Source organism: Hypomesus transpacificus, unplaced genomic scaffold (assembly GCF_021917145.1).
Source record: "Hypomesus transpacificus isolate Combined female unplaced genomic scaffold, fHypTra1 scaffold_139, whole genome shotgun sequence".
Classification (NCBI taxonomy): Eukaryota; Metazoa; Chordata; class Actinopteri; order Osmeriformes; family Osmeridae; genus Hypomesus; species Hypomesus transpacificus.
Genome location: NW_025813713.1, coordinates 282201 through 344856, shown reverse-complemented (window position 1 = coordinate 344856; position 62656 = coordinate 282201). Strand labels below are relative to the sequence as shown.

General features: G+C 51.0%; 4 protein-coding genes across 5 annotated transcripts; all 4 read left to right on the top strand.

The window, feature by feature from the left end:
• Positions 1-3592: 3592 nt before the first annotated feature.
• Positions 3593-7908, top strand: fkbp8 (FKBP prolyl isomerase 8). The gene is made up of 9 exons (XM_047051136.1): positions 3593-3718; positions 4242-4476; positions 4696-4865; positions 5213-5301; positions 5457-5677; positions 5930-6102; positions 6320-6397; positions 6790-6924; positions 7081-7908. Exons 2-9 carry the CDS (start codon positions 4242-4244, stop codon positions 7165-7167), a joined length of 1188 nt encoding a protein of 395 aa, XP_046907092.1. The 5' UTR covers positions 3593-3718; the 3' UTR covers positions 7168-7908.
• A 605-nt stretch (positions 7909-8513) lies between these two features.
• Positions 8514-24761, top strand: ell (elongation factor RNA polymerase II). Of its 2 annotated transcripts, none has more exons than XM_047051163.1 (13): positions 8514-8864; positions 17631-17672; positions 18066-18187; positions 18313-18686; positions 18762-18936; positions 19076-19157; positions 19306-19430; positions 22049-22139; positions 22256-22805; positions 22968-23034; positions 23515-23686; positions 23785-23829; positions 23911-24761. In XM_047051163.1, the coding sequence occupies exons 1-13, from the start codon at positions 8730-8732 to the stop codon at positions 24025-24027; spliced, it is 2097 nt and encodes a 698-aa protein (XP_046907119.1). In that variant the 5' UTR covers positions 8514-8729; the 3' UTR covers positions 24028-24761. The 2 variants fall into 2 exon arrangements, with proteins under 2 accessions (XP_046907119.1, XP_046907120.1); XM_047051164.1 differs by having other exon boundaries at positions 8516-8864; positions 18313-18476.
• A 3263-nt stretch (positions 24762-28024) lies between these two features.
• dot1l (DOT1-like histone H3K79 methyltransferase) lies at positions 28025-50505 on the top strand. The gene is made up of 27 exons (XM_047051116.1): positions 28025-28437; positions 34836-34879; positions 35001-35075; positions 35445-35508; positions 36243-36471; positions 36648-36742; positions 36854-36916; positions 37005-37060; positions 37273-37352; positions 37432-37500; positions 38576-38682; positions 38842-38883; positions 38983-39162; positions 39248-39476; positions 39572-39676; positions 39882-39973; positions 40065-40166; positions 40254-40391; positions 40498-40623; positions 40813-41307; positions 41697-41840; positions 43069-43102; positions 43274-43794; positions 43959-44173; positions 44446-44510; positions 44642-45250; positions 47369-50505. Exons 1-27 carry the CDS (start codon positions 28357-28359, stop codon positions 47374-47376), a joined length of 4068 nt encoding a protein of 1355 aa, XP_046907072.1. The 5' UTR covers positions 28025-28356; the 3' UTR covers positions 47377-50505.
• A 1030-nt stretch (positions 50506-51535) lies between these two features.
• Positions 51536-55467, top strand: amh (anti-Mullerian hormone). Its single transcript, XM_047051156.1, has 8 exons — positions 51536-51883; positions 52386-52688; positions 52792-52955; positions 53039-53147; positions 53218-53326; positions 53554-53978; positions 54083-54360; positions 55319-55467. The coding sequence occupies exons 1-8, from the start codon at positions 51742-51744 to the stop codon at positions 55454-55456; spliced, it is 1668 nt and encodes a 555-aa protein (XP_046907112.1). The 5' UTR covers positions 51536-51741; the 3' UTR covers positions 55457-55467.
• The last annotated feature ends 7189 nt before the right edge of the window (positions 55468-62656 follow it).

Here is a 62656-nt window from a genome sequence, read left to right as displayed (position 1 = left end):
CGATGTGGTTGCCCTTGGCGACATGTTTGTTTATACCTGCTGCTTCCTGTGACTACTGCTTCCAATGCAGAGCTGTTTTCCTTCCATCCCTTCATCCCTTCATCCCTTCATCCCTTCATCCCTTCATCCCTCCTTCATCCCTCCCTTCATCCCTCCCTCCTTCTAGCCCTGCTGTTTCACAGCCTCAGATTAGTGCACCTGGTAACAATGCATGGACGGCAAATATTTACTCACACACACAGACACACACATACACACACAAGCATAGAGCGTGAAGCTGGTTGAAACACTGAATGAAGTTGCTTATTGCTTGGATGATATTTAACTGTGTAGACTGACCTGAGGAGTTACTATAGTGTTGGCTTATCTGTTTCTCCCCTCCTCCCCCCTCCTCCCTTCCTCCCCTCCTTCCCTCCCTCCCCTCTCTTTTCTCTTCGCAGTATTCACCCAACATGACGATGAGTGTGTGATTGCTTTTTTTATTTTATCTTTTTATTTTTATTTCTTAATCTCTGCTCCCCCTCCCCCTTCCTGGTACTTCTACCACGGTGCATCTCGCCTCCTCCCCCTCCTCCCCCTCCTCCCCCTCCTCCCCCTCCTCCCCCTCCTCCCCCCTGGCTTGGCGTGTCCCTGGCCCAGCGAGCCCCTCAACTGGACGCCACGCCTCCCAGCATGTGCAAGATGGGGGGCGGGAACAGGAAACAGTCACAGACACACAGGAAGGGACTCTACACAGATTCTCCCTGCCTGCCAAGCTTCCTCACACGCCCTGGGCATTAAGGGGTCACCCCCCCCCCTCCTCAGATGACCCCTGACCCCTGAGTCCATCCTGCTGCCATGCTCACCACCTCTCCTCAGTCCTTCAGTCTTTCACTCCAGTTCCCAAAATGCAGCAGAGGAGTCTGGGGGGCCGGAGGAGGCCTGTCCCAACGACGACAGCGTCCTGCTTCTGAGAGCGGAAAGCTGAACTAGTGATGTCATTAAGGGCAAGGACGTTGTTCATTTCATGTTTATATTTTGTTGGTTATGTTATTAATCTGATGTTCCTAGAGGATTTGTCTTTTTGGGGGGGATGATGTTGTTAAGGACTCCAGTGAAGGGCACATTGTAATATCAGCATCAGCTACTTCAGAAGAAGCACAAGGACATTTCTGTTTACACGTGTTGGATTAGTTTAGTGTCCAGTCGGCCAGCTCCTCACACGATGCACCTCTCCTGTCTGGTCGCATGTCTGCCTAGGCAGCTGCTTTCTGCTGCAGACGCTTACATTTAGTGTTTTGTTGTCAGTTTTCTGACGTAGAACTTTGTCTGTAAACATCTCTACACATCCTTGTGTTCTGGGGTTCATCCTTGTGTTCTGGGGTTCATCCTTGTGTTCTGGGGTTCCTTCATGATGTCCAAAGCTTGGTGTCAGCTTCATCTTCAACTCCTTATAACAAGTCTAGGAAGTTTTTATAATTGCTGTTGTTTGGTTTAGACTGAATTCACATTCAGACACTGTTGTTGTTGTTGTTGATTCTAGTAAATTCCTTTGTATTATTTGATTTTAGTTACAAATTCTATGAAGTGTAATCTGTGTATTTATGTGTGTGGAAAACAAGCCCTTTGAGTCTGCACATCCAGACAGGTTCTGTCTGCTGCTGTGTCCAGGTGCTCTGAGACACCAGCGAGTCTCACAATCACTCTGACATCCCCCAGCCAGGGTGTCATGACTAGCTGACTGTCACCACGCTAGAACTGAATCGTCGTGGCCTGGGTTAGCCCAGGGTAGTCTAGGGTTAGTCCCGTTTGAGTCTTGGGTTAGCCCTGGGTGAATTCAGGGTGAGTCCGGGGTTAGTCCTGGGTTAGTCCTGGATGAGGCCTGGGTTAGTCCTGGGTTAGTCCTGGGTTAGTCCTGGGTTAGTCCTAGGTTAGTCCTGGATGAGGCCTGGGTTAGTCCTGGGTTAGTCCTGGGTTAGTCCTAGGTGAATTCAGGGTGAGTCCTGGGTTAGTCCTGGATGAGTCCTGGCTTATTCCTGGGTTAGTCCTGGGTTAGTCCTGGATGAGGCCTGGGTTAGTCCTGGATGAGGCCTAGGTTAGTCCTGGGTTAGTCCTGGGTTAGTCCTGGGTTATTCCTGGGTTAGTCCTAGGTTAGTCCTGGATGAGGCCTGGGTTAGTCCTGGGTTATGAGGAAGATGGCTCGCCCAGTAGTGAAGCTCAAGTTGTGAGGTCATGAGAGGGGCGCTCGGTCGGGACCCTCTGAACCCTCCTGGGAAAGGAGTTCTGAGAGCAAACATTTTTGGGTTAGGGTTACATTTTTGTATTTATCAGACACCCCCCTCCACATGAACCCATTAACAAGACTACCTTCTCCTGGATTTCTTTATTTGTAAATACTGTAAAATGCATTTTGATATCATTGACATGTTTTTATATGTCAGTCACTACCAATGATTACAGCTAAAAGTAAATTATAAATTAACTGTTCGTGTTTTTCATAATCCAGAGACGCTTTATATCTTGTTCCATCTTTATGACAACTAAAACTAAAATTGAGGGGGAAAATTAGACTATATGAAAAATTACTTAGAACATCAAAACCTTACAGTTCCGCAAATGTTCACTACGGAATGCTTGGATGACACTGCGTCACTATGCGTTGTTAGTAAAGTGACATATAAGAGAGATTTCTGTGAATGATTGAATCTCTAATGTGAAAATTCTACCCACGTCCTCTTCCCAGCGGACGGATCAACGGACAACATAATAATGTTTTTAATATGAAAGAATTTTTATCGATTTAAGAAAACTTTTAAAATTAAAAAAAATACTTAAAAACCTAATTTTAAATTAAGAATAGATCACATGTAATACTTATGGGAAAAACTGTGTCCTTTGCTATTAATTTCTGCAATAGCGCTGTAAAGATGGATCATGTCTGATCCTGTCTCCCGCGCCTGTGTGTATATCATGTTGGCCATCTCTGTACCGCCATTGTGATGTACAATACTGTATTATTAGGAAGATGTGTGTGTGTGGGGGGGGGGGGGGGGGGGGGAGGGAGCGGACATATTGATTTTTCTGTACCGTACATGGTCCTTTCTGACGACACGGCAGTATTTAATATGAAGCAGTCAGTCTCTTGGGTTGGCTTTGTAATTCATGGTAGGGTAGTTCAGGATCTTGGGTTAGGGATAGCTGTCTTGTGTAGGTGATAAAGATACCATTGTATGTTTCTTTATATTGTAAAGGTTTCTTTAGACTGAAAGAAAAACTGATAATTTGCTTATCAAAAAAAGAAACAACTGCATCAATAATAAATGTATTTGATTTGTACTCCTAGTGTTCACTATGTCATCAGTAACACTGACAGTCAACGTCACACACGGTGCTTCATACATTAAACGCAGTAGATAACACAGTCCTACAGCGTTCGTAATCTTGATATCCTTTTAATTGAAAGCATTTATAAAGAGTAAAACCAAATCTCTTACACATTTCTGTTGCAGTCTTGTTTTTACAGTCTATGGTTGCGGTCCATCATGACCAATTTAGATTTAGTTATTCCATTGATTGATAATTTGACCAATAGCAGAATTGTTTACAGAGTGGGCCAATAGAAACACAGGAAGCCTCAAGGTGACCAGGAATTGCTGGCGAGCTGTCACATCGGTGGGAACCAAGGAAAAACACGAATATAGCAGCCAAACACTTCTTCTCTTAACAATTTAGTTCCAAGGTAAGAGTTTCTACAATCGTGTCTGGTCTTATACTAGCTCGTATGATTGAAAGTCATTTTGAGAAATGCATTTGGCTTGCCGAGTTGGATGTTTGGTGCGTCTGTACAGCAACAACAACAGTGCTTGCGAGAGCTAACGTTAGCTATGCTAGCCTGTAAGGCTGAGGAAAGCAACTTGCTAGAAAGTTCTGGAAACGTCCGACTGGACACTTCGGCCACATGGGATCATAACGACCCGCATCTCATAAACATGTCTTTTTGTTGATGTATAGAAGGCACTATTTACCTGTTTAATGGAGCTATTAACTAGCCTAATACCTGATTTAGCCATGTAGTCTGCTGAATATTCCTAGTACTACGAAGTCAGTGAGGATAACTAAAAGAGCTAGGGTAGTTGCCTGTTGAGTAAATTACGCCGTAATTTAGGGTGAAACGAGAGAATTCGCAATACGCACATGCAATGTTTGTGGACCAACCGAGCGACACATTAGCTTCGTCGCTTGTTTCTGACTCAATTCGACAGATGAGCGACACGGAAGAGCTTAACGGGGCCGGTGACAAGCAGGACTCGATCCCATCGGCCAAGATGTCTGGGCGAGCATCGTTGCTAGACAGCGGGGAAGACTTCGAGATTCTGGACGATGAAGACGTGGACGACCCTCCCCCGCTGGAGGACGCCGGAGGAGGCAAAGAGGAGCCGGCTGGCGAGGGGGCGGTAGCGAGAGAAGCTCCAGTTGATGAGTGGATGGATGTATTAGGTACGTAAGGAGTGATGGCATGATCTTGATTGTTTACCTGTTTACGGTTTGATCCAGTGTACATGCTGGTGGGTAATTGGTGCACGTGTCAGTAGTAATATACTATTATTTGACATTTTCTTGACATTCTCACTGGTGATGGGTGTGTGACTGAGCAGCTGATTGGCTGAGCTGTGTGTGCGGGTAAAAGGCAGCTGATTGGCTGAGCTGTGTGTGCAGGTAATGGACAGCTGCAGAAGAAGGTTCTGGAGGCGGGGCAGGGCCCAGACAGCAAGCCCCAGAAGGGCCAGCAGGTGACGGTCCACCTGAGGACCAAGCTGGCTGATGGAACCCTGATCGCTGACGACCCAGAGCTCTCCTTCACCCTGGGAGACGGAGATGTCACCCAGGTAACTAGCATCTAGGTGTAGCTAGCCAGATGAAAACTGACCAGCTGTTGCAAACCTGATGAATACTGACCAGCTGTAACTAACCAGGTGAATACTGACCAGCTGTAACTAACCAGGTGAATACTGACCAGCTGTAGCTAAGCAGGTGAATACTGACCAGCTTTAGCTAACCAGGTGAATACTGACCAGCTGTAGCTAACCAGGTAAATACTGACCAGCTGTAGCTAACCAGGTGAATACTGACCAGCTGTAGCTAACCAGGTGAATACTGACCAGCTGTAGCTAACCAGGTGAATACTGACCAGCTGTAGCTAACCAGGTGAATACTGACCAGGAGTGTTCCCCAGGCACTGGACCTGACTGTGCAGCTGATGGAGATGGGAGAGAAGTGTCTCGTCCTCACCGACTCCAAATATGCTTACGGCTCCGTGGGGAGGTAGGGAGGCTGCCTAGCAACCCGCAGTCCACTAGTGGACTGTTAAATGTTATATTATTATGGGTAGAAGATTCATCTGTGGGATCTGCCATGTTGCCGGGGTCTGGGAGAGGCTCAGTCTGAGGTCTGTGTCTGGTGCCTCCTCCCCCGGGCAGTGCGGAGCCAGCGGTGCCCCCAGGGGCTGAGCTGGGCCTGGAGGTGGAGCTTCTGGGGGCCTTGGAGCCCCCCGACCTGGAGCTGCTGCCCCCGCAGGAGAGGAGCTCCTTGGCTGGACGCAAGAGAGAGAGAGGCAACTACTACTACCAGAGGGGGGAGTACGCCTTCGCTGTCAACTCCTACGCCATCGCCCTGCAGGTCACAGAGTCCTCGTCTAAAGGTCAGGAGCTGGCCTCGGTGCTCAGCCCTGCTGGTCACCTCTGACCTTTGTTCATCCAGCATGAGTTTATCTGAAGCAACGTTCAGGTGGGACCATCCCAGCCTCACCCCCCCCCAGGGTGCTGGTCTGCTGGAGGGGGAGTTACACACCACCAGGGTGCATTGGGAAGACAGTAAAGACATTCCTCTGTGGATGGGAAGTAGGTGTGTGTGTGATGAAGGTGTTGTGGTTGACTGTGATGTGGTGTTCCAGTGGACATCAGCCCCCAGGAGGAGCAGGATCTGCTGGAGGTGAAGGTGAAGTGTCTGAACAACATGGCGGCTGCCCAGCTGAAGCTGGAGCATCATGATGCGGCGCTGCGCTCCTGCGTCGCTGTCCTCGCACACCAGCCAGACAACATCAAGGCTCTGTTCCGCAAGGGCAAGGTGGGGGGCCTTAACCCTGCCTGCCTGTCTGCCTGTCTGCCTGTCTGTCTGCCTGTCTGTCTGTCTGTCTGTCTGTCTGTCTGTCTGTCTGTCTGTCTGTCTGTCTGTCTGTCTGTCTGTCTGTCTGCATGTCTGTCTGCCTGTCTGTCTGCCTGTCTGCATGTCTGCCTATCTGCCTGCCTGCCTGCCTGTCTGACAGTGGTATATCCTCCTCCAGGTGCTGGCCCTGCAGGGGGACTATGCTGAGGCCATCAGGATCCTCCGCAGGGCTCTGAAACTGGAGCCAAGCAACAAGGTACATTCCCATTTTCCTCCCTGTACTCCTCCCTCTCCTCCTGGACTAGTCGAGAAACAGCATGTTTCCAGAAGCTGTAGTTCCAACCTGTGACCAGCAGGTGGTGCCAGTGTCCTCCTCATGGCAGAGGAGGCGGCCTGGAGGAAGTGCAGACTCAGCACTTTGGCAGGTCTGGCTGGAGGCTGCTTGGTGCTGTAAATATAGAGTGGCCTGGGGGGGGGGGGGGGGGGGCAGCACAGGATGTGGTGTGCGTGCGTGTGAATGTTGCAGGGCAGTGGTGAGATTGTGAATTCCAGTACGTGGACAATAAATTGAGGCGTTGGGGAAGGAGGGCAGGATTCCAACGATGTAGAGTGTAACCCTGCAAGTGTGTGTGTGTGTTTTCCTGGAAGACGATCCACGCTGAGCTCTCCAAGCTGGTGAAGAAACACTCAGAGCAGAAGGGGGTGGAGCAAGCCATGTACAGGAAGATGCTGGGGAACCCTGACAGCTGCAGTGACATGCAACCCCCCCGCTCTAGCTCCTGGGTGAGACCTCACATCACATCACCTGGGGGAGACCAGCTCCTCACCTCACCTGGGGGAGACCAGCTCTGTGGTCTGACTGAAATAGTGAGCGGATGTATGTATACTGACCATCCATCTCCTCTCCTTCTCTCCTCCTCTCCTCCTCTCCTCCTCCAGGGAGTCAGTTGGAAGTGGCTTTTTGGTGCCACAGCAGTTGCCATCGGAGGTGTGGCCTTGTCTGTGGTCATTGCTGCCAGGAACTAGACCTCACTTCCTGGTTTCCTGAGTGCTCCGGAGTGGGAGTGTGGACTCCAGGCAGTGCCTTGACCCCTGACCCCATCAGGAGACGAAGGGCTTGCCCTCCTCTTCCTCTGCTCTCTGACTACAAAGATTGAGAGTTGTATGTGACAAATACTATACAATCAAAATGTATGTGGGAGTACCACATATGTATGTATATATGCCATACACTAATAGTTTATTTGCTGCCAATGTTTTGAACTCATGTTTAGAGATTTATGGTGGTGATTGAATAATGAAATGAGCACTAAAATGTGATTCCAGAGTAGCTAGTGTGATTAAGGTCCTATATTTTTAAAGACTGTACAGTTCTGTAATTTGCTCGTTATTTTTCTTTATTCCAGAGGATGTGTGAGGTTTAGTCAATCCAGCATGATGAACACCAGAGTAAGCAAAGATGCTGTGATATCTGTGATCTCATCTCCCACTGTTCCCAGGCATGCAGGTTCTCTCTCATCCTCCCCCTGCCCCCCCCCCCCCCCCTTTATAATTTGTATGTTTCTTGGGAGGTTGTTATATTCCTGTTGATTGCTTTGTGTTTGGTCTGGTGTGTAATTCAGTTTATTTATTAGATGTTTATCAGTTTGTTTTACAGCCCACATTCCGCCACAGAGCCCCAACAACTTCACATTCCCAGAATTTGTTAATTTTCTCAATAAAAGTTTCTTCTGTTATTGCCAGTCAACCTATTAATTTGGTGTCCAATCAGTTTAAGTCTAATTATTACACTCTATTGCTCCACAGGCTGGGACCTGTAAGTGTCACGCTTGTATTTTTCCCAACATTTTTTATATTTAACAAAATAGTGTGCAGATTTTTTAAAATATATATTTTCTCTTTTTTTGTGTTATGAAATCTTATGTTTGGAATTTTAACATTTTGAACAATAATTTAAGATGATATTACCTCATATACACTCCTGAAAATTATGTCTAGTCCTACTAACGTGTAAAATATGAAAAGCGTTGGTTTACTGGGGCCTCTAGATGCCCACAGAAGCAGTAGGTAGCTACCTCCACAGAAGAGTCTGTATCGCTTGACTCACTGTTGCCACGTTCAAATTATTGAGTTCCATTCTCACTGCTAGTTTGAGGAGAGTCATCCTTTTTGTTGGTCAGTATTTCGTTTGCATCAACATGGACGTACAATTACATATTTACGTTTCCTTGTCTCATGTTATGAACTGGATATTCCCAATTAACTGCTTTATCGGACATTGACGTTTCGTTGACGTAATTGGATGACCTAATGTTTCCCTTACCCTACGCACGTCTTGGCTCCAGCCATCCCTGGCTGACCTGTGAGGAATCATCTCACTTCTACACCGATTCAAATGCACCCACAAAGTATTTGTAGCTAACGTTAACATACGCGTATAGTTGTGACGTACAAGCAACCTTTTTGTTACAATTTTTTTTATTTTTTTTATCGTGACCTCATCGCGTACTGATTGTGTGATGAATATTCATTGAAAGTTCTTCAGCTTTTACGACAGAGAGCGTGAGCGTGGTGGAAATCGTAGGAAGATGGCGGCGTTGAAGGAGGAGCAGAGCTACGGGCTGTCCTGTGGACGAGTGAGCAATGGCAGCAATGTATCCGTTTTTCACGTCAAACTCACTGACAGCGCCTTAAAAGCCTTTGAAGGTTATCAGAGCAGCAAGGTGAGTCTGACATTATGTTAAATATATATTTAAACCGCAGACTTGCAGTACCTTGGCAGCTGACAGTCTGTGCTAGCTAGGCTAAATTGCTAAGCTCGCTAGCTGGCCAACCATTTCAAGTGGGAGCCAAGCTAGCCGCTAAGCTAAGATAGCTAGGCAGTATAAGCTGCTATGCTGTCAACCAATACTCTATTGGCTCAGTGTACTAGCTAGCTAGCTATGTGGAATGGATCAGGCTAACACTTGTGTTGAACAGTATAAACAATTAAAAACTAGATTTTATTTTGTCACGAATGTCTTTAATCACTGCCACGTGTTTCTGATCAATGAGAAGCATTCTGTGAAAAACAGAGTTATCGTGGAGACCCTTATTACGACGTTAATTTGTAAACACAAAACGCTGCATGGAATGTTTTGAGCAAAGCCATGCCAGTTTAGAGCTAGCCAATGAACTTATATAGCAGGCTTCTCTTGCCAGTTAGCTTTTTCTCTCGCATCGAGACACAATAACAATCGTGTTTGTTACGGTTTTTGATAACAAGCGGTTGTAATACATCAGTGACGATACATAAATATGGTTCCCTGCTAACATTGATACTGTGTGGAAGGAGGGACGAGAGTATTGTGGAAAAGAGACTCAGCCCAGCTAGCTAGCTAGTGTTAGTCATCGGGTGAGTTAAACCCCTACCCCCTCATATTGCTCGAGTCAAGAGCTAGCCAGTAAGCTAACAGTCCCATGCCTGGCCATGCAGTATTTGCCAGGATTAGTGAACCAACTATTTCGTTAATATGTTGCCCCGTCATTTTGTGGAAGTACAGTACTTTGAAATTGATTTGACGTTTTGGTTTTCTAGACAGCCTGCCTCCCCCCTCGCTAAAATGTAGGTAGCTGGCCTTGCTAATAAACTTGGCTTGTTAGGTACTTTTACATCGGGTTCTGATTGAGCTAGTTTAGCCGGTGGCCTTCTTATGTTACAGGTTCTATAAATATTTGACAGGGAAAGGCCTGGTCAGGCTAAACCATGGAGGTTCTCCAACAACTCACTCTGAGGAAAACACCAGCAATGGGGTGCTCGTTTATGAAGCTAAAATTAACTTGCATCCTATATTTTGTAAATAAGTTATGTAGCTTTTGAACTAGCCATAGCCGCTTGACAACTTGTTTCTCAACAGAATAAATAGCTCGTCTGTGTTCATTATTGAAGCTGGCCTGTTAAGAGTTTATCAACAGTGCTCAGCCTAATCCAGAGATATGAACTCTGGATAAGAGCCTCTGCTAAATGACTAAATTATATGAAACTTGTTTTGTGGTCCAGGGGGAATAAACTAAGATGGTTTATTAGAGAAAATATTCAGTTGGTTGGACTGATGAGTCTAACTCCTGATCAACAAATGTTGTTGGTTTAGAAGATGGTCCTCAGATATGGATGGTCTTGTGCCTGTTTCAGGACAGGTGGACTCATAGCAGTTGAGGGTTGTATTCTCCTATCAGTGCAGTGGAAGAATGCAGCACTAATAGGTGCGTTCGACTTCATGCAGTGCCGGCTGCAGCCGGCTGACTTAAAGCTGAGAATGCCGGAACGCCGGTGCTGCATGAAGTCGAACGCACCTAATGATTGAAATCACATGGATCTGTGTCCGAACAAATGCTTCTGTGCTATTGGGGTCAGCTGAAAACCAGCCAATCGTGTTGAACGAAGCATGAAGGGAGTCAGATGGCTGAGCGGTGAGGGAGTCGGGCTAGTAATCAGAAGGTTGCCGGATCGATTCCCCGTCGTCCCACATGATGTTGTGTCCTTGGGCAAGGCACTTCACCCTACTTGCCTCGGGGGGAATGTCCCTGTACTTAATGTAAGTCGCTCTGGATAAGAGCGTCTGCTAAATGACTAAATGTAAATGTAATGTAATGAAGGGTGCTGTGGTACTACTTTGTTGATTGGACGACAGGAGGCTGTGCGGAGGCCGGGTGTGATTGGCCGGGATCTGAGGAGATGCCCAGTGATGCCTCAGTCTCTTACTGAGTGCTTTAACACGGTCCTTTATAGGGGTGTCACGATACCAAAAATTCAGTAGTCGGTGCCGATACCAGTAAAATAACACGATTCTCGGTGCCAATTTCAATACCATGGTAAAAAAAAGGATTTTCTAAGATTCCATGTACTTGAACTTGAAACATTTACTTATTTATAAAAAATATTTGGAAAAACAGCAAAATGTCATAAGACATACAAAACTTGTGCAACAGAGCATAGCACAACCTAATACAGTGCAATTAAGCCATTCAGCTAACAAGATGAACATGACTTTACCTTCTAACCAAGGTAGGCTATAGGCTAACGTTAAAACTACAGCATAGCTAACCTAAACTAAGTACATAACATAAGCCATTGTAACACTAGTGCCCACCATCTCAAACATCCTGTACAGTAACGTGTATGACAGATTAAAAAACAGAAAAAGTGCATTCTTTGGATGTATTCAGAACTTCGCCGCGACCACAACGAACATTGATTTATTTTGTATGATGCCAGATGTTATCATCGGTGCTGCTCTTCTGGAACAACTCACCTTGAATTCTTTAAACAAATCCGGATGACGATCTTTCAGTTGCTTAGCTAAATTGGAAGTATTACCTCCCTTGATCTGAAGAACAAGGTAGCATCTTCTGCATAGTGGCTTCTGCGGATTAATTATAATGCCACGGTCATCTGCCTCAAACGCAAAGTAGGCTATTTCCAAACACGACTTTTTGTGCCTTTGTTGTAAACAAGTCGAGGTGGGGTGATTGCTGCAGCTGCAGTTGCCATCTTGGTTTTCTGAATGTAAACGTCGACTGGAACACTCTTGAATACTGCCTCCATCAGTTCCAGAAGAGGCGCAGCACCGATGCTAACATCTGGCATCGACGCTCACGGTACTTACGGTGCTTCAAAAAAATGGGCATCGTCTGTGTTTTGTTATTTTAGCATCGAAAGGTACCGTAAGTATCGGTTCTCCTGACATCCCTAGTCCTTTACCCAAAGAGGGTTTACAGGCTTTCCGTTTACAGGCTTGTCTTTTGTCTTCTTTCTCTTAGCCAACTGTCATTTTTGCTAGCCATCCGTAGTTCGCTAGCTATCTGTAGGTAACTATCTGTGGATTGTTAGCTAACCTCCTCATCCTGTCTCCTTTGGTCTTGGAGAACAAGGTCTTAGTCACTGTTTGGGCGAGCAGACTGAAGGAGGGGGGAGGAGTCAGCCAGCAGCACTGGTCCCACTGACCTTTGGTGCTGCGCTGCTCCGTGAGCTGCTAGCTGAAGTTGATGAGGGTCAAAGGTCAATCCTCCATCTTTAAGGGGCGTCGTCTCCGGGCACAACAGACTCAAACAAGACCAACTCCTGGAAGTGAAACAAGACACCACAAATAAGCAGTGGGGATTATAGCTGACAATCACTGCCTTGTGCCTGGGGTTGTGATATCTTGGCCCAGTAAAGACAAACTGTGTCAGGAGCTGTTTCTCAAGGTCTCCCTGGCTCTCCGGCTCTCTCTGGATGTTTTTAACGGCTGGTCGGCTTACTAGCTGTCTTCTCTGAACTTTAGTACTCTGAAGAGCTCTGGCTGTCTGCTACTGGCTGCCCGCTTCTGGCTCACTGGCTGCCTGCTTCTGGTTGCCTGCTTCTGGTTGCCTGCTTCTGGCTGCCTGCTTCTGGTTGCCTGCTTCTGGCTCACTGGCTGCCTGCTTCTGGTTGCCTGCTTCTGGCTCACTGGCTGCCTGCTTCTGGCTCTCTGGCTGCCTGGTTCTGGTTGCCTGGTTCTGGTTGCCTGTTTACAGGCAACTTGAACTATTTGGAGCCCCATTATCGGCTCCATCAACACAGTACAAAAAACGTTAACTTTTTAGTTATGAAATGTGTGTTGACTAACACCCCCGTTTTAAGGGTCTAGAATTATCCCCAGCCATGTGTAATAACGTCTCACAGCAGAAGGATGTTAACTAAGAACTGGGGTAGTACCAATAACTTGTAGACATTTCCAGATTTCGTGTTCAGTTTTACCGGGAGAGTCGTCCGTTTTCAGCTGTCCCAGTCGCTTGCTCACATCCTGTTAAGAGCTGCATTATTAATCCTGGTTCTGGGGGCGAGAGGCGTTAAGGAGCCGCCTGGTGTAGGCCTGGCTCTGACGTACGGAGGGAGGGAGGGAGCACGCACTGGCCTGTTTTCACATCTGAATGGAAGGTCGTGGTGAACCAGAGGGTTGTTTGTCTAGAGCCGGGGCTGTCTGGGAGGGAGGGAGAAAGGTAGGGGTGTAGGAGACAGGCTGGAAGGCAGGGAGGTGGGGGGAGGGGAGAGAGGCAGGGAGGTGGGGGGAGAGGAGAGAGGCTGGAAGGCAGGGAGGTGGGGGGAGAGGAGAGAGGCTGGAAGGCAGGGAGGTGGGGGGAGAGGAGAGAGGCTGGGAGGCAGGGAGTTGGGGGGAGAGGAGAGAGGCTGGAAGGCAGGGAGGTGGGGGGAGAGGAGAGAGGCTGGGAGGCAGGGAGGTGGGGGAGAGGAGAGAGGCTGGGAGATGGGGGGAGAGGAGGGGAGGTGGGGGGAGAGGAGGGGAGGTAGGGGGAGGGGGAGAGGAGGGGAGGCAGGGAGGTGGGGGGAGAGGAGGGGGGGGGAGGGGGAGAGGAGGGGAGGCAGGGAGGTGGGGGAGAGGAGAGAGGCTGGAAGGCAGGGAGGTAGGGTTATAGGAGAGAGGCTGGAAGGCAGGGAGGTGGGGGGAGAGGAGGGGAGGTGGGGGGAGAGGCAGGGAGGTGGGGGAAGGGGAGAGAGGCTGGAAGGCAGGGAGGTGGGGGGAGAGGAGGGAAGGGGAGGTGGGGGGAGAGGAGAAAGGCTGGAAGGCAGGGAGGTGAGGGAAGGGGAGGTAGGGGTATAGGAGAGAGGCTGGAAGGCAGGGAGGTGGGGGGAGAGGAGGGAAGGGGAGGTGGGGGGAGAGGAGAGAGGCTGGAAGGCAGGGAGGTGAGGGAAGGGGAGGTAGGGGGAGGGGAGGTAGGGGTAGAAAGACATTGATTTTGAATAATAATACCGAATGCAAATATAACTGCACTCGTATGAAGATCGAGCGGAGATAATCACCCAGATATCACCTGTCCATCTGTAGGTAAGGACAGATATCACCCATTCACCTGTCTAGCTGCAGGTGGGGACAGATGATCAGTGTGTCTGTGTCTCCCTGCTCCAGTGGACATCACAGGTAGTAAACAGACCAGAGTGTGCATGGACAGAGATTCCAGACATTGACATGATGAGATTACGACCTCAAACTGGGCAGCAAGTATGATGTCACCAGCTGTTCTTCACTGGAGCTTGAATCAAGTGTGATCTGGCACATGAGGTGGATCTCGGAGTGTATCCTCAATCAATCACTTTATTTATAAAGCACAATTAAACACAACTTCCGCTGACCAATGTGCTATACAGAGTGCTAAATAGGACCACAACATGATAACAGAGACAAACGGAACAACTGCATCAACATTCATTTTTATAAGACAAATCAAATGAAAATGTATTTAACCTCACTTATGAAAAATGGAAAAGGACGGTGCTGTTCTAATTTCCAGAGGAAGATTATTCCAAAGTCTTGGAGCAGCAATATAGTGCTCCATCTCCTCTGGTCTGAAGTCTTGATCTAGGAACTATTAAGAAGTCTAAGTTTGCAGATCTCAAAACTCTTGTAGGTTGATGGACTGTCAGCAGATCAGAGAGGTAGGACTGACCCATTTAGTGATTTAAAAACTAACAGCAAGATTTTGTATTTAATTCTGAGACAGAAAGACAGACAGACACAGAATCTTGTCTTCATAGTGAGATGTTTCTTAAAAGGGTAATCTGTCTGTTCTTTCCCCCAATTCTGTTTCATTAACATTGAAATTATTTGGTTGAATCCGTTACACAGCACACAGGTACTGCACTCGTTACACAGTACACAGGTACTGCACTCGTTACACAGCACACAGGTACTGCACTCGTTACACAGTACACAGGTACTGCACTCGTTACAGTACACAGGTACTGCACTCGTTACACAGTACACAGGTACTGCACTCGTTACACAGTACACAAGTACTGCACTCTTTACATGACTGTTTTCACAAACCATAACTCTCCATATGAAACACTTTTAGCAACATGCAGTTTCAGGTTATTTCACAAGCAGCTGCTTGTATTATCTATCGATATATATATATATATGAGGGTCGGTCTGCGTTTCAAAGTCCCGGGCCGTTTTTCAGTCCCAGTCCAGACCTGTACAGTGAATGAGGTGTGCTGGTTGGACAGCCAGACAGCCGGGGCTAAACAGCCAGCCAGCCCCTGGTTGGACAGCCAGCCCCTGGTTGGACAGCCAGCCCCTGGTTGGTGCCATGGTTATTTAAGGAATGCTGACTCGCCAGTTTGGATGACACAGGCTGAGAGTTACTCCAGAAGCACCAGGCAGTCAGTCCAGCTGGCTGACTGCTTAATCATGGTAGGCTGTTTAATGCTGGCCGGCTGTTTAACCTTGCTTAAAGGTTGACAGACAAGCAGGCAGACAGACGGGCATGGAAGAAGCTGAGCGGGTCTTTGAAAGAGGTCTACCATGTCTCCTTCCTGCTGGGTGAGATGCCTCCAGGGTTAGGAGAGGGGTATCCTAACCAGAGCCATATCAAAAGAGAGTTGCAACACTTCCATAGGCTCCCATTATTATCGAAGAATGTGGAAGAAACAATGTATTTTCCACCGTTCAACCCCATTCATTCAGTGTCTCCGAAGCAAGTGAGCTGGTAAATTGATGAGATTTCATATTTTTACCACCACATATCAATTATTATTAGTAGTATTTTATACAGCCAGCTTTAGATAAAGTTTATCCAAAGATTATAGCTTGTTAGATTCTGAATGCAGGTAGAGTTAGACTGTAGGTCTAGTATCTAACTAGGGTTGCCAACCGTCCCGAATTGTCCGGGACATCCTGAATTATGGGTAATTTGGATTTGTCCCGTCAGGGTCTGCTCCAGTCCCGTATTCCAATCACAGCCTCACAGCCATTAATCTGTTGCATCAGAATTTTGATTTGGGCACAAAAGTCTTGAAATTTGACTGAGAATGCGTTGCCCGCATAGTCTTAGGCAGCAGCCTTAATTGGTCCCCTGTTACACTGTTTTGACGTTAGCCTCAGTCTGACTAGGGAAATACAAGTGTCACACACTTGTATTTCACTCCATTCTAAACCAAAAACGTTAGGGAGGACTGATTTTTGTAGATGAAAGCCTGCTGAAAATAACCAGAATCTCGGATTTCTTTAACCGAGCCTGTTTCATTCATCATTTGCCTGAGAAAGCAACTTCCGTTAGCCAGCCTATTCGAAAACCATTCAAACAGCAGTGGGTTTTTTGGAACTACAGCGAACTACTTGAACCACGTGATCACGTGTCGCCGAGACCAAAGCGTGCCGCAACTCTTTTTATCTGGCTCTGACCCTAACCCTCCAGGACAGGAGAGAGGCCCCACAGCTGGGTTCCTGTGGTGGCAGAGGATTCTATAAACATCCAGAGGACTCTACACGCCCAGGGGAACAGCGTTAGGATGCAGTCTGGCTCGTTGTACAACTGGGTCTTAGTTGGATCACACCACCCCTTCTGTGGGGGATGGGAACAGCAGACGATTCTACGGATGGTGGCTGAGGTGTGCTGGTATCATGCTAGGCCTTCTATTGGTGTGTGGCTAGGCTAGGCCTTCTATTGGTGTGTGGCTAGGCTAGGTCTTCTATTGGTGTGTAGCTAGGCTAGGCTAGGTCTTCTATTGGTGTGTAGCTAGGCTTGGTCTTCTACTGGTGTGTAGCTAGGCTAGGCTAGGTCTTCTATTGATGTGTAGCTAGGCTAGGTCTTCTATTGGTGTGTAGCTAGGCTAGGTCTTGTATTGGTGTGTAGCTAGGCTAGGCTAGGTCTTCTCGGGTCTACGTCTCTTGGTGAGTAGTGAGGCTAGGAGGGAAGTGTAGTTGGTGTTCCCTGCTGTTGTGGAAACCTTATAGCCGTGATCAGATTCACCTGTGCTATCTAGCAAGCAGCTGGTGCATGTCTGTCTGTCCCCTTCTCTCTCTGTTTCAGACCCCCCCCCCCCCCCCCCCCCCCCCTCTCTAGGGTTAAGGTTAGCTCCGTAGAACGTTCTGGACTCAGAGAATAGTGACATGTCAGCAGCAGCCCATTGTGAGGTCCACACACACGTACACACACATGAACACTCTCAGTGGTTGGGCTTGCCTCCAGGCCTTGCTGCAGGAATGCTGCTGTATTGATTATAGCCTAGCTGTGAAGCCGTACCACCCAGCAATGGAAACATCCCAAAAATGTCAGCTTCATAAGGCTCCTCCTGGTTGGCTGGCCCTACACCAATGTTTCTATCCTGTTTTACTGGATAGTGACTGTGTAAGGCTCCTCCTGGTTGGCTGGCCCTACACCAATGTTTCTATCCTGTTTTACTGGAGACCCAGGGTTAGCGTGAGTGGAGGAGGATGGAGACCCAGGGTTAGCGGGAGTGGAGGAGGATGGAGACCCAGGGTTAGCGTGAGTGGAGGAGGATGGAGACCCAGGGTTAGCGTGAGTGGAGGAGGATGGAGACCCAGGGTTAGCGGGAGTGGAGGAGGATGGAGACCCAGGGTTAGCGGGAGTGGAGGAGGATGGAGACCCAGGGTTAGCGGGAGTGGAGGAGGATGGAGACCCAGGGTTAGCGGGCGGAGCTGTTTTCTGACTGGTTTCTCCTGTCTCCTCAGGGCCTGACCTCACCACTCATCCGCTTCACCGGAAACCAAGGAGTGAGTACCTTCAGTCTTTTTATCCATCTCGCTCTCTCTCGCTTTCTCTTGCTCTCTCTCGCTTTCTCTGACTTTCATCTTTTAATTCCCATCTCTCTTCTCTTGCCAATTCCTTGTCTCTCCCTCCTCTCCTCTCCTGGTAAAGCAGAGCAGTCATGCAGGTGGACAGTGTTTACTCTCTTATCACTGCTGCTGCATAATCATTAACTGGACGTGTGCCTGGTGTAAGTGCGTGCGTGTGTGTTGGTCTTATCAAATGGATAAAGGAGGTTGTGGTCAACTTTATGGTGTGACCCTCCCTCTCTGCAGTGTGTCATGAGGAACTTTGTGTCCTGGGTAGTGATATTGACTCCAGGAAAACCTTGATTTGAATGTATTTTCTTTGTATTCCAGAAAATTGTAATCCCTCGATCGGAGAACCCCAGTGAGCTGCAGACGTTCACGTTCTACCTGTCCAACGTGGGCCGGGACAACCCCCAGGGCAGCTTCGACTGCATCCAGCAGTACATCACCAGGCAGGGACACACACACACACACACACACACACACACACACACACACTCTCTCCTTGCTCCCTCTCTCCCTGCTCCCTCTCTCCTTGCTCACTCTCTCCCTGCTCCTTCCCCCCCCCCCCCCCCAGTGAGGGCGGTGTGCAGCTGGACTGTGTGGGGGGCATCCAGGACAAGCTGACTGTGTGCGCTACGGACGACTCGTATCAGAAGGCCCGTCAGAGCATGGCCCAGGCCGAAGAGGAGACACGCAGTCGGGGGGCCATCGTCATCAAGCCTGGGGGCCGCTACCTGGGTACCACACACCACACACACACCATCGTCATCAAGCCTGGGGGCCGCTACCTGGGTACCACACACCACACACACACCATCATCAAGCCTGGGGGCCGCTACCTGGGTACCACACACCACACACACACACCATCGTCATCAAGCCTGGGGGCCGCTACCTGGGTACCACACACACACACCATCGTCATCAAGCCTGGGGGCCGCTACCTGGGTACCAAACACACAACATCATCATCAAGCCTGGGGGCCGCTGTGCTAACACCTACCTCTAACCGCCCTCCCCCAGGTAAGAAGGTTCAGATCCGCAAGCCGGCCCCGGGGCTGTCGGACGTGGCCCCCTCCAGGCGGACCTCTCGGCCTGTCATCATCTCCAGCAGCACCGGCAAGAAGGTCACCACGACGACGCAGCCCCGCCCACTCAGGGAGCGTCTGACTCACCTGCTGGCTCTGAAGCCGTACAGGTACGGTAGCAAGCTAACAAGCTAACAGTCTTACAGGTATGCTAACAAGCTAACAGTCTTACAGGTATGGTAGCAAGCTAACAAGCTAACAGTCTTACAGGTACATTAGCAAGCTAAGACAATACTGTTGTTGTTCCAGGAAGCCAGAACTGGTGCTGAGACTGCAGAAGGACGGCCTCTCTCCTCTGGACAAAGATGCTCTGGACGGGCTGCTGCAGCAGGTACGCACACACACACACACAGGTACACACCTACACATGCATGCACACACACATACACACCTACACACACACACACACAGGTATTCACCTACACACACATCCACACAGCATGCTCTATGTTTAATAATGTGTGTGTGTGTGCGTGCAGGTGGCTAACTTGAGTGGGCGAGACAACACGTTCACGTTGAAGGAGGCTCTGTTCAGAGAGGTGCAGAGAGACTGGCCCGGCTACTCAGAGGGGGATCAGCAGCTGCTCAGACGCATCCTGGTCCGGTACGACCACCCTCACCTGTGTGTGTTACGTTTTATTAAAGGTCACATGACATGAAAACTTGCCCTGGGTATTTTTCTCCGCCTTTGAGAAAATGAAGGCTCAAACACTCGGTTTGACAATCTCCTCCTTGTGACGTCACAAGGAGCCAGGCTATTGCCCTTCTCTCTGCTTTGCCCGCCCAGATAATCTGGCCCGCCCATGAAAAACTGAGCTACGATCGTGCAGATGCAAGTGCAATATCGTTTTTTCCTGGAGACATGATGGCTAGCAAACGAACGAAGCATAACAGTTGCTCAGTGTTTAGATGTACAAATCAAAACAAAAGTGTTTTTTTAGTTCCTTCATCCAAGCCTCTGCGCAACCAGTATCTTAATTTTATTTTTGCTGGAAATGCACCAACACAACTTCCCAAGGTTTTGTATGTCTGCGCCAAACATTTCAGCCACTACTGTTTCCTTGCTGAAATTAAATTCTGGATCATTACTAACTCTCCTTGGTCAAGCTACAAACCTTGGACAAGTAAGTTAACTAACGCTAAATATCATTTTGTTGCTTTACTGTATATGGTTACCTAGCTTGCTACCCTTAGAATGCGGCTGTAACATTAGCTCTGCAGCTAACAGCTGAGTTACTGTTGCTAATGTAAAGATAGATGGCATCAAGTATGTGTGTGAATACAAACGCTGTAACGGCAGTGTTGTACACTTCTTTGTTATTTGGATAACCGTTCTGCTGTTGGTGTTATGGCGCGCGCAATATCCGCCTTTCTCTTCATTGAAATGACTGAGTGTGCACCTCTGCAAACCAGGGTGATCAGATGAGAATGGGCAAATTCGAGGCATCTTACAGCAACGGGGGCTACGAGCCATTGCGATACATCCGTTGTAAACATTAGCGCATGTTGCCGCCCCTCTCCTCCTCATTAGCATTTAAAGCTACAGACACAGAAACGGCTCGTTCTGAGGAAAGCTCATTGTGGGACTACTCATAGTGGCTATTATTATGCACCAAGGCTGAATTTGGGGAAAGATACGTCAGATACAGTACTAGGGAACCACTAAGGCCTATATAAAAGCATCCAAAAACAGCATGTCATGTGACCTTTAATATAGCAAACCCTTCCCTCCAAAACCTGCTCTCTGTTGTTCTACACAGTACGAATGGTGTGGTGTTCCATAAGACTTCAGGTGTTATTGGAGGTAGCAGACGGGGTTGGAGTGTTTCTGGTAGATGGACTGACTGGGCAAAATAGAGGTCCTGATGAGGGAGAATGGTGTAGGACATCCCTACTCTCAACATCTTCTGCTCTCTCTGTCTATCCCTCTCTGCTGGATGTTCCCAGTGTGTAGAGTACAGCAGTAATGTTTTCCAGCTATATTTAGCTTCTCTTAGTTTGGCTCCAGAGCAGCCTGAGCCCCCTGCCAGCTCCCAGACAGGAACGCTTCACATTCTCCCCTTCCAGGGGGAGCTGTAGCCTGGCCCAGCTCTGCAGGCCTGCTTCTGTCTTGGTCTCTCTCTTTTTCTCTCTTTCTCTCTCTCTCCCCCCCCCCCCCCCCCCCCCCCCTCCTGCTGCTGCTGCACTTTGAGTGGCAAATCAGCTGCCCCCCACCACAGACGCACGCACAAGTGTCTACACAGAATCGTAGACCTGGGATGCAAACACACGCACACACACTGCACACACTACACAGGCAGACCCCCCCCTCCTCCAGCAGAATGTTGGGAGGCTTGTGATGCAACAGAGTTCCAGCACATGCTGATCCATGTGTAAGACAGTCCAGTCCAGGGTCCTGCCTGTCTCTGTCACACTGCCCTGCCTGCCTGTCACACTGCCCTGTCTGTCTCTGTCTGTCTGTCTCTGTAACTGCCTGTCTGTCTCTAACTGCCTGTCTCTGTCACACTGCCCTGCCTGCCTGTCACACTGCCCTGCCTGTCTGTCTGTCACACTGCCCTGCCTGTCTGTCTGTCACACTGCCCTGCCTGTCTGTCTGTCACACTGCCTTGCCTGTCTGTCTCTGTCTAACTGTCTGTCTCTGTAACTGCCTGTCTGTCTCTGTAACTGCCTGTCACACTGTCCTGCCTGTCTGTCACACTGCCCTGCCTGTCTCACACTGCCCTGCCTGTCTGCCACACTGTCCTGCCTGTCTGTCACACTGCCCTGCCTGTCTCACACTGCCCTGCCTGTCTGTCACACTGCCCTGCCTGTCTCACACTGCCCTGCCTGTCTGTCTTATTATCCTGTCTGTCTCACTGTTTACCTCTAGCCTGGCTGTCTGTCGGGGTGGGGTCTAGACTGACTACTAACTATCCCTCACTGACCTCTGCTGGCAGCTCTCTCTTCCAGCCCCTCACTGCCCCCTGCTGGCAGCTCTCTCCTCCAGCCCCTCACTGCCCCCTGCTGGCAGCTCTCTCTTCCAGCCCCTCACTGCCCCCTGCTGGCAGATCTCTCCTCCAGCCCCTCACTGCCCCCTGCTGGCAGCTCTCTCTTCCAGCCCCTCACTGCCCCCTGCTGGCAGCTCTCTCTTTACTCCAGAAGACAAAATACTCCTGGATCTGTTATAATCAGGTGACCCTTCTTGGTGACTTCCTGTATCTTTTCTTCTGTGGTTTCTGACAGGAAACTGTGCCAGGCCCAGAGCAGCACAGTCCCTCCCCCAGAGCCCCCCCCCAGCCCCCCCAAGGAGCCCCCCAACAGCTCCCCCTCACAGGTCAGTCTCTGTCTCTCCCTCCTTCTGTCTGTCTATCTGTATCTGTCTGTCTCTCTCTCTCCCCTCCGTAGATGTTTACTGATTGTGTTAACATCCATCCTTCTGTGTTGCTATAGAAACGCCCTGCGTCTGAGTTCATAGACCCCCTGGCCAATAAGAAGCCCAGGATATCTCACCTGGCCAGCAAGGCCACGGCCGGGACGATCAACGGCAAGCTGAACGGGAAGGAGGCAGGCGGCGGCGCGGAGGGCGTGACATCATCATCGTGCGCCCCAGGCCCCCTGCTGGAGCTGACGCGCCCCTTTGAGCCTCTCTCTGACGTCAGCAACGACTCCAGCCACAACGGCCGAGACCCCGACCCCCTGGAGGCTGCCGTGGCTGAGAGGCTGAGCCAGCCTCCTGGCCCCCCAGGCCTCCCCGCCCCCCCAGGCCTGGCCTCCTCCTCCCCGGGACACCCTGCCCCGGAGCCCCCCCGCACCAGCACCTCCCCCCTCCACGGCAAGTCCAAGAAGAAGTCCAAGAAACACAAAGACAAAGACAAGAAGGAGAGAGAGAAGGAGAGAGAGAAGGAGAGGGAGTGTGTATCAGAACCTAAGAGGCCTTGTGATGTCATTTCCTCCAGCCCTGAGAATCTCAAGAGCACCAGTATTCCACACAGGCGCACAGGTGAGACCACACACTACACACACACCACACACACTCTTCTCATAAATAGAGTCCTGCTGCTAAGTGTTGATGTGCTACTGACGGTCTCTGCCATCTCTGTGGTAACCCTGTCATTTTGATGGTCTCCGTGCTAACCGTGGGATGATGCGTTTCCTGTCCTAGATGTGAACGGTGTGTGTGACAATGCCAGTGTGCCCTCGTCATCCTCCTACACGGCTGATTACCTAACGTAAGGAACTTCCTGCTCTGTCACATGACACTTTCACATGACACAAGGACAGTAGGACATTCTGGTGACATGATAGAGCTGCTGGTGTGATGTAGAGCCCCACCTATAAAATACTTTGAAGGCCGATACCGATACAAATATTGGGTGATTTAAACATTTGATATTCTGATGTATCTGCCGATGTATATAATTTTTTTTTTTTTAAACTCCAGGAACGTGTAACAAAACACAGATTTCCCCAACAGACTCTGTCTGGATCAGCTGGTTGTGGGGTTTGTGACTGTCTAAACACGTGTTGCAAACAGGGACGTTGTAGAGTGCCCTCTGGTGACACTCATAACATGGTTGAAGGGTCTTTCGTCTGTTTAAAAAAAGGTTTTGGGAAAATGCCTAATATCGGCCGATGAGATTGGCCCGCCGATAAATCGGTTGGGCTCTAGTCTGATGTTTGTGTGTTGTCTCCTTCCTGTACATGAACAGCAAGTACAGAGTGGTAGTATCTCCAGAGCAGCGGCAGCTCTATAAGAATGACTTCAACAGTGAGTACTCTGAGTACAGAGGCCTGCACGCCCGCATCGAGGGCATCACACGGCAGTTCAGCCTGCTGGACACCCAGCTCAAACAGCTGCCCCAGGGAACCGACAAGTACAAGGTACACACACTCACCTGCTCACGCCCACTGTTGTGCACCAGTCAGGGTGCTTTCCTGCCTCCCACCTCTGATCTCCTCCTCTCTCTCTCTCTCTCCAGACAATCCACAATCAGATCCTGCAGGAGTATCGCAAAATTAAAAAGGTAACCTGCTGTTTCTATTTGATGTTACCAGCACCTGGAAAATACTCCTTGAAATGCTGACTGGTCTCACTCTCTCCCCAGACGAACCCAAACTATATCCAAGAGAAGAATCGCTGTGAATATCTACACAACAAACTGGCACATATAAAGAGACTGATAGCAGAATATGACCATCAGCAGCTTCAGGACTGGCACTAGACTCCTCCCTCCTCCTGCTCCATCCTCCTGCTCTTCTTGCAGGTGTGGTAGGAGGAGGTGTGGTGGGAGGAGGTGTGGTAGGAGGAGGTGTGGTAGGAGGTGTGGAGGCCGTATTGCTCTGGTGGAGTCTTGGCCCTCCAGCTCCAGACTCCCTCCTTCCTCTCGTTTTGGAAGACTGGCGGTTCAACCTGACACACACACACTCTCACACACACACACTCACACACACACACTCACACACACACACTCTCTTACAGTGTTGGACAGGAACAGGATGGAAAGGACGTCTACTACGATGTGTCCCGTACTGACATGGAAAGTTCACAAGTTGAACTCAGTTTCACCATGTTTATTTTCCTCTGGCTTTTTATTTATTATCTTATTTTTTGTGGCTAAAGAAGGGGCTACTTCCATGGTGTGACAGGGGGCTACCTCCATGGTGACAGGGGGCTACCTCCATGGTGACAGGGGGCTACCTCCATGGTGACAGGGGGCTACCTCCATGGTGTGAGAAGGACCTTGATTACCCCCCCCCCCCCCCAGTCTGTGGGTGTCTGGGCCCTCTGGTGCAGGTCATCACTGTAATGATCAATTGCTTTTCCTGTCTGTCCTCTACTAATGTCTTAACGTGGGAGGGGGTTAGCCTCGGATAAATTAACCTCTCGCTCTCTCTCCTGCCTCTCGCTCTCTCTAACCTGCCTCTCTCTCTTTAACCTCCCTCTCTCTCTAACCTGCGTCCCTCTCTCTCTCTCTCTCTCTCTCTCTCTCTCTCTCTCTCTAACCTGCCTCTCTCTCTCTCTAACCTGCCTCCCCCTCTCTCTCTCTCTCTCTAACCTGCCTCCGCCTCTCTCTCTCTAACCTGCCTCCCCCTCTCTCTGTAGAGTTCATACTGTGTAGATGAGATGTTCTAACCCTCAGTGTGTTTCGTTGTGTGGGGGTGTTATGATGATGACTGTTAACCAGAGACCAGCCTGGATCATCTCCCTGACTCTCACCTGATGTCGCTTTTCTCCCCAAAAAAACATTTGGGCTGGGCAGCAAATGCATTTCTTACAAACACACTTTTCTATGTGAGATGAAAACAAACCTGCACTTTTTACCTGCCTTTTACTGTACCGTCTGATCCAGTCCAGACAAGACATGCTCCTTATCCCAGCCGGCCTGCATGGTCAGAGCCAGTATTCTACAGCTGTGACCTCACAGCCCAGCCTTCTGTGACCTCACAGCCCAGCCTTCTGTGACCTCACAGCCCAGCCTTCTGTGACCTCACAGCCCAGCGTTCTGTGACCTCACAGCCCAGCGTTCTGTGACCTCACAGCCCAGCGTTCTGTGACCTCACAGCCCAGCGTTCTGTGACCTCACAGCCCAGCGTTCTGTGTTGAGAATACTCAGACTACATCCCTGGTGTAGTCTGTCTGCTAGTGTTGACTGACAGGACTGTGCTGGTTTGAGGAGGTGTTGGGGGAGGGGGGGAAGAGGCTGGGTGCTGTCCCAAGGGGAGGGGAGATCTCTGGACCTCCTGGTCCACACACACTATTACTGTCATCCTAATCATCATGACTGCTGGGGTGCCTGACTGGGTTGGGGGGGGGGGGGGCAAATCTGTGGAATGTGCAACCAGACCCGATCTCCCAGTATGTCCCAGTGCTGGAAACCCTTTAAGCCAGCTTTTCCTGTGGGAACTTTGTTTTCTAATCGAGACGTTTTCTGAGCTGATTCTGAACTTCCTGTTGTCTCCTCTGTGCGCAGGAGGTCTGAGTTGAAACGTGCCAAATGACCTGTTTAGGTTCTCTTTCTCTGATACTAAATGCTGCTGTAGTCATGAAGAGGGCTTTGGAGAAGATGTCACTTGGGATATGAGTGCTACGGACCCACAAACCAGAAGGGATTCGGGGGGGACTTAAAACAAATTTAAATTGAACTTTATTTCAATAAACTTCTTTCAAATCCTCGTTCTTGTGAAATTCTCAACCGGCTGTCAGTTTTTTGTTGCAGGAAATTGTGTGTACAGAGGAAAGTTCTGTTGCAAATATAATCCACCACATTCAAAATAATCTCAACCACAACAAGGGTAGAACAACATGTTGGGATAAGTGTTCCTCATCTCATTGTTAGAGTTTGGGCCTATACGGCCGGCCTGCTTAAAGGTGTCCCATGTTGGGCCCTGTAGACGCAGTGATGCAGTTCATCTGAGTGACCAGCAGAGGAAACTCCACCACTCTGGTCTCATTCTCAGGCTAGGTTAGGGCTGGATCTGGACTAGCCCACTCCTGGCTTGGATCCATCCTGGGAGCTGAAAGGGAGGCAGCAAGTTCACCCTGGCTGCCTGCCAGCTCCTCCCTCTGTCCCTCCCTCTCCTGTCTCTCCCTCTCCTGTCCCTCTTTCTGGCTCTCCCTTTCTCTCTCCCTGGCTCCCCTTCCCTGTTTTCTTCCCTGTCTCTCTTTCAGGGTCTCCCTCCCTTTTTCCCTCCCTTTCTCCCTCTCTGGCTCTCCCTCAGTCTCTCCCTCTGGCTCTCCTTCCCTCCCTAAATACATACAGAATCACAACACCCCCTCATCACTGTCTCTCTACCAGTTGCTAGCTGATCTGTGTTCAACTAATTTCACCCTAGCAGACCTGCTCCAGTTCTTTACAGGCTGGATGAGGAGACGGTCCTGGTCTGGATGTAGGTCAGTCCAGGTTAGATATCACCAGGTGATTACCAGGAGTATGGTGCCTGTATGAAGTACACGGGACGAGTGTAGCTTGGTGGTTAGAGCATTTCACTGCAGATCAACAGGTTGCAGGCTCAGACTCCCCTGTAGGTCTGATGAGAGCGCGTTGTGATATAGCTTCACTCCCTCGAGGTCGGAGGGTGTTGACTGATGCTCTACAGGCACAACGAGAGGTGGGGCTAGAATCTCTTACTCCACACCCCTCTCTCTCTCTTCAACTCCTCTCCACCCCTACCCCACCTCTCTCTCACTGCTGGCCCCCTGAGGCAAGGGCTAGGAGGGGGTGTCTGGCTCTCCCTGGCAACCGCCTCCATGGTATCCTAGCAACCACACAGATGCACACTGACAGGGGGCCTATGCAGGGATGCTGAACTGGTGCGCCCATCAGCATCAATCATCTCCTATTAACCAGCTGTCTGTCTGCCTGAGGTCTCTGCTGAGTCTTCGAGCCCTGAGGTGAACTTAGTCACGAGTCCTGGGGATCTTTTACACGTGTCGTGTAATGAGCTGGTCTGTCTCTTGCCGATGCGACTTCAAGTCCGTTATACTTTACGTTGTCAATGGAGCACTTTACAATTGTCTCCACCAGAAAGCCACTTAATGTTTGGTGGGGTATTTGGCTTTAAAAGAATGTTGGTACTGTTTGTGCATTACGCTAGCAATAGTGGCGCAAATGTAACTTACATTTTATTTACCTGGCAAACAACACAGAAGACTGAAGACTGAAGTTGTTCTTGTTAAGGGCGGGGTTTAGCCTTTTGACGCTTATGTTATGAGCGCTTCATCCATCCGGGTGAACTCGGGTAACAAAACGTGATCTTCACAACTGTGCCATTCATACATGGCACATCCCGTGACTTTGTTGATAGGGACTTGAACAAAACCACTGGTCATATAATGGTTCAAATATCATTTCTACCTACAAACGTAAACCAGCGTTTTAGGTACTCTTGGTAGCTAGTTGATCCATTGTATTGTGAGTCATAATACTACGATGACGTCTGAGTTTGGTTTTGAAGTGGCCACCTCTGGTAGTTCTACAATGAGTTCCTCGTTTAGAATGTGGGTCACCCGCCGGTGCAGCGGATCACTAGAAATATTTGATTTAAAACCCGGTGGGCACCTGAACCGAACTCTGGTTATCGTGGTGCTCGAGGTGCTTAGGCGCAAGCCAAGTAAATTCAAAATGGCAAGTTAGCGGTATCACGGTAAGGGGGATTGATTTGCGCAGTCTCCCAGTTTGTCAGTGACTTGGGTTGGTCACGTGATGACACCTCAGAATGTATCCCTAAAACGAGTGCTCCTCCGCGCCGGGCTGAAGATGGCGGTGATCCCACCGAGGTGTTACGGCCACTCGACATGATAGTCAATTTTACTATGATATTCAAATAAATCGGACATTTTTGAACACCACACAATCCTTGTACGACAGCCAGCTAAATGACGTCCATCATTTTCATAGCTTTTTCTTTTTTGCGTTTTAAGATATTTTTCTGACAGGACAATGTTCACGTTGTAGCTAGCTCGCCTACCATCTAGCTAGCCGAACCCCGAGCTAGCCAGCTAACGTTAGCTAGCTGGTAGCTAACCGCAGCACCGCCGTAGAAAGTGGAGAATGGGAGAAAAGCTGGAACTCAAACTGAAGTCGCCGGTTGGGGCAGAAGCCTCTTCCTATCCGTGGCCGTTACCAGTATACGTGAGTAAAGCTTTCACTGATGAAGTAATAACTGAAAACGTGATGGGATTTTTGTGAGTATATTATAACTTACCCATTGTTTGCTAGCTGGCTACTAGCTAAACACTAACGGAGTGATAGCTGACTGGTTAACAAGGCAGCTATCTAGCGAACGTTACAAGCTAGCTGTGTAAACCCAGTGTGAGGTCAGATGAGAGACGGGCTGTAAAATATAAAGAAACAGGCTAGCTAACTTGCTGTTGTGGCAAGCTGTCACATGTCTTATTGTTTGTGAAACTGAATGTAAAATTCCAGCAAAGCTGGCTTGGTGTCTCGCTAACTTGCGGTGCCTTTGCTCTGTGAATGTGTTCCTGTTTCACATTTAACACGGTGGTTTGACAAGTGTCGCCCCTCGTTGTCTTGGGGACGTTAGTTCTGGAGAAGAGCCATGAGCGGGTCCCGGGCTCATTTCTTTGGGCGGAGATTAGTTTAGTTTGATGTCAATCTTAACGCATGCTTAACGTACAGTAGCCGTTGAGTGTGGCTAAAGGGTGGTTTTAGAAATGGTCTGTGGTAACTTTTCCATTCAGTTGTCTAAGCGCCAAGCAGGCTGCCCCAGTCAAGTGTGAACTGCCGTTCACGCTGAAACGGGCTTGTCCTAAATGTGTCGGAGTGAGATGTGTCGCTGCTCTGCTAGACCCAACAACTCGACACAACTGCTCTAAACGCCATATGCTAGGAAGGTGGTTGCACGTCGTGTGATTTTATCCCGCAGTACCTCGTCTGTCCTCACCTCCAGAGGAACGACAGGAAGGGAACGTATATGCACTGAATCAATGCAGATGTCCTGGTTTATTGACGGTTGGAACGGCAACATTCCAGGCTATATCTCTACAGTTGAGGGAAACGGGTGCATTCCAACAGCTGATAACTTTTAGATGACAAAAGTGACTATTTGCATCCTGAACTAACTTGTTTGGATTATACCTCTCTGTTGAGTGATGTTTAACAACATAAGTCAAAGTAGCGTTGTTTGTCACTGAAAAGAGAGCAGGAATGTGATTGGAGGGAAAGCCTGTGGTTTTCTGTGTTTCCTGTGTTGTCTTATAGTATTGTGGTTTGACCACAGCTGATTGGAGGACCTACCCGGCCTCACACCTGCCACCAATCACTACTCCTCTGTGCCTGTCATTAACCTCACGATGACATTTACTCTCCTGGAAACCTGACTGTTGCTGTTGACACCCTCTCTCCCCTCCTCTTTCCTCCTCCTCTTTCCTCCTCCTCTCTCTTCCTCTCCTCCTCTCTCCTCTTCCTCTCTTCTTCCCCTCCTCCTCTCTCCTCCTCCTTTACTCTTCTCCTCCTCCCCCTCCTTTCTCCTCTTCCTCTCCTCCTCCTCTCTTCTTCCTCTCCTCTCCTTCCTCTCCTCTTCTCTCCCCGTCCTCCTCTTCTCCTCCTCTTCCTCTCCTCCTCCTCTCTTCTTCCTCTCCTCTCCTTCCTCTCCTCTTCTCTCCCCGTCCTCCTCTTCTCCTCCTCTTCTCCTCCTCTTCTCTTCTTCCTCTCCTCTCCTTCCTCTCCTCTTCTCTCCCCGTCCTCTTCCTCTCCTCCTCCTCTCTTCTTCCTCTCCTCTCCTTCCTCTCCTCTTCTCTCCCCGTCCTCCTCTTTCCTCCTCCTCTTTCCTCCTCCTCTCTCTTCCTCTCCTCCTCTCTCCTCTTCCTCTCTTCTTCCCCTCCTCCTCTCTCCTCCTCCTTTACTCTTCTCCTCCTCCTTTCTCCTCCTCTTCCTCTCCTCCTCCTCTCTTCTTCCTCTCCTCTCCTTCCTCTCCTCTTCTCTCCCCGTCCTCCTCTTTCCTCCTCCTCTTTCCTCCTCCTCTCTCTTCCTCTCTTCTTCCCCTCCTCCTCTCTCCTCCTCCTTTACTCTTCTCCTCCTCCTCCTCCTTTCTCCTCCTCTTCCTCTCCTCCTCCTCTCTTCTTCCTCTCCTCTCCTTCCTCTCCTCTTCTCTCCCCGTCCTCCTCTTCTCCTCCTCCTCTTTCCCCGTCCTCTTCCTCTCCTCCTCCTTTCTCCTCCTCTTCCTCTCCTCCTCCTCTCTTCTTCCTCTCCTCTCCTTCCTCTCCTCTTCTCTCCCCGTCCTCCTCTTCTCCTCCTCTTCTCTTCTCGTCCTCTCCTTCCTCTCCTCTTCTCTCCCCGTCCTCCTCTTCTCCTCCTCTCTCCTCCTTTCTCCTCCTCTTCCTCTCCTCCTCCTCTCTTCTTCCTCTCCTCTCCTTCCTCTCCTCTTCTCTCCCCGTCCTCCTCTTCTCCTCCTCCTCTCTTCTTCCTCTCCTCTCCTTCCTCTCCTCTTCTCTCCCCGTCCTCCTCTTCTCCTCCTCTTCTCTTCTCGTCCTCTCCCAGCCTCCAGCTGGTGAAGTTCTATCCTCATTCTTGCAGATGGAATGACACACAACTCTGCTGTGCTGGGATGGATATTATGGCCTTTGTGATGTGGCCCAATGTATGCTGCATGTCTCCTAAGACTCCCCCTCTCATGCTCTCTCTCTCCTGCTCTCTCTCTCCTGCTCTCCCTCTCCTGCTCTCTCTCTCCTGCTCTCCCTCTCCTGCTCTCCCTCTCCTGCTCTCCCTCTCCTGCTCTCTCTCTCCTGCTCTCCCTCTCCTGCTCTCTCTCTCCTGCTCTCCCTCTCCTGCTCTCCCTCTCCTGCTCTCCCTCTCCTGCTCTCTCTCTCCTGCTCTCTCTCTCCTGCTCTCCCTCTCCTGCTCTCTCTCTCCTGCTCTCTCTCTCCTGCTCTCCCTCTCCTGCTCTCCCTCTCCTGCTCTCCCTCTCCTGCTCTCCCTCTCCTGCTCTCCCTCTCCTGCTCTCCCTCTCCTGCTCTCTCTCTCCTGCTCTCTCTCTCCTGCTCTCCCTCTCCTGCTCTCCCTCTCCTGCTCTCCCTCTCCTGCTCTCCCTCTCCTGCTCTCTCTCTCCTGCGCTCTCTCTCCTGCTCTCTCTCTCCTGCTCTCTCTCTCCTGCTCTCCCTCTCCTGCTCTCCCTCTCCTGCTCTCCCTCTTCTGCTCTCTCTCTCCTGCTCTCTCTCTCCTGCTCTCCCTCTCCTGCTCTCTCTCTCTCTCCTGCTGTCTCTCTCTCTCCTGCTCTCCCTCTCCCGCTGTCTCTCTCCTGCTCTCCCTCTCCTGCTCTCTCTCTCCTGCTCTCCCTCTCCTGCTCTCTCTCTCTCTCCTGCTGTCTCTCTCCTGCTCTCTCTCTCCTGCTCTCTCACACCCTCTCTCTTCCTGTTTCCTCTCCTCTCTGTCTGACACAGTCACCATCTGTGGATCCAAATCATTTTGGACTGTTTCCACATGAAGAGTGAACACCTTATGCTGCGTTTCTGCGTGCGTGTGTGTGTGGGCGTAATGACATCACAACCACCTGGTTGAGTGAGTCGTGATCTGTGGTTGTAGGAGGAGCAGTGGAGGCGAGTGGTGTTATTCACCTCAGCTGGCCTGCAGGAGGAGAAGGATGCACAAGGAGGGAGACAGGCAGATAGATTTGGAGTGTGTGTGTGTGTGTGTGTGAGAGAGAAAGTTCCTGTGTTGTGCCACAGCAGAAAGGAGGAGAGGAGAGCACTCTCAATCCCTCATGTCTCTGGGTTATTTTTAGCAGCATCTCTGCTCTGGTGTTGCTGTGTGTGAGAGGCAGGAACACCCCCCCCCCTTTCTCCTCTGCTCACACACACACACACACACACACTACACTACTCACACACACACCACACTATACTACTCACACAAAACACACACACACACACTACACTACTCACACACACACACTATACTACTCACACATAACACACACCCCAACCACACACATGTAGTGCATACCTCTCACAATATATATACACATACATGGAAAGGATACATACCACAGACACACATGCAGTGCATACACTCATGTAATTGTGAAATGTCAGCTTTGTAGTGTGTGTGTGTGTGTGTCGGGGCTGGCTGGTGATATTGACCGGGAAGCTGCTTTAGGCTGCTTCTCCTGTTGGTCTGACTGGCTACAGCTGGCTCCCCCTCCTCCTCCCTCTCCTCCTCCCTCCTCCCTCTCCTCCCTCCTCCCTCTCCTCCTCCTCCCTCTTCCGCCCTCCTCCTCCTCCCTATTCCCTCTCCTCCTCTTCCCTCTCCTCCTCCCCATCCCTCCCTCTCCTCCTCCCTCTCCTCCTCCTCCCTCTCCTCCCTCCTCCCTCTCCTCCTCCTCCCTCTCCTCCCCATCCCTCCCTCTCTTCCTCCTCCCTCTCTTCCTCCTCCCTCTCCTCCTCCTCCCTCTCCTACTCCCTCTCCTCCTCCCTTCCCTCTCCTCTCGTCCTCTCCCTGTCCCGCTCTTCCTGTCCCCCTGTCCCTCTCTTTCACTGCCCTTGCTTGCTTTCTCTTTCTTTCCTCCATCAAACCTCTCTCCTGGGGGCCTTCACTCCTTCCCTCTCTAGTCTCCCTGTCCTTCCCTCTCTTCCTCTCCTCCTGTCTTCCTCCTCCTTTCTAGTCTCTCAGCACTGTGCAGTACTGCTCTCAGAAAGTGGGTCAGTGGGTCATTCCAGTCCAGGCAGCCACAGGCGGAACCAGACAGGCAACCAATGCTGAAACAGGCTGCCAGAGACAGTCTGCACACCAGTACTGACTAGGGGTGGAACGGTACACTTAAATGACGGTTCGGTTCATACCGCGGTTCAGACATCACGGTTTGGTACGAGTTCGGTACAGTGGAGGGAAAAGCAAAACAAAAATGCAGAAGCAGGGCTCCTGACTAACTACTGTACATGCAAGTCTTTGCTAAATGTCTTAAATGTATGATGCGCTTGTCGATCAGTCCTCCTACACCACGACACAATAGGCTACTTGCTGAGCAACAGCGCAAACACAGGCAGGGATACAGTAGCAGCAACGCTAGTGCTAAATAAGTATTAAGACATGTTCGTAGTCTAGGTATAGTGAAAAATAGCCTAACTTTACTAGACTTTTAGCTGCGGTACTAATGCTGAGGGATTGCTAATATCGCTTTCTTACTAGAGCGTGCATTAGTCATTTATTTAGCAGACGCTCTTATTCAGATCAGACGCTCTTATCCAGATCGTCGTATCTAGGAGTCGTTGCTAACGTGTGCTGATGTTGTGCACACCCAATAAATTCCAAAAGTGTAGGTCACACATGCGCGAGTACCAGTAAAACATTCTCGTACTGTCTCAAAAAACTGTCTGGAGCACTGAGAACTTGAAGCCACTATTTGTTATTGTGTCTCAGGCTGTATCACCTACAGTCTGTCCCCTGAGCTAGCTGCAACAGTATGAAGTGTGTAAAGTAGTAAATAGTAAGTACCCCACATAATCTCCAGACTCCATATGTATCTTGTAAACGAAATAAGAGTTATACAACTGAAAATACAGCATCTCTTATTTATTAAGTACATAGAATACCTCCTCACGAAGGTGACACGACTTGTCCTATCCACTACTCTCTCGCCTGTACGAGAGTAGCGTTAAGTGACTGGGAAACCGAAGTCGTGTGTGTCGCCACCACTCGCCATATTCGTCTTTAGTGCTGCTGCTAGTTATCTGCTGCTAGCTATCTGCTGCTAGCTATCTGCTGCTAGCTATCTGCTGCTAGCTATCTGCTGCTAGCTATCTGCTGCTAGCTATCTGCTGCTAGCTATCTGCTGCTAGCTATCTGCTGCTAGCTATCTGCTGCTAGCTATCTGCTGCTAGCTATCTGCTGCTAGCTATCTCTGACTCACTCAGGCACAGCTCGGCTACACAGGTGGCGGCGACAATCAGAGGTAAAGCGGGGCTACAGATTAGGTGTTCCTAAAGAACACGAGTATCTACCAGTAGTTCCGCATTACATTAATTAAATTGCACGCAAGTTTTATTTATTTTTATACCGTGTATTCTCCGTGTGATTTCATGCACCGAACCGTGACGCCCGTACCGTACGGTTCGGTACGAATACATGTACCGTTCCACCCCTAGTACTGACTATAACAGGCTGCAAGGCAGTAACTACTGTAGCAGACAGACAGCCAGACAGGTGTGTGGAATGTCTGGTGAGAGCAGAGACAAGCCTTGCTGGTGTGACTCAGACTCACATGAGAGTGAGTGTTTGTGTACTGAATCCTGCTCTGCCAGTCTGGAGAGAATCTGAGGACAGTGGTGTTATCATTCTTGGTCTTTCTAGGAGTGGAACACACACACACACACCAGCCTCCTCTATGCTCACTGCCTCTGTCTGTTTGGGAACTATTTACATGTTTTCAAATCTGATTATTTGACTGGATGACACAGTATCTTCTGGCCTTTTCTCTCCATGTCTTTCTCTCTCTCTCTCCCTCTCTCTCTGTGTCTCTCTGTATCTGTCTCTCCCTGTATCTGTCTCTCTGTGTCTCTCTCTCGCTGTATCTCTAGGATAAACACCACGATGCTGCTCATGAAATTATCGAGACCATCCGGTAAGACTTGCTCGTACACACACCACACATACACTGCATGTATACTTACTCTACAGTTACACATGCCAACACACACACATCCATGTAAAGCCTTGGTGGTGGTGTGACTGCTGTGCTCCAGGTGGGTGTGTGAGGAGATCCCAGACCTCAAGCTGGCCATGGAGAACTACGTCCTCATTGACTACGACACCAAGAGGTGAGGGAGGGAGGGTGGGTGGGTGGGTGGGAGGGTGGGAGGGAGAGTGGGAGGGTGGGAGGGGACCAATCAATAAGGGAATGGATTCACAATTTTGGTAAAGGTTTAAAACATGTTTAGAATTATTTATTTTTTTAAATAGTAATTTTTGGAAAAAACCTTTTCAAACTTTTTAGTAAAACCTTTAGAAAATAATTTCGAAACTTTTCAAAACTTTTTTTTCCACACTGGATAAGTTGAAAGTTTAAAAAGGGTTGTAACTTTTTTCTTCTGAAAATTGTTTTCCCAAAACGATTTGGTTTGAAAAATATTGTCTACAAAAAGTTTCTAAAGGATGTCTGTATGTGTGATGACTGCTTGTCTCTGCAGCTTTGAGAGTATGCTACGACTGTGTGATAAGTACAACAGGGCCATTGACAGCATACATCAGCTGGTGAGTCCACACACACACATCACCATCTCTGCTCCACTCGTCTGTGTGTGTGTGTGTGTCTCTCCCCCAGTGGAAGGGCACCACCCAGCCCTGTGTGTGTGTGTGTCTCTCCCCCAGTGGAAGGGCACCACCCAGCCCTGTGTTTGTGTCTGTCCCCCAGTGGAAGGGCACCACCCAGCCCTGTGTGTGTGTGTGTCTCTCCCCCAGTGGAAGGGCACCACCCAGCCCTGTGTGTGTGTGTGTCTCTCCCCCAGTGGAAGGGCACCACCCAGCCCTGTGTGTGTGTGTGTCGCTCCCCCAGTGGAAGGGCACCACCCAGCCCTGTGTGTGTGTGTGTGTCTTTCCCCCAGTGGAAGGGCACCACCCAGCCCTGTGTGTGTGTGTGTCTCTCCCCCAGTGGAAGGGCACCACCCAGCCCTGTGTGTGTGTGTGTCTCTCCCCCAGTGGAAGGGCACCACCCAGCCCTGTGTGTGTGTGTGTGTGTCTCTCCCCCAGTGGAAGGGCACCACCCAGCCCTGTGTGTGTGTGTGTGTCTCTCCCCCAGTGGAAGAGCACCACCCAGCCCTGTGTGTGTGTGTGTCTCTCCCCCAGTGGAAGGGCACCACCCAGCCCTGTGTGTGTGTGTGTCTCTCCCCCAGTGGAAGGGCACCACCCAGCCCTGTGTGTGTGTGTGTGTCTCTCCCCCAGTGGAAGGGCACCACCCAGCCCTGTGTGTGTGTGTGTCTCTCCCCCAGTGGAAGGGCACCACCCAGCCCATGAAGCTGAACAAGCGGCCCTCCAACGGGCTGCTGCGCCACATCCTGCAGCAGGTGTACAACCACTCAGTCACCGACCCTGAAAAGCTCAACAACTACGAGCCCTTCTCCCCCGAGGTGTACGGCGAGACGTCCTTCGACCTGGTCGCCCAGATCATCGACGAGATGGAGATGATGGAGGACGACACCTTTGTAGACCTGGGCAGCGGTCAGTAGAGACACAGTAGAGGCACTAGGTGATATATATCTGGGCAGCGGTCAGTAGAGACACAGTAGAGGCACTAGGTGATATATATCTGGGCAGCGGTCAGTAGAGACACAGTAGAGTGTGTTATGGGTCTGTGCAGGTCGTCTTGATCAGTGATCAGCTCCTTTTAATTACAGGTGTGGGCCAGGTGGTGCTGCAGGTTGCTGCGGCAACTAATTGTAAACACTATTATGGGGTGGAGAAAGCAGACATTCCAGCGACTTACGCAGAGGTAAGGAGCGATGAAGAGATGAATTGTTCATCTTCATCACGCAGCAACTCTTACAAAACACAAACGTTTTTTGTGTCCCGAACTGACCTGTAACGTGTGTGTGTGTTACAGTCTATGGACAAAGAGTTTAAGAAGTGGATGAAGTGGTATGGGAAGAAACATGGGGGATACACGGTGAGTTGGTGTGTGTGTGTGCAAGCATGTGTGTATCCTTCAAAAAAACGTTGATACATTGACACCAACTTCCTTTTTCCGTGTGCAGTTGGAGCGAGGGGACTTCCTGTCGGAGGAGTGGAAGGACAGGATCGCCAACACAAGGTAGACAGTCTGGTCCTCATGTCCACCCCAACCACACCAGTGTGAAATCAGTGTTACTGTTCTACAGTGTGATATTAGTGTTACTGTCTCTCTACAGTGTGATATTAGTGTTACTGTCTCTCTACAGTGTGATATTAGTGTTACTGTTCTACAGTGTGATATTAGTGTTACTGTCTCTCTACAGTCTGATATTAGTGTTACTGTCTCTACAGTGTGATATTTGTGAATAATTTCGCCTTCGGACCCGAGGTCGACCACCAACTGAAGGAACGCTTCGCCAACATGAAGGAAGGTTGGTTGGTTGCGTGTGTGTGTGCATGCGCGCGTGTGTGTGTTGTGGAGGAAACTAACCGGGTGTTTGTCAACTCTAGGTGGGAAGATCGTTTCCTCCAAACCTTTTGCACCTCTGAACTTTAGAATCAACAGTCGGAACCTGAGTGGTGAGTAGAGCCTGACCGATATATCGGCGGGCCGATATTATTGGCCGATATTATTGGCCGATATTAGGCACTTTCCAAACTATCGGTATTGGCATTTATAATTATCATATTATTTTAGTGGGGACTCATAAATATTAACAGGAGTCAGATGGCTGAGCAGTTAGGGAATCGGGCTATTAATCAGAAGGTTGCCAGTTCAATACCCGGCCGTGCCAAATTACATTGTGTTTTTGGGCAAGGCACTTCACCTTACTTGCCTCGGGGGAATGTTACTTACTTACTGTAAGTCGCTTTGGATAAGAGCGTCTGCTAAAAATGACTAAATGTAAACTACAAATAACTAATGTAGGGGAAATCAGTTTGTTTTTTCATGCGTTTCTGGATAAAAAAAATATTTTAAATCTGAGTAAAAAATATATAGGGTTTTATATATCGGTATATTATACCCTATATTATATATATCGGATTTTTTAAACACCAAATATTCATATTGGTATCAGCCTTAAAAATCCTTAATCGGTCGGGCTCTAGTGGTGAGTTAAGCTGGGGTCGTGTAGGGGTCAGGTGAGGTCATATAGGGTTCAGGTGAGGTGGTGTAGGGGTCAGGTGAGGTCCTGTAGGGGTGAAGTGAGGTCATGGAGGGGTGAGGTGGTGTAGGGGTCAGCTGGGATGGTGTAGGGGTCAGCTGGGATGGTGTAGGGGTCAGCTGGGATGGTGTAGGGGTCAGCTGGGATGATGTAGGGGTCAGCTGGGATGGTGTAGGGGTCAGCTGGGATGATGTAGGGGTCAGCTGGGATGGTGTAGGGGTCAGCTGGGATGGTGTAGGGGTCAGCTGGGATGATGTAGGGGTCAGCTGGGATGGTGTAGGGGTCAGCTGGGATGATGTAGGGGTCAGCTGGGATGGTGTAGGGGTCAGCTGGGATGATGTAGGGGTCAGCTGGGATGGTGTAGGGGTCAGCTGGGATGATGTAGGGGTCGGCTGGGATGATGTAGGGGTTAGCTGGGATGATGTAGGGGTCAGGTGAGGTCATGTCCTGTCTTTCTGCTGCTCTGTGTGACCGCTGTCCCCCTGCAGACATCGGTACGATCATGAGAGTGGTGGAACTGTCTCCTCTCCGGGGTTCAGTGTCCTGGACAGGAAAACCCGTCTCCTACTATCTGCACACCATAGACCGCACCATAGTGAGTACACACTGCTGTACTCCTGTACTATACTACAGGATATCCTACTACTATCCTTTACAGTACGCTAGTATATTGTATTACACCACAGAGAGCAGAGAGTATTGGGGCAGAGTCTGGGTTCACACTGCTCATTAACCCTCATCTCCTCCTTTACAGCTTGAAAACTATTTTTCTAGTCTGAAGAATCCTAAACTCAGGGTAAGAGAGAGAGAGAAAGTGTGTGTGTGTAGGTTGATGTGTGTGTTGATACCTGTGTGTGTGTTGATACCTGTGTGTGTGTGTGTGTGTGTGTGTCAGGAGGAGCAGGAGATAGCCAGGCGACGGCTGCAGAAGGAAACTAAAGACAGCAAGAGCAGCTCTGCCCTGAACCCCTCTACCCTCTACTCTGCCAAGAGCACCTCTACCCTCTACTCCACCACCCTGACCAAGTCTACCAAGGGCAGCTCCACCACCCCGACCAAGTCCAAGGAGATCAAGGTCTGACCCCTACACCCCTGACCCTCATCAGGCCAGTGTAAGAGAGTCTTGTGTAATGTGTCTCTGTCTCTCTCTTTGTGAGCAGGACTCTGGGGGGGAGGAGGATGGGGGCGTCGTCAACGTGGTGAAGCCGCCTCCCCGCCCACGCAGGCCCCGCCTCCTGAAGAGGAACACCAGGAAAAGGGGCCGGCCAAAGAAGGCCCCTCCCCCTGCAAGCTCCGCCCACGCCGCACCCTCTGCTAGCTCCGCCCACGCGGGCCTCAGCGCCCTGGAGCTGCTGCACGCCAAGACCCTGTCCTCTGCCCCCGGCCAGGGTACACACACACACACTACCATGCTCACAATAACATACACACAGTCTCTCACTCACTCATGCTTAACACTCCCTGTACCCCCTCTCTCTCTGCAGATGTATATGGTGCTCAGAGCTCGTTCTACCAGCTATCTCCTAAAGTCCAGACCTGCTCTTCTGTTCTCCTGGGCCCCCCTCCTCCTGCCCTGCAGCAGCTGCTGGGTGAGCACACACGCTACCTTTACACACACACGCTACCTTTACACACACACACACGCTAGCTTTACACACACACACACGCTACCTTTACACACACACACACGCTACCTTTACACACACACACACGCTACCTTTACACACACACACACACGCTACCTTTACACACACACGCGCCTCCATCCCTCCCTGACATCCCTCCTCTCCCCAGATAACTTCAGGGTTCAGTACCTGCAGCTCATGGCTCACATGCAGATGCCCCAGTACCACTCCTCTCTACAGCTGCAGCTCCAGCAGGAGAAGGTAACTCTCTCTCTCTCTCTCTCTCTCTCTCTCTCTCTCTGTGTCTCTCTCTGTCTCTCTGGTTCTCTCACAAACACCCCCCCTCCCCCAGGTAAAGCACAGGCAGCTCTGCAGTCAGGCGGAGCAGTTGCAGGATGTGTGTCAAGCTCACAAGGACCAGATCAAGGGGCTCTTCCACACCAAGCTGGATGAGGTACACACTGTGGTTATATGTGTGTGTGTGTATCACTCTGTGTGTGCCTGTATGACCCTGTGTGTGTGTATATGACTGTGTGTGTAGCTGGGGGTGAAGGCCCTGACAGAGCAGGATGTGCTCCAGGCCCAGAAGGAGATCTCCGCCCACAACCAGCAGCTGCAGGAGCAGACCAGACAGCTGCAGACGGACATGCTGCAGCTCCGAGACCACAGCCTGCTGCTGGTGAGCCCCTGCTGGAGGGACAGACCCTGTGCAACAAGCCCCTACTGACACAAGTGTGCTTAGTGACAGGCTAACTTACCTGACACGTGTGTGTTTGCGCGTGCAGCTGAAGGCTCGCTGTGAGGAGCTGCAGCTGGACTGGGGCGGTCTGTGTCTGGAGAGTCTTCTGAAGGAGAAGCAGGCTCTGCGAAGGCAGATCTCTGAGAAACAACGCCTCTGTCTTGAGCTGCAGGTATGCACACACACACAGTCCTCCTGCCTCCATCATCTCTGTAGTGGTGCTCAGTACAGAGTGCAGCGCCCTCTGCTGTCACACTTTCAGTACTGCAGCTGTTTCATGTTCACCATGGTTACTGCCCTGAACAACCTTTGTGGTTTACAACTGCTGTATGACATCACCATGACCCCCTGTGTGTTCCAGATCAGCATAGTGGAGCTGGAGAAGAGCCAGAGGCAACAGGAGCTTCTGCAACTCAAGTCCTACAGCGCCCCCTACAGGGGGGCCGGGGGGGCTCCCCCCCACCCTGCACTGGGAGGGCCCCCCGGGGGGGGTGGCCTCAACGGCATGAGCCCCCAGCTGACCCTTAACGGGACGGCATCCCCCGGATACGAGCGGGTGGTCGGGGGGGCCCGCTACCTCCCCGTGTCCCCCGACCACGAGGCCCCCGCCCCCGACGCCAGGCAGCGAATCCTGGGGGGGGGCGGGGGGCTGCACCCCCTCCCAGACTACACACGCTTCTCCCCTGCCAAGATAGCCCTGAGGAGACACCTGAACCAGGACTCAGGGCATCTCCGGGGGCTGGGGGGCCATCGGGGGGAGCTAGGGGGGCTGGGGGCCCCCACGTTTGGGCCCAAACCCTACGGCTCTCCGTCCTCCAACGGACAGCTGAGCAGCACTGCAAAGACCTCCGACCGGGTAGGGAGACTGCACACACAAACACACATTCACACACACAGCACACACACACTTGTCACTTGTTCACACACACCCCTAAGTGTCGTGCTGTGTGTGTGCTGTGTGTGTGTGTGTGCTGTGTGTGCTGTGTGTGTGTGCTGTGTGCGCTGTGTGTGTGCTGTGTGTGCTGTGTGTGTGCGCTGTGTGTGTGCGCTGTGTGTGCGCTGTGTGCTGTGTGTGTGTGCTGTGTGTGTGTGCTGTGTGTGCTGTGTGTGTGCTGTGTGTGTGCGCTGTGTGTGCGCTGTGTGCTGTGTGTGTGTGCTGTGTGTGTGTGCTGTGTGTGCTGTGTGTGTGCTGTGTGTGTGCTGTGTGTGTGCGCTGTGTGTGCGCTGTGTGTGTGTGTGGTCCAGGCTGGTAAGGAGAAGAGCCCTGCTCTGGCAGACACCATCACCAGCCTTCCTGTCAGCATCCCTCTCAGCACGGTGCACCCCAGCAAGCTGCCTGTTAGCATCCCGCTAGCCAGCGTGGTGCTGCCCAGCCGGGCAGAGAGACTGGTGGGTCCCCTGGAGCACAGCACAGCATAGCTAACCCTGTCTGCCTAGCACAGCATAGCTAACCCTGTCTGCCTAGCATAGCATATCATAGCTAACCCTGTCTGCCTAGCACAGCATAGCACAGCATAGCTAACCCTGTCTGCATAGCACAGCATAGCACAGCATAGCTAACCCTGTCTGCATAGCACAGCATAGCATATCATAGCTAACCCTGTCTGCATAGCACAGCATAGCATATCATAGCTAACCCTGTCTGCATAGCACAGCATAGCATATCATAGCTAACCCTGTCTGCATAGCACAGCATAGCATATCATTGCTAGCCCTGCCCAGCACAGCATAGCATATCATAGCTAACCCTGTCTGCATATCATAGCTAACCCTGTCTGCCCAGCACAGCATAGCATATCATAGCTAACCTTGTTTGCATAGCATAGCTAACCCTGTCTCCCTAGCACAGCATAGCTAACCCTGTCTGCATAGCACAGCATAGCTAACCCTGTCTGCCTAGCACAGCACAGCAAATCATAGCTAACCCTGTCTGCCTAGCACAGCATAGCATATCATAGCTAACCCTGTCTGCATAACACAGCACAGCATATCATAGCTAACCCTGTCTGCCTAGCACAGCATAGCATATCATAGCTAACCCTGTCTGCATAGCACAGCATAGCATAGCTAACCCTGTCTGGATAGCATAGCTTAGCTAACCCTGTCTGCAAAGCATAGCTAACCGTGTCTGCCTAGCACAGCACAGCATATCATAGCTAACCCTGTTCGCATAGCATAGCATAGCTAACCCTGTCTGCACAGCACAGCTAACCCTGTCTGCCTAGCACAGCATAGCTAACCCTGTCTGCCCAGCATAGAATAGCTAACCCTGTCTGCCTAGCACAGTATAGCATAGCTAACCCTGTTTGCATAGCATAGCTAACCCTGTCTGCCTAGCACAGCAGAGCATAGCTAACCCTGTCTGCCCAGCATAGGATAGCATAGTTCAAGTTCAAGTTCAAGTCTTTTATTTGTCAGGTGCACAGAGCAACACAAGGTTAGACTGGGCACTGAAATTCTTAAGACAAGACAACGCAAGCACTTGGCATAACATATAAGTACACAGAACAAATTTACATCTATAGCTATGCTAACCCTGTCTGCATAGCATAGGATAGCATAACTAGCTACCAGTGTCTGCATGGCCTACTATATCAGCTTTTCTTCTTTGTTTCAGAGGAGTACACCCAGTCCTGTGTCCCAGACTAATGGTGAGCAGCTTCACACAGTACACACACACACAATACACTACACACACCACACACACACACCACACCTACACGCCACACACAATACACTACACACACACACAATACACTACACACACACACAATACACTACACACACACACACAGCATGTCCTCACCCCCATCTCCTCCCAGGATACTCAGGTCTGGTCAACGGGGGCCCCCACCCCCCAGACGAGCAGGCATCCCACGCCCCCCTGCCGGCCAGCCGGCCCCCCCACAGCCCCCCTTCCAGCACGGGAGGAGTACTGCAGTATGCCGACGCCCCCCCCAGAGCCCCCCCTGACGACGGGGGAGGTGCCTCAGACTCAGACCCCCTGGATGGAGAGACGCGCCGGCGGATCTTCTTCTCCTCCTCTTCCTCTTCCTCCTCCTCCTCTTCCTCACTGGGCGGGGCCTCGTCCAGGCTCCACCCCCCATCCATCGGCGCCAAGCACCACGGCAATCACCACCACCACCACCAAGCTACGTCTGGAGTCTCTCCACACACACACCCTCACACACACACTTACTCCCAGGAGGGGCGCAGACGGGGGAGGAGGAAGCGGAGTTTGGCAGGGGGGCCTCCGGCCACCACGTCCCCCAAAAGGAAGGCCTTCCCTGGACTAGGCTCTGGAGTGCAGCCCTCTGGCTCCCCCCTCAACATCAGCTCCATGGTGAGTGTAGTCTGGGACGTCCTGCTGTGTCCTAGTCTGGGACGTTGTCTTGGTTGGTTGTAGGAGTTGTTGGTTAAATGGGATGTTCATCAAATGAGATTAGATTGGACTCACACACAGTAGAGCCTCTCTTTGGAAGATACTGATATACTGTGTGTGACCAGGTGAACAACATCAACCAGCCTCTAGAGATCTCAGCCATCTCCTCCCCGGAGCAGTCTTGCCGGAGCCCGGGCCCCCCCAACCTTGACCCCCCTGGGCCCCCTGACCTGGACCCCCCCGTGCTGCAGAGGGAACGCCCCCTGGTGGCCCCTGGCTGCTACTCCTCAGACCCCAGCTCAGACGACGAGGACTCAGGGTACCCTGCCAACCGCTCCCGGTGAGCCACATGACCCGCCTGCAACCACAACATCACCCTACCCTCCACCTGCAACCACAACATCACCCTACCCTCCACCTGCAACCACAACATCACCCTACCCTCCACCTGCAACCACAACATCACCCTACCCTCCACCTGCAACCACAACATCACCCTACCCTCCACCTGCAACCACAACATCACCCTACCCTCCACCTGCAACCACAACATCACCCTACCCTCCAACCACAATATGATATAAGTAGGACTGTGATTGTGTGTGTCTTTAGGATTGAAAGGAAGATCGCCACCATCTCTCTGGAGAGCCGAGACGTGGCGGGGAGAGGAGAGAGAGGTGAAGAACACTTCCTGTCTGATCTCATTTCCTGTCTGGTCTCCCTGTCTAACCAACACTCATATTTGTGTTTAGCTATTTTAAATACTGTTTTCCTTCTCCCTCCCTCTCTTTCCCCCTATCTCTCTCAGTTGGCAGGAAGTCAGGTGGAAGTAGTGGCAACATAACAGGAAGTGAAGTCAGCTCTTCCTCCTCCTCCTCCACCTCCAAATGGAAATCGACCTTCTCCCCCATTTCCGACCCCAAGCCCCCCCAAGACCTCCGCCAGGGGGGCTCCCCCCCAGGGGGGCCACGTGGCCAGGGGGGCAGCACCGACTCAGACTCAGACCACAAGCCCTCTCAGCGCCGGAGGGGACCCAGTGGGGACATTACCCCCCCCAACCCCTTCCTCAGCCAGGAGGCAGGGGGGCGGGGAGCCAGCGGGGGGCCAGCGGGTGGAAGGCAGAAGTGTCGTGAGTGGGAGGTGAAGATGTCACCCCCGGGCCTGTCCAGCCAGAACCTCTTCATCTCTGCCAGCGCTGGGCTGCTGGCCGGCAGGGTGGGGGGGGGCAGCCCCGGGGCCGGGCCGGGGGGCGGGACACCCTACCTGGGTCAGTTCCCCCTGGGGGGGGCCTCTGTGCTCCAGTCTCTGTTTGGGGCCCAGACCGGGGCCCCCACGGGTGGGGCGGGGCGGCTGGTCAACGGACACACAACCCTGGGAGGATTCTCCAGCCCTGGGCTGGCCGGAGGCACTGCTGGAGGTGAGGACCACACACACACATACATCTTACCACACACGCACACATCTTACCACACACACACCTACCTCTCACTCTGTCTGATTATGAGGCGAGGGGGGGAGGCAAGAGGGAGTAGGGGCAGAGAGAGAGGGAGGAGGGAGAGAGAAACCTGCTGTGACCGGGTAAGTGGAAACTCATGCAGGTCCCTCTCTGCAGTAGGACTGTCTCCCTGGTCAAGGGTGTTGGCCGCTGCATTTTGTCAGTAAAAACAGAACTCGGAAGATGAGACTTTCCAGTCCTAGCTTGATGACCAATCAGAGCACGGATGTTTCACAGCCCCCTGTGCAGTACCCTATCAGCACGTGGAACCACCATGTGGAGCGCGCCCAGCCTGTGAGGACAGGTCCTGATAGGTTGGCTGTAGAGAGAAGGTAGCAGGCCTGCATGGTCCTAGAGCCCTCCAGACCTACATCACCTGGCTGGTCCTGCTGCTGCCTGGCCTTTCACTACAGACCCTGTCTGGGAGAACACACACACTTGCTCTAACACACACACACTTACTCTAACACACACACACACACACTTCACCCTCTGTCTGGGTCCATAGTGAAAGGCCTCTGCTTCTGCCTATCTGTCTGTCTCTGTCTATTTGTCTGTCTCTCTGTCTGTCTGTCTATCTGTCTGTGTGTCTGTATGACCTGCTTGCCGCTTTGCAAACCTGGCTCAGCCCTCCCCTTCTGTCTCCCTCCCCCATCTCTCTCTCTCCCCTCCTGGTCTCTGCGTGTGATTGCAGGTATATTTCACCATGTGGTCCCTTCAGGCTCCTCACACCAGTTTGGGGCCGCGGGGGCCAGCCCAGGGGCCCGCTCCTCTCTGCTCAGTCTGTCCTCCTCCCAGCAGCACCTCCTCCCCTCTGCCCAGCCCCCCTCCTCCTCCTCCTCCCAGCACCTCCCCTCTGCCCAGCCCCCCTCCTCCTCCTCCCAGCAGCACCTCCTCCCCTCTGCCCAGCCCTCCTCCTCCTCCTCCCAGCAGCACCTCCTCCCCTCTGCCCAGCCCTCCTCCTCCTCCTCCCAGCACCTCCCCTCTGCCCAGCCCCCCTCCTCCTCCTCCTCCCAGCAGCACCTCCTCTCTGCCCAGCCCCCCTCCTCCTCCTCCTCACCCCAGCACCTCCTCCTCTCGGCCCAGGCCTCTTCCTCTTCCTACATATCTGTGGTCTCCTCCTCCCTCCCTCCAGCCCATTTCAACCGCACCCATACAGTGTTACACACCTCCCCCTCCTCCCTCTCTCTCCCCCCTGTCCCATCCTTGCTAACCTCCTCTTCATGTATCTCCACCTCCTCCTCCTCCCCCTCCTCTCGCTCTGACACCTTCCTGCCTGCTGGTCTACCTCCCTCCTGCGTCCAGCATCAGAGAACTCTCTCCTCCTCTCCTCTCTCCTCCTCCTCTCCTGTAGCTACTCCTTCCTCCTCCTCTCGGCCCTTCACCGGTCCCTCCCCCCTCCCCCCTCCTCCCCCAGTAAGCTCCCCAGAAGGAGGTGCAGGAAGAGGATCTGGGAGGGGGACGATGTGGCGAACATTGGGCCTCCCCTCTTCCTCTCACCCCTCCTCCTCCTCTCACCCCTCTTCCTCCTCTCACCCCTCCTCCTCCTCTCACCCCTCCTCTTCCTCCCCCCAGCTGTCAGGCGCCTGGCCCAGATAGGGGGGGTGGGGGACAGGGCAGGGAGCTGGTGAGTCTGGGGATGGGAGGAGAGGGTGGGGGACAGGGGAGGGAGCAGGTGAGTCTGGGGATGGGAGGAGAGGGTGAGACCCCTGGGCTCCCCAAGCTGCTGGTCAGTTTGAACAAGGTACGTAAAGTCACGTATGAACTGTTACCCAACACAACACGACCCACCCAGCAGAGATATGAGTGCACTTCCCTCCCCCTCCTCTCCTGTCATCACCAGCACAAGCATGGGATTCAAATGTGTTCATTTCTAAGACACTTTTATTTGATCTCAAATGACTTGCAGGGGAGAATTTGAACCAGTGACCTCTCGATCTGCAGTCAAAAGCTCTAACCACTGAGCTATGACCCATCCTCATGGTTGGTTCTACTGATGTCACATCTTGTTTGACTGATTCTCCTTCTTGTCCCGGACAGGTAACTGAAGATATCTACCTCAAGACAACCATAGCTATGCAAGCAGTCCAGGTGTGGACCCAAGACCTTCTGCTCTTTGGTCCTCCAGTCCTGACACGCACACACACACACACACACACACACACACCACTGTGAAGGTCATGTTTGTGTGAGGAGGAGGAGGGGGGGCACCTCGTGAGTGGACACCTGGCCCGGCTGTTTCTACGGGGCAGTAGAGAGTTCATCACTGCCCCCCAGGTGCTGAAATCTTTTATGAAATAGGAAAAGAAAAAAAAGAAAAGAAAAAAAATGCCACCCTTTTTGAATGTTTTAGACTTGATTCTGATATTGATATACAGATCAAAGCACAGCACATTCCACTAAGTTCACACTACCTAGTTACCTAGGTAACTGCTCAGTGCGCTCTCATCTTCTTAACCTCTAACCCCTCACATAACCAGGTCACATGATCATTGAGGACACTTTGACCCTGGGGTAAGGTGCTGGGTGCTATGGTAACCAGGGTTCACACTGGATAACCCCCTCCCCGCACACACACACACACACACACACTGTGGTGAAGCAGGGCAGTATAAGCAGGCATGATGTCACCTGCTTGTTAGTGAACAGAAGAGATGAAAGGAGAAACCACGGTGCTAGCCAGGGCGCTCACCCTAGCAGGGCGCTCACCCTAGCAGGGCGCTCACCCTAGCAGGGCGCTAACCCTAGCAGGGCGCTAACCCTAGCAGGGCGCTAACCCTAGCAGGGCGCTCATGTCTCATCCCTTCTCTTCTCCTCTGGGCGGCCTCACCTGCCGCCACCCTGACCACTTCCTGTTCTGTTGTGGTGGTTCCTGTAACTCGTCCAACCCCATACACACTCGCGCGCGCGCACACACACACACACAGCAATCCAAAACCTCTTTTCATACACACTGGGAATTCAAGAGTTAACAAACAGTAACAAACTACTGGGCAATTTTCACCGCGTTTTTAATCTTTTTATTTTCTATTTCATTGTACATTGTGAACTATGTTGTACTGTGAATGGAGATCATTCTCTGGCTATATAATTGTGTATAATTTAGATTATTATATTTATGCTGTCAGATGGTCTCCATTCGCTATGTGGATTAGAGGTTTTCTAATTCTGTTTTTTTGTCTTTTGTTTTGTTGTGTTAAAATCCTGAACCATGTGTGGAATGCATAAATTTGTGTATACTTGACTCAGTCAAAAAAACAATGGTGCTATGATCTGTACAACTCTGGACTGTGCCTGAGTAAAGTTTCTTCAATATTGAGCGGATCAGTGAGTTGTACTGAGCTAGCGATGCCCTCCTGCTGTGGACAGGGTGTCCTCCCAGGTGCTGATGATAGACCAAGCAGGTGCTACGAAGACTGGGCCTCCACAGGTACCAGCCTCTCTAGCTTGGAGTCACACACACACACACACACCTCACACACACTGCAGGGAACTCCCGCTACTCTCATACATCTGTCATCGGAAGGGAGATTATAGCTCGGTGGTTAGAGTATTTGACTCCAGATTGAGATCACAGGTTCAAATCCCCCTTTTGTATATCTCCTAAATGAATATATGGATGTTAACCAGCAGGCTGCAGCCAGGCAGGCTGAACCCAGTTAGACCTGCTGTTGGATCTAGAACCCAGTGAGACCTGCTGTTGGATCTAGCTCTTCCAGCCTGACTGATAGGAAGCTAGTTGTTCCTGTGTTCACCCAGCACCCCCCCTCCTCTACTAACCTGGTGAGAGCCACCCTCTGCAACCCAGCCTTACATCCATCCCTCTGATACCAACTGTTCCCATAGATCTGGTGCTAACTAACATGCTGTGCTATTGGTGTGTGTGTGTGTGTGTGTGTGTGTGTGTGTGTGTGTGTGTGTGGTACCTTTAGCGGACAGGTGTGTGTGCGCGCCCGCGCGCCCTGTGTGCTCCACCAACCCAGTTTCTATACTTTCCCGGGGTGCTCAGATGAGAAGCACAATGCTGTGTTTGTCTAGTACTGTTCAGAAACAGTGTTGTGTTGGTCTAGTACTTTTCAGAAACACAGTGTTGTGTTGGTCTAGTACTGTTCTCTGCAGTCTGGTGGTCTTTTACACCTTTAACAAGGACAAAGCAGCTATATCCCTTTCTGCTACCATGCTAGCATTCTACTGATAGCTGGGGCACGGGTACCTAGCTAGCATGTTAGCCTTCTACTGTTAGCGGGGGTGGGGGTACCTAGCTAGCATGCTAGCCTTCTACTGTTGGCAGGGGCTGGGGTACCTAGCTAGCATGCTAGCCTTCTACTGTTAGCAGGGGCTGGGGTACCTAGCTAGCATGTTAGCCTTCTACTGTTGGCAGGGGCTGGGGTACCTAGCTAGCATGTTAGCCTTCTACTGTTAGCATAGGCCGGGGTACCTAGCTAGCATGCTAGTCAACCTCTGCTGTCTTGTCATGAAATGCTTCCTCCATCTCTGGGGGCACCGTGTGTGGGAGTGAGAACTCAGCTGTCATCACCGTTCTGTAGCGCAATATTAGATTGTACCACCTTTAAAACAAGGAATTCGAGATCTGTCCCACTTCCTGTTTGTGCACCTGTTAGGCAGAGGACTACAAACGCAAACAGAGGACTACAAACATGAACCCTGATATTTAACTCAGGAACCTGTCAAAATGAGGTAACATTTTCTAACTACTGGAAGTCAAATCAGGTGTGGCATTGACCAACTCAGGACCGACACCCTTCTCTCTGATGATGCGACTCGTAATAACTGGTGCTGTCAGTCAACAGTCTTTTATTTGTCAGGTACACAGATCGCCTTACTGATAAGTGTTTGGGTCTCTTACTCCCCAACCTAAAGATTCTCACTGTCACACACGGGTGGTGCCCCCCCCCCCCACAGGCCTCTCACAGGCACACCCACTCTGCAAGCTGGAATAAGTGTGTGTGTGACAGGTGTGTGTTGATCAGTGAAGCCAGATCAGGTGTGTTGATGAGGTGAAAGAGGTGCAATAACAGCAAACCTCTGTTACAGACTCCAGGGTTTGTGTTGGTGCTTATATCTTTTAAGATGTTTAAATGACAACATTTTGAAATTAAATGTTTGTTTTTTCCGCATTTTATGATAATTATTAATAAATAATGGTTTCATATAAATATTCTGCCTGTTGTGTAGATGAATTCCTGTTCACTGTGTGTTGATGGATTCCTGGTGCATGGAGGGAGGATTCTCTAACTCAACAGGACATTCTGCAGACAGACTTATCCTGTGGCCATATATGGCCCAGTGTGTTTTGGGACGTGATGACTCAGTCATGTGTGTGTGATGGGGGGGGGGGTAAAGGCAGTAGTCTCCTGCCACAGAAGCTGTGTGTACCATAGGGTGTATCATATCACTAATGTTATTTAGATACATTACAGATATGATGTTGATGGAATGAAACATGACTACGCTCACGGAGTGTTAGACATGGTCTAAAGGCATACTCCCCTTGTCTCTGTCTCTTTAACCACCATAGTGTTCATCTACCAGATGCTTTTCCCTAAACCCGTGTAGAAATACAGCGTGTAGAAATACAGCAGGTAGAAATACAGCAGGTAGAAATACAGCAGGTAGATATACAGCGTGTAGAAATACAGCGTGTAGAAATACAGCAGGTAAGTCCAGGATCAGAAGTGCAGAGCTCTAACTGCTTCAGAGTCAAGAATCTCCCTGTCTCCCTGTCAGAATGATCCTGTTTGCCCAGGTCCCCTCTGACCCCCCAGGTTCCCCCGGCCCCCCAGGTTCCCCCGGCCCCCAGAGGGGTCCTTGGTGGTTATCTGTAACAGGCAGGGAGCCAGCACCCAGTGCTCCCAGACCTTGATCTGCTGACAACAAGCAGGCAGCTGTGGGAGTGTTACTGAGGGTGAGGGCCTACACACACACCATAACACACACACTATGACACACACCTCACCATGTGAGACAGCCAGACTTTATGAGATGTATTTGTGGTGCGTAGTCAGTCGTGGTGCGGCCTGCTGTCTAGCTGGTGGACAGTGCTGCTACTGTGGACGCTTCATGAAAGGACAACATGAAGATCAGTCAGCGTCCTTCCTCCAGTATTGGGGTGCGACCTGCCCTCCCTCTGTCTGCTCACCAACAACACCTCATTGTGTGTTCCTGCTCTCCCCCTCTGCTCTTATCTTGCTGCCTGGCTGAGATGCTGGTCTCAGGGCAGAGCTCCCCTCAAGGACACAGCAGTGCTGGCCCTCGCCCCACTGGGTGGGAACAGCAGAATGCTGTGTACAAAGCTCATCTCCTCCACTAACGCCATAGAACTTGGGTGAGAGTTCAGCCTTCCGACAGACAGACACAGACTGAGAAGTAGAAAGACAGACAGACAGACAGACATGATGCTGTGCTGTGTTATGTGCTGGCTGTTTCTCCAAGTCTCCAGGATGGGGGATGCTTTGCCCCACCACTGCCCAGGACAGGACTCCCCACTGGGGGAAAAGTGTCAGGAGAAGACCCCCTCAGACCATCCAGAACCAGGTCAGTCTCACCACACACACACACACAATGACACCCGTCACATGATGTTGTGTCCTTGGGGAAGGCACTTCACCCTACTTGCCCCGGGGAGAATTTCCTTGTACATACTGTAAGTCGCTCTGGATAAGAGCGTATGCTAAATGACTAAATGTAAACACACACACTAGTAAACACAGTACACACTCTCAACACACCACGGCTACACTTTTACCCCATGTGACTGCTGTACAGCTCAACAGAGGCCTCAAGTCATGTTAAAATAGTTTTTCCTGATCTCATGGATGTGTTTGTGTGTAGCTCCTGCAGATTGGTAACAGACAGACCTGCTTGACTCCTGACTGAACTCTGACTAGATCGTTCTAGATCTTCTGTCTAGATGCATGAGGTGTACCTCGTTCTAGAATAGAAGAGTCTACTATTTAAACCACATGTCAAATACATGTGTATTTGTGTATCGTGTACATGTGTAAACGTCTTTAAGTGAACTAACTGGTGTTTGTAGGCAGCCAGGTGATGCCCCGCCCCCCTGCAGATGAGGGAGTGGAGGGGGTGGGCTTAGACCAACACACAGCCCCATCCTCACTCCACCCTGCGGCCCCCCCTTGCTCTGGGGGCCCCCTGGGGGGACCACTGGAACACATGCTCTCAGCCTTAAGGGAGGGCTGGCCCCCCCGAGGGGGGCAGGGGGGGCAGGAGGCTCTGGTCCAGTTTGGAGTGTGCCCGGGGTTGGGGGGGGGCCCCGTCGCTGCCCTGGCACGTCTGGCTGCTGCTGGGGACAGACTGCGTGTCATGCACCCTGAAACAGGTTACCACGGAGACACACCCAGCCTCGCTCATCATGCATCTTAATAACAATGTTTTAATTTAGTAGCTGCCTGTCATGCAAGGTTCTGTGTTCCTCCTCACAGAGCTGGTGGAGGAAGGGGGAGGAAGGCTGGTGATGACCTTTCACCTCCCCCTCTCTCCGCTCCTGAAGCTGCATCCTGTCCTCGCCCTGGCCTCCAGCGTTCCTATGACAACCTTAGACATGGAGGTCTCCTTCACCAGCCCTGCCCTCCAACCTCCTACACAGGTGAGGCTCCGCCCATCTCCTAGGCCCCGCCCCCAGGCCAGGGAAATTGTGGTCTTGACTCTAGATGTTTCTGTGTCTCCCAGACGCTGTGTCTGTCATCGAAGACCCAGTACCTGGTTCTGACTGGACAGCCTTCAGGGGGCCACAAATGGAGAGTTTCTGTCACGTTGAAAACACCGGAAACAGAATCAGGCATGAACCACCGTTCAGATCCACTTCATCTGTTAGAGTTTAAACTCTATAACCTTTTCTCTCTCTGCAGGACAAAAGTTGTCTGAGCTACGAAGGATTATGATTGGTGGAGAAGCAGCCAATGACATCATTATGACCCCTCTGCTGCTGTTCTCATTGGATCGAGCGACGGGAGAGAGGTAAGGTTTCATTGCTTCAGAATTAAATTAAACTTCTAACCAGATCATCATTACATTTAAATGTTTATAATTTATTCAGGTAGCAGCAAATTGGATTATGTTTAAATGTTAAATTGCAGAATTGCCGTAAACTCAATTCATCTACTATAATATCACCAAAATATCACCATAGAACCATGACTTGATGATTCTTTCTGAGTTCAGCGTTGTTCACCTGTCTTCCCCAGAGACGCCCCGGAGACATGCCCCTTCCTGTGTGAGCTCCAGAGCTTCCTGTCTGAGGTGCTCCCACAGGTGCCCCCCCAGACCGCTGCCCCCTTCCCCCTGGCCTCCCTGAACTCCCTGCCCCCCCTCCCCCTGGGCCCCTCCTCGAGTGAGGCTCTCCTCCTCGGCCTCATCAACTCCTCTGGCCCCACGCTGTTCTCCTTCCCCCAGAGAAGGCCAGTGCTGGGGGGGCAGGGGGGGGCCTTGCTGGGGGGCCATAGTGGGGAGCTTTCCCTGACCCCCGGCTTGCTGGAGACCCTGAGGCTGCGGTTGGCGGAGGCCGTGGGCCAGCTGGGGGGGGAGGAGCTGGGCTGCAGGGGTGTGGATATGCTGCGCAGGCTGCAGGAGCTCAGCGCCCTCCCCAGGCCTGGAGAGGAACTGCAGGCTGGTCAGTTTATTAGGTTTAATCTTGATTAAGATGCTCATAAGGATCTGAATGGCCTGTCTTTGGTGAGTGTGTGTGTCAGTAACGGGGAGTGTCCCCACCCCCAGGTGGTGGTGGCTCCAGAGAGAGGCAGTACCGGGCCCTGGTCCTGCTCAAAGCCCTGCACATGGTTCTGGGGGAGTGGGAGGTGGAGCGAGGCCGGCGTGCTGCACGGGCGTCCCCAGAGCGGAGCTCCCTCTGCCGGCTGCACAGCCTGACCGTGTCCCTAGAGAGCTTCTTCAAGGACCCGCCGCACGCCAACATCAACAACTGTGAGGGCAGTTGCCACTTTCCCATCCTGCAGGGCGTCAACGGCAACAACCATGTCATGCTGCTCAACAGCCAGGTACCCTGCACACCATGCACACCCTGCACACCCTGCACACCCTGCACATCTACACCCTGCACATCTACACCCTCCACACCTACACCCTGCACACCATGCACACCCTGCACATCTACACCCTGCACACCCTGCACACCTACACCCTGCACACCCTGCACACCATGCACACCCTGCACACCTACACCCTGCACACCCTGCACACCATGCACACCATGCACACCCTGCACACCTACACCCTCCACACCCTGCACACCTACACCCTCCACACCCTGCACACCTACACCCTCCACACCCTGCACACCTACACCCTCCACACCCTGCACACCTACACCCTCCACACCTACACCCTCCACACCCTGCACACCTACACCCTCCACACCTACACCCTGCACACCTACACCCTCCACACCTACACCCTGCACATCTACACCATGTACACCTACACCCTCCACACCTACACCCTGCACACCTACACCCTCCACACCTACACCCTGCACATCTACACCCTGTACACCTACACCCTCCACACCTACACCCTCCACACCTACACCCTCCACACCTACACCCTGCACATCTACACCCTGTACACCTACACCCTCCACACCTACACCCTCCACACCTACACCCTGCACATCTACACCCTGCACACCTACACCCTGCACACCTACACCCTCCACACCCTGCACACCATGCACACCTACACCCTCCACACCCTGCACACCTACACCCTGCACACCTACACCCTCCACACCTACACCCTCCACACCCTGCACACCTACACCCTCCACACCTACACCCTGCACACCTACACCCTCCACACCTACACCCTGCACACCTACACCCTGCACATTGTACACTACACTTACACCATGTTCATTATACCTTCCCCTCCACCCTACTTAGTGCAGGAACAAGGTGGAAGTGCAGCTCTGACCAGCCTGTTTGTGTGCCGGTGCAGGGAGGGCGGGAGCTGGGACGAAGCCCCTGCTGTGTGCCCCTGGAGTACGACCCCCTGCTGGTGGTGGAGCTGGAAAACAACGGAGCCACCATCAGCATGAAGGACAACATGGTGGCCAAGCAGTGTGGCTGTCGCTAAGGGGAAGAGAGGAGGGTGAAGAGGGGGAGGAGAGGGGAGGAGAGGAGGGGGAGAGGGGGAGGACAGGAGAGGAGGAGGAGAGGGGAAGATGTGAGGAGAGGGGGAGGACAGGAGGAGAGGGGAGGAGGAGAGGGGAGGAGTGGGGGAGGAGAGGGGGAGGGCAGGAGAGGAGGAGGAGAAGGGAGGAGTGGAAGAGGGGGAGGAGAAGAGGGGAGGAGGGAAAGAGGGGGAGGAGAGGAGGAGGAGAAGGGAGTTGGGGAAGAGGGGGAGGAGAGGGGAGGAGGGGGAGGAGAGGAGAGGAGGAGGAGGGAAAGAGGGGGAGGAGAGGGGGAGGAGAGGGGAGGAGGGGAAAAGCAGGATGAGCCACAGTTGTGAGGGCCTGCATGTGCATGCTTTGATTTTATTCTTGTTATATTATTAATAGGGCTGTCAAGTGATAAAAATATTTAATCGCAAACGAGTTAATCTGTTAAAATGTTACCCCAATAAATGATTAAAAATAAACATTAAAAGGGTGGACTTAAGAACTTCAAATAGACCTAACTGGATGATAATGTCCATATAACAAGTTCAGATGGAACACAACTTAAATTGTTTTTATTCACTCACAAACTATACTGCTTTAGCTATAATAAACATTCACAAAATTAGACTTTTGGAATATAAAATAAATTTAAGACATGTTGGCTCATAGCCTACTACGATATCCTGCTCCATAATATTCAAATCTCACTCAAACATACTTCAGATACTTAACCAATCACAGATTGACATTATTATTGAACAATACAGTTTCTATTTTGTTGAACCCAGTCAGCTGCTCTCTTCTTTTGAGAGTGTTGTCTGCCATATATTACCAGAGCGAACTCTGCTACTGCTACCGCTACGCTGCTAACTCTGCTACTGCTACCGCTACGCTGCTAACTCTGCTACTGCTACCGCTACGCTGCTAACTCTGCTACTGCTACCGCTACGCTGCTAACTCTGCTACTGCTACGCTGCTAACGTTGCTGCTGCTACTAGCTGTGTGCTTTGCTTGCATATGATAGTTTAGGCTGGAAGTACTCCAGTGATAACTAAACTCAGCCTGACAATCAGTACACACAGCCTTAGTTTTGTAAACCGAGCCATCGTGCAACTTTTTGAAGAGGAACTTCCCATCTAAAAGCCCTCTCCATCATTCAGCTACCGTTGGCAGTCGAAGTCATGTGACGACAGGTGATTTTCAGGGTCAAAAAGAAATCTGCGGTAACTGCACTATTTTTTGGTCCTTAGCATGGTTGAGGTCTTAGCATGGTTGAGATGTTAGCATGGTTGAGGAGTTAGCATGGTTGAGGAGTTAGCATGGTTGAGGTGTTAGCATGGTTGAGGAGTTTGTATGGTTGAGATGTTATCATGGTCAGGTGATAGCATGGTTGAGATGTTAGCATGTTTGAGGTCTTGGCATGGTTGAGATGTTAGCATGGTTGAGGTGTTAGCATGGTTGAGGAGTTAGCATGGTTGAGGTGTTAGCATGGTTGAGGAGTTAGCATGGTTGAGGTGTTAGCATGTCTGGGTTCCTGAAGACATAACACATCTTGACAAGAGTAATGACCAGTTTGGACACAGTGGTACTGCAGTTTCTTAAGAGGACGGTGTTTTAATGTACGTATTTCTCATTCACGCATGCCACATGTGATGTAATATATTAAAAACCAAATACGAACCTTAATAAATATTTCCTAATTTTAAAACGTATTGCTGATGATCATGCATAACAGGACATTGTGTAAATGATTTTGATGTTTGCCTCGATAGGAGACCATGTGTTGTATTTTCTTAGACATCATTTCTATAAAAAAAAATATGCACCAGCTCAACATCCATCCATGAAGATATCCAGATGTTACTAAGATCCAGACTAACGTGATTCTACAGTCTTCCTTCTCTATCCTCCTGCTTCAACAGACCGCTCCTGATGGCCTCCTTGTTCCGGAGCCTCATGGTTCCTCCCAAGCGCTGCTTTTTCTTCATCCTGGCCGCCTCCTCGTCCTCCTCGTCACCCCAGACCCAACCCACCACCGCCTCCCACAGGGGCCTGGTAGGCTGGGGCACACACACAGTAGTTTAGAATGTAGTCGTGTGCAGCAAAGTAGCATCAAGCGGTAAAGATTTCTAAGTAACAAAGTAAAATTCAATTGAACTAAGTTGTTGTGATTATGAAGTAACTAAGTAAGAATTAATAAGTAACAGGTCTGTAAGTGAGTAAGAAGATGTGAGGTGTGTTGGTACCTGAGCAGCGACGCCCTCCTCCAGACCGCCCCCCCCTAGCAGGCCTGTCTGCTCCAGCACCGAGCCCAGCGCCTCTGCAACAGCACAGAGCACACCTCACTACCTCCAGAGCACACCTCACTACCTCCAGAGCACACCTCAATACCTCCAGAGCACACCTCACTACCTCTAGAGCACACCTCACTACCTCCAGAGCATACCTCACTACCTCTAGAGCACACCTCACTACCTCTAGAGCACACCTCACTACCTCTAGAGCACACCTCACTACCTCCAGAGCACACCTCACTACCTCCAGAGCACACCTCAATACCTCCAGAGCACACCTCACTACCTCTAGAGCACACCTCACTACCTCCAGAGCATACCTCACTACCTCTAGAGCACACCTCACTACCTCTAGAGCACACCTCACTACCTCTAGAGCACACCTCACTACCTCCAGAGCACACCTCACTACCTCTAGAGCACACCTCACTACCTCTAGAGCACACCTCACTACCTCTAGAGCACACCTCACTACCTCTAGAGCACACCTCACTACCTCCAGAGCACACCTCATTACCTCTAGAGCACACCTCACTACCTCCAGCACAGAGCACACCTCACTACATTTACATTTACATTGATACGATCCCTGTCCTCCATATTACCAAACCCTGACCCTGCTTGTGTCAGTTACCCACCGTTAACCTCGTTGACCCCAGAGCTGACCAGCACCAGCAGGAGGGCCAGAACCAGGCAGCGGTTCAGGGTCAGCCCCCTCCAGGGACTGGCAACCTCACTCAGACTCTGGAGAGACAGGAGACGCTCGTACGACACTGGGGGAGAGAGGAGAGGGGGGAGGATGGAGAGAAAGAGAGGGATCTCACTGGACTGATATTCCACTGTAAGGCTGTGAAATGCAGGAGAGAGTGTTGTACAAGTGTTTTACTTTAGTTTCCCTGCCGGCTCCAAGTGTGTTCTGGGTCGTGTCCTGCAAGATCAAACAGAAACAGTCAAATCCAATGTCTCAGAATCATTATCTGCTCCTGCTGTTGCTTGAGCAGTCAGCTGCAACACGTGAGGCGTCTGCTCAGCTGGGCCATCCCATAATAACACGGTCAGAAATAGACCTGGGAGCCAACAGGCACCGCAACAGTGCTTCCTCCTGTTTGTTTTAAAGGAATTTAACTTAATATCCTCACAGAAAAGACAGAAAATAAGACCTACCTTGCAGAACCTTGCTTTTCTGGGAAGGGAGGTATTGTGGTGTTGGTACTGGGGTTGGTGCTGGGGTTGGGGCTGGGGTTGGGGCTGGGGGCGGGACTGGGGGCGGGGCTGGGGGCGGGGCTGGGGTGTGAGGTGTTCCTGACAGACACACACAGCTGAGCAACGAGAAACAAAAAGGTCCTTAGATACACACACTTGTGGATATTTAGGGTTAGGGTAGACAGACAGACAGACAGACAGGCAGACAGGCAGACAGACAGACAGACAGACAGACAGACAGACAGGCAGACAGACATGTAGACATGCAGACAGGGTTATATGGATAAATGGATATTTAGGGTTAGGGTAGACAGACAGACAGACATGTAGACATGCAGACAGGGTTATATGGATAAATGGATATTTAGGGTTAGGGTAGACAGACAGACAGACATGTAGACATGCAGACAGGGTTAGATACACACACTTGTGGATATTTAGGGTTAGGGTAGACAGACAGACAGGCAGACAGACAGACATGTAGACATGCAGACAGGGTTATATGGATAAATGGATATTTAGGGTTAGGGTTATATGGATAAATGGATATTTAGGGTAAGGGTTATATGGATAAATGGATATTTAGGGTTAGGGTTATATGGATAAATGGATATTTAGTTGTTAACAACAACAGTGGAGTAATGCTGTAATAACACTAATAACACTGCAATAACCGTGTAAAAACTGTAACAATAATGTACTAACAACATCCTATTGATCATGTCACCAAATACAGATTACAACTAAACTAACAAACCCTATTTGAAAATAAAGTCAAAAGTCCAGATATTTGTGAAAAGAATGTCAGAAGTGAAAGAAACATTTTGTCAGAAAAATAAATAGTGAAGTAAAGTACAGATACCAAATACATCTAAAGTAAAGCAATGAAGTATTTGTACTTCCCATCTCTGTTGTGTGTGTGTGTGTGTGTGTGTGTGTGTGTGTGTGTGTGTGTGTGTGTGTGTCACCATAGTCAGAAGAGAAAGGAGCCTGTTGTCACTGTATCCAAGCACTCACCTGGTTGATACAGTGTTGGTTGCCATGGCAGCTGTGAGTGTGACGCAGGTACCTCTGCCCACGTGCACGCTCCTGTTGCCCTCTCCCTCCACTCAGCCAGGGCGAGGCTGACATGACAAGATGCTGCCATGGCAACTGTTGGCTGCATGCGTCTACATGTCATGTAATGAAGTCTCTCCACCTTCTATCATCTATTTCTATCTTTCTCTCTCCCCCCCGAGTGAATATGTTACCCCCCCTCCCCCCCGAGTGAATATGTTACCCCCCCCCCCCCCCCCCCGAGTGAATATGTTACCCCCCCCCCCCCCCCCCCCCCCCCCCCCCCCCCGAGTGAATATGTTACCCCCCCTCCCCCCCGAGTGAATATGTTACCCCCCCCTCCCCCCCGAGTGAATATGTTACCCCTCCCGAGTGAATATGTTACCCCTCCCCCCCCCCCCCCCCCCCCGAGTGAATATGTTACTTACTGAGTATGATAGAGGCTGGGTTACAGTAGAGGCTGGGGTACAGTAGAGGCTGGGGTACAGTAGAGGCTGGGGTACAGTAGAGGCTACCTGCAGTAACCAGCAGGCAGCAGTAGGGGGCTCTCACAGCCAGCAGTTCTGCTTCACACTGGCTGAAGGCTGAGAGGTTGGATGCTGTGTTAGGTGTGTGTGCTGTGTTAGGTGTGTGTCCTGTGTTAGGTGTGTGTGCTGTGTTAGGTGTGTGTCCTGTGTTAGGTGTGTGTCCTGTGTTAGGTGTGTGTGCTGTGTTAGGTGTGTGTCCTGTGTTAGGTGTGTGTGCTGTGTTAGGTGTGTGTGCTGTGTTAGGTGTGTGTGCTGTGTTAGGTGTGTGTGCTGTGTTAGGTGTGTGTGCTGTGTTAGGTGTGTGGTTTTTGTGTGTGTGGTGGGTGTGTGTTCTTCATGATTGTAGCGAGGGTTGGGGAAGTGAAGGGAGTCACAGGGCCATGATCACAATATACAGTGTGACCGGCTGCATGTCTACATGTCTGCCTGCCTGTCTGTCTGTCTGTCTACATGTCTGTCTGCATGTCTACATGTCTGTCTGTCTGCATGTCTGTCTGTCTACATGTCTGTCTGTCTGCCTGTCTGCATGTCTGTCTGTCTGCATGTCTGTCTGTCTACATGTCTGTCTGTCTGTCTGCATGTCTGTCTGTCTGCATGTCTGTCTGCATGTCTGTCTGCATGTCTGCATGTCTGCATGTCTGTCTGCATGTCTGTCTGCATGTCTGTCTGTCTACATGTCTGTCTGTCTGCATGTTTGTCTGTCTACATGTCTGTCTGTCTGCATGTCTGTCTGTCTACATGTCTGTCTGTCTGCATGTTTGTCTGTCTACATGTCTGTCTGTCTGCATGTCTGTCTGTCTGCATGTCTGTCTGTCTACATGTCTGTCTGTCTGCATGTCTGTCTGTCTGCATGTATGTCTGTCTACATGTCTGTCTGCCTGCCTGCCTGTCTGTCTGTCTGCATGTCTGTCTGTCTACATGTCTGTCTGCCTGCCTGTCTGTCTGTCTGCATGTCTGTCTGCATGTCTGTTTGTCGGCATGTCTGGCTGCATGTCGGCCTGTCTGTCTGTCTGTCTGCATGTCTGTCTGTCTGCATGTCTGTCTGCATGTCTGTCTGCCGGCCTGTCGACCTGTCTCTCTTTTTCTCGACCCCCCCCCCCCCCCCGCCCAATTCCCCTCAGGGCTCCCTCATCCTCAATGAACCCTCCGCCCCCACACAGAGGAATGCAGGGGGAGGAGGCGGGGGAGGAGGTTGACAAGATGTGTGTTGAGACATGATGTCCTGAATCTGTTCAACATACACTGACATACACATACACTGACATAAACACACACACAAACATACACACACACACTAGCATACACACACACAACCACAAACCTAACTACACGCACACGCACACACACCAGGGCAGCTGAGGGCAGGAGGTGGAGCAGGAAGAGATTGTTGCTCAAGAGCAGACAGGTGCTGGTGACACACCACATCCGTGACACACACACGCACGCACATGCAGACACACAACATATCATGACATAACATGTAACAAACACACCCTAACCCTAACCCATGCATTTGGGGTTTAGAGGCCTGTGTGTGTGAGCGGGCAGTGAGTGTACCACTTCCTGATTCCAAGGTTGTTAGATCACCTCCTTCTATCCATCCATCATTCCCTTCAACCCTCCATTTATCCATCATTCTATCCCTCCATCAGTCCCTCCCTACCCCCTCTATCCATTCCTTTACCCCTCCTTCCCACCTCCTCTTTTAACCCACTCCCCATTTTCTTCAGGAACAAGGGGGGGGCTTACAGTAAGACCATGTCAAATGAGCTATGTGCAGACAGACCTGCCTGGAGAGGAGAGGGGAGGGGAAGAGAGGGGAGGGGAGGGGAGGGGAGGGGAGGGGAGGGGAGGGGAGGGGAGGGGAGGGGAAGGGAAGGGAAGGGAGGGGAGGGGAGGGGAGGGGAAGGGGAAGGGGAGGGGAGGAGAGGCGAGGAGAGGGTAAGAGAGGAGAGGAGAGGAGGGGAGAAGGGGTAGGAGAGGGGAGAGAGGAGAGGGGAGGGGAGGGGAGGGGAGGAAAGGAGAAGAGAGGCGATGAGAGGGTAAGAGAGGAGAGGGGAGGAGAAAAGAGGAGGAGAGGAGAGGGGAGGAGAGG

Excerpts from the sequence above, each read along its gene's own strand:
- fkbp8 (XM_047051136.1), top strand. The coding sequence starts at position 4,242 with ATGAGCGACACGGAAGAGCTTAACGGGGCCGGTGACAAGCAGGACTCG. Across the intron at positions 5,302-5,456 it reads GCTTACGGCTCCGTGGGGAG|TGCGGAGCCAGCGGTGCCCC; the intron begins GTAGGGAGGCTG and ends TCCCCCGGGCAG. Across the intron at positions 5,678-5,929 it reads CACAGAGTCCTCGTCTAAAG|TGGACATCAGCCCCCAGGAG; the intron begins GTCAGGAGCTGG and ends GTGGTGTTCCAG.
- ell (XM_047051163.1), top strand. The coding sequence starts at position 8,730 with ATGGCGGCGTTGAAGGAGGAGCAGAGCTACGGGCTGTCCTGTGGACGA. Across the intron at positions 18,937-19,075 it reads CTGGCTCTGAAGCCGTACAG|GAAGCCAGAACTGGTGCTGA; the intron begins GTACGGTAGCAA and ends TTGTTGTTCCAG. Across the intron at positions 22,806-22,967 it reads TATTCCACACAGGCGCACAG|ATGTGAACGGTGTGTGTGAC; the intron begins GTGAGACCACAC and ends TTCCTGTCCTAG.
- dot1l (XM_047051116.1), top strand. The coding sequence starts at position 28,357 with ATGGGAGAAAAGCTGGAACTCAAACTGAAGTCGCCGGTTGGGGCAGAA. Across the intron at positions 35,509-36,242 it reads TTGACAGCATACATCAGCTG|TGGAAGGGCACCACCCAGCC; the intron begins GTGAGTCCACAC and ends TCTCTCCCCCAG. Across the intron at positions 40,167-40,253 it reads TCCACACCAAGCTGGATGAG|CTGGGGGTGAAGGCCCTGAC; the intron begins GTACACACTGTG and ends CTGTGTGTGTAG.
- amh (XM_047051156.1), top strand. The coding sequence starts at position 51,742 with ATGATGCTGTGCTGTGTTATGTGCTGGCTGTTTCTCCAAGTCTCCAGG. Across the intron at positions 53,327-53,553 it reads GATCGAGCGACGGGAGAGAG|AGACGCCCCGGAGACATGCC; the intron begins GTAAGGTTTCAT and ends TGTCTTCCCCAG. Across the intron at positions 54,361-55,318 it reads TCATGCTGCTCAACAGCCAG|GGAGGGCGGGAGCTGGGACG; the intron begins GTACCCTGCACA and ends GTGCCGGTGCAG.